Source organism: Siphateles boraxobius, unplaced genomic scaffold (genome assembly GCF_051911475.1).
Source record: "Siphateles boraxobius isolate OS27281-9 unplaced genomic scaffold, OSU_SipBor_1 19, whole genome shotgun sequence".
Lineage (NCBI taxonomy): Eukaryota > Metazoa > Chordata > Actinopteri > Cypriniformes > Leuciscidae > Siphateles > Siphateles boraxobius.
The window spans coordinates 1507445-1568392 of record NW_027508799.1 but is presented as its reverse complement, the minus strand read 5'-3'; the positions used below and the strand labels follow the sequence as shown (position 1 = coordinate 1568392).

The following is a 60948-nucleotide window of genomic DNA, read 5'->3' as shown; positions in this document are numbered from 1 at the left end:
CGACTCTGTTTGAGAGTGCCAATTTCACTGCCACGTCAGCAGTTGCGCATCACCTCTGTTTTTTCCCACCCTTCCGCAAAGAACCTGAAAAGGTTCTACTGAGATTGGAACTTGGATCGCTGGATTCAAAGCCCAAAGTGCTAACCATTACACCATGGAACCAACACTTCCTGATAGCTGGCTGTCTGAGAGGCAGATAGCGATGAGGCTAGGTGGAATCAGGTAGACTAAAAGAGGCGGATGTGGTTCCTCTGCCGAAACCCGGGATATAAATATCCTGGTTGCCCTAATCAGGCTGAAGAGATTAAAAGCAAAGCCTAATAATGGGCTCGTCCGGGATTTGAACCCGGGACCTCTCGCACCCTAAGCAAGAATCATACCCCTATACCAATGAGCCGAAACATACATCCTCCCTGCTGCTGCCGGGCCGCAAACATTTCAGCTTGCATGGCTTAAAGCGCAGTTTTTTGATTAAATCTACAATTAAAAGGTAGCCAGTGCAAAGTTTCCAGCACAGAGGAAATGCGGCCACTTTTTTTGTGGTCATTGGAAATCACGCTGCAGCACCTGCACACGAATAATGAGAAGCTTACTTACAGGAGCCTGGTCTGCAACACTGGACCCAGTTGATGTTGCAGGAGCAGAGGCAGCACTTGGCTGGACAGAAGGCTGTGGAGGAGACTGCAGAGGAGGCTGAACAGGGCGCAGAGGAGGAGACTGCAGAGGAGGCTGGGCAGGGCGCAGAGGAGGAGACTGCAGAGGAGGCTGGGCAGGGCGCAGAGGAGGAGACTGCAGAGGAGGCTGGGCAGGGCGCTGCAGTCCTGTGGGTGGCTGTAGTGAGGATGGTCCTGGTGCAGAGGGACAGGGGTTGAAAGCCTTGCTGGAAAGATGGGAGTTGCTCTTTCCAGTGGACAGGAAGCTCTGCAGGCGACTGGGACACCTGGCCAGGGGTCCACAATGCTGGAGGAGCAGGATAAGGGGCAGGAGCAGGGGCAGTAGCATGAGCCGGGGCAGGAGCAGGGCCTCTCGAGCCTGCAGTGGCTGGAACGTAAAAAAACACAACAAAATTATCTTACTTTCACTGCATGACTTTCTCAGCTCTGCTGCACAGCTACTGCGATTACAGGGTTTACTGCAAAGCATGTATGATTAGTAGAGAGATGACATGATGATGAAAAGATGGAAGGAAGCAGTGAAAATCATCCTGTTTTTCATCCAAGCACCATTAGAAGAAATACAAGAAGAAAAAAAGATGGGATCAGCCAAGTGTGAAGCGAAGCAGACCAAACACTACAACAGCCACTTATTCCAAGGGGAGTGGGGGAAGTGTGAGATGACAAGAATGAGCTTTAGTCAGTGATTACGATAAAAAATTAAATAAAACATTTTACATACACCTTTAAATTATCTTTTTTCCTTTGAGGATGTTCACTCAAAGAGTGAATGTAGATTGACACCTGAGAAATGCCAATCCTCTGTGTTGTGAAATAAAATAATATGTCATTTAAAAAATACTGTTTTGTTTTATTTGTAATTGTTTGTAAAATATTGTTTAAGATTTACATACCTTGAGGAAGTTGTTCCTCAGCTTGCGAGGCTACAGTTGCCATCTCCAGGTCATCTTCCTCCTCAAAAAAATCCGTAGCAGCAGAGTCTGTAAAATAACATAAAACACTAAGCACATGTCACCAACACACTTGTATGCGTTAAGTGATACTCACCACATGTAAAGAGCTGTCTCCGGGCTGCGGACTCAGACGCAGGATGTACACGTGGTCCTGCAGCTGTTGAACACGTATTTTCGTTAGACATATATACTGCATAATATATACTGTAATGATTTTAAAGCTTGCAAATCACTTACAGGGTTTGGCTGGAGCCAAAATCTTTTGTGCCAGCTGTGAAGCAAATAAATGCTTCCCCCGCGCCAACAGGGCCTTCACATTGGTCGCCAGCAGTGGCCTGTTCTTAGTGGCAGTAGGTGGAGGAGGAACAGACACAGTGGCAGTGGGCACAGCAGCAGTGAGGACAGATGCAGTGGGCACAGTGGTGGTGGGCACGTGGGCTGGAGCCTGCCTCTTCAGCACGTATGCTTTGAAAAGGGCCATATTGGTGTTAGGCCTGGCCTTTGCCTTCTTCAGGTAGGTGATGAGAGCCTGGGCCTCCTTGCTTGGGTCCTCATACGCCTCCTTCATTGACCTACCCTTAAAATCCCCAAACTCCACCATCAGACATCCAGAGTCTCCTGTCCTCTGGGCCTCCTGCAGCATGGCCTGTTTTATATGATACACCTCCACAGCCTCGCCTACCTCCCTGATCTGCGAGGTGTATCTGAGGAACAGGTGTTTGTTGTCCGACAGCGGGTTGTCCCTCTCCTCCTCCCCCAAAATGCTGCTGACCAGATAGCAGGCATACCCCAGTGAGTTCTCCAGCAGCCACAGGAAAATCTGACCCTGGTGTTTCCCAAACTGGATCTTGCAGTGAGCCAGAACCAGGAACTGGTCTCCAGGATTCCCTCCATTCTGCCTCACAAAGGCAGTGGCCTCAGCCAGGACCTCCTCCTTATGTAGAAGATTTTATTATTTAGAAAACAAGTAATTTTGCTATATATTTGGACACAATTATTTCTTCTGTCTGTGACTTTGGATTTCCTCTGTGTATGTGAAAGACCTTGAATGGAATGTTGTTTGCTGCAGAAAATTCTATTCTGAGAAGTCACATGGTAAAAGACCTTTACCCAAAACTATCTATAGGGTGTGTTACCTTCTTTGGAAGAAGAAGTATGTATATAACTCTGAACCAAAATGTACTCGGGAGCGCACTGGAAGGCCAGAGGGCCAGAGAGCGTTAGAGCGCCGTTCTATGGAACGGGACGGCGTTCGAAAATAAAGTCTAATTATTTCTGGCATCAAAGATCTCTGTGAAGTTATTTTTCAGAAAGATTGAAAACCACAACATTTGGCGACCCCGGCAGGACTTGGGTTGAGGCTGAAGGAACCACGAAAGGCAACACTGGTGACCGACACAGACAACAGTGGCCACTGTAATTTGAGGTGAGCAATTTTTGCTTTTGAAAAAGTATGTGTTGTCACCAGTGAGCCAGAGTGGTAAAACCCTTTAAAATGCTTCTCCAAGTTTAAAGAACTAAAAAATTGAAAAGAGGATCTTTGATTATAGAAATAAGTGTCTATTGTTGTTGATGATATCAAGTACTGTGTTATAGCGCGGCGGAGCTCCCGTTAGTGTTTGCCAGTGTTTATATAATCTGATGCAAGTTGTATGAATATTGGTACTGCTGACGTGCCGCTAAAGGTTTTGTCGTACGTATGTAAGAATCTGTGTTTGCTAAATCAAGAGGGCCTGGATGGATGATTAGCAAGAGTTTGAGTTTATTGGTAAAGGTTACCAACTTATTGTAGATTTTAATGGTATTGGGTATCATTAAGCATACTGGTAAAGGTTACCAACTTATTGTAGATTTTAATGGTATTGGGTATCATTAAGTATACTGGTAAAGGTTACCAGAACTCTGTGTTACTTATTAAGAGGGCCTTGAGGATAATAAGTTAATTGCATGTGCACAGATTAAGTTTGGTTTATTGTTACCGCCTTGTTATAGGTTAACAAGGGACTGGGTAAGTTTTATGTGGATTTCGCCAAGAGGGCCTGGAAGGATGGCGAATATTGCACAGATAAGTTTAGCCTTTGGTTACCGCCTTGTTATAGGTTAACAAGGGACTGTACGAAAAAGCTATGTAGTATATGACTCTGTTGTGTCGGAGGAAGTGAATCGCAGAGGTCTTATAGTTTAAAGTTATTGTATTGTCAATGTGTTGTGTGAGTAGAGTGAATGTAGGATCCTGTCCTGTGTGTCTGCTTGACTGTGACTGTGGTTAAAAATAGGTGACAAGGAATGTGTGAATGTGCTTGAGAGACAAGTACTTTATAAATGAGTATTAAAAGTAAAGGAAATAGTAAAAGAAAACAATTGTTTCAAGATATTAGTCTTGCAGATTATTGTAGTATAAATAAGTTAAAGTATAAAATATATATTAATAAATGGACTGATATATATTAATGGATAAATAAATAAGAATGCACGTGCTTAATATATTATATCTTATATCTGAAGACGTCTAAAATTTGTATCTCATTATCCCTGAAGACAAAGTGAGAAAAATGATTCCATTGTAGATAATTAAGGTTGTGCTAAGAAAAAATAACTTGTGCAGTGTGCTAAAAGTGAACAAGATTGAGTGACAAAGTTTCAACAGTCATAAATAATTTACAGCAATCTTAGAATTGTAGTAAATGGGAATTGTTGGGAATGGGTGAGGAAAAATGTATTCACCATGTTAGATTATTTTGAGCACAGCATGCAAATACAGAAGAACGATTGAAGGCTGATTTTATGATAGGGAAAATTATTTAATTGTATTATACTCAGAAAATCAAAGTTAGATTATTGCTGATATTGCAATGAAGAAATAGCTTGCTTTTTCCTGCAACGAAGAACTTGCTTTACTAAAAATAGAATGGGAGAACTGCTGTTGTCAACCAGTGATTATTATATAGTAAAAAAGAACTAGGAAAAAGATGGTTAAAAGTGGAATTTAGATAAAGAGCTAATAGCTCAGGAACAAATATTTATAAAGACTAATTTGATCTATGCAGCTCTCTGAGTGTTCAAGTTTCAGATGGCTTCAGTGTCGAATGGAAGAGGTGAAAGGTCAAAGACGACTGCAGAGAGAAGAAGAAGAGAGGGTGAGGGGCTTTCAGCTCCCCTTCTGAAGATGACCACTTTCTGGCATGGAGAAAGACTGATTTAATGCTGGAAAAGGTGAAACGTTCACTATTTCACTGGAGACTTTTTCCTGAGGACAAGAGGAAAATCCTGAGATGCAAAGCTGTGGCAAAATCTATCAAAGCCCAAACTGAGAAGGGGCAGAGAAACAACAGAGCCTATATTCCTGTTTACACCAAGCCTTGAGTGACAGCTAGGCTGACGACACATGCAGAGCGACAGCCAAGAAGCTTCAACAGACTGATCATCTAAAAACAGAAGAACTGACCGAAACCCTTCCCTTACGGGCAACACAGGTGTGGCAACTTCAATGATCACTCTAGAGACTGCTTCAAATTTAGTTATTATATTAACTTTATTCATTCTGATTATTCACTGGTCTCATAAGCAATTCTTTATATTCTCTGCTAAACTAACCCTCTTTGCTTTTCCAGTAGGTTCAAGTCCAGCCATATAAAAAAGAAAGAGAATACACTGAAAGAGAGAAGTGGGTGCTCAACTCACTAGTTCAAACTGAGGCTGGATTTGTTATAGTGAGGGCTATTATATTAAACAATTATAGGGCTAAAAGCATGAAAAATTATTCTGTAGCAAAGAAAAAGATAGACGCAAAATGTCAAAGAATTATTATTATTGTTTGCAAAACAATGATACTGGTCACTCCATTTTGTTTTGCTAAGTTTTTAGAGATATAGATTGGAGAAAAAATTACTCCAAAAGTCCAAGCTTATGAAATCGCAAAAAATGCTGTCAGAACTGGGATAATGAGATGGAAATGTTGTTGGCCATGGATCCAAGATTACGCAGAGATCTCCAATTTCTTAAAGCAGCTCATGAGCAAAAAAACAAAACAAAAAAAGATTAGGAAAAATCAGAAAAACAAATGACAAAATGTATTTGAAAAATTACAATTGGCAGGCTTATTATTCTAAAATACTTAGTCTATTAGAATTTGTAAAAAGAAAAAAAGGATTATAACAACGGTGTTAAACTAAACCTTATGATCATTGACACTTCACAGTAGTGTTTGAGATAGCTGTGTTGACCTGATCAACCCTTGGCTAAAATTATAGGATGCCACATTTAGAGCACAACCTGTAAGAGTGTATGCTGGCCAGCGTGTGTGAGAGAGACACTGAGTGTGAATGAGTGAGAGATGGTGTCTGAAGAGACACTAAGGCAAATCAATTATTTTGCCAATACAGCTGTATTTAAAATTTAACATGTGGGCCCACAGGGCAAATTCTGCCCAATAAAATAATGACCATGGATGCATATGGTTAAATTTCCTGGTCAGGAACTGAAGTAACAATATGAAAAAACAAAGAATAAAAAGAGAAAAATAAAAATAGAAAAAACAGTGCCACATTTGCGCAGCGCATAACATATCTGACTTCCTTTGCAGCATAACACGTCTGCCTTTCTTTTCAGCATATCATGATGGAGCGGATCTTTGTCAAAAGTATGAAATATTGTCTTGTAACTTTTGTCAAAGTGGGTTGAGTATTGTCCAAGATGCCTAATAAATAATGTGCTTATAGTGGAACTCAAGACAAAGAGATAACTGAGTTGAATTGAGTAATTATAAGAGTACATTGAAATTTATTGTGAGAAAAATGCAAAAAGTTGCAAATAATGATCAAAAGTCAAATTTATGAAAAACAAATGAGAATATATGGATTAAAGTCCTGCTGTTAATGAAGGCAGAAAGGACACCACTCAGCCCACATGACCTTTCTACAGGTAACATCGAGAAGGACAATGGGACAGATGAGCAGATGATTGAAATTATATGTTGTTGTCACTAACAAAAATAATTAAGCTTTAATTTACAGATAGCAGCAGCTCAATTCCAGGAAGGATTCTGGGACGAGTCTGACAAAAAGAACCAGTAACTATGCTTTGTAATTTCAGAAGAAGTGATCAACAGTGTGACATTTGAGTCCATGCCTCTCAACTTAAAATAAACCAACTGACTTCAGCAAGCCCCCACAACTGAAGTGAGGGATCAAGGACATGCTGACAATGAGAGAAAGAGTCCATTGCAACGAACGACTCACTGGAGACACCCTGGTGAAAGATCTAATGATTGATGACAAGGTTAACAGAATAATCAAATCATGAATGGAAGAAAAGACAAACTTAACCAGAAACACAGGAATGAGAAGAACTGTGCAAAAGAGAGACTCAACAGAGATGAGTACAAGCTCAAACAATAGTCAACATCAACCAACTTTCCTATGATTGAATGTTCAGCCCTTGAATAGATTCAGTAGCAACTTAATAATAACCCCACCATAACAAAAATGATTGAAAGTAAAAATATATTAAAGCAACATAGAAAACAATGATAATGAAAAAAAGAAAAGAAACTAAAATAATGTTAACAATTAATTTAAGAAATTGATATAGCATAATGGGAATTAAGACAATACATGAAGGAAAATTTTAGAACTAAAAATAACTTTAAAATAAATCTTAATGGGTACTCAGATGTAACTTGTCAATACAAGGATATACTTAATTAATTTAAGGCTACAGTTGAAATTAAAGCAAGTATTAACACTGGGTATTAACAAATATTCAATGTCAAAATTGAATTTATAAGATTTGATTCAATATGCAATTGACTAATATTAAGTAGTACTTATAGAAAGTTTATAGACTTACAAGAAGTTATTGAAATTCAGTAACAAACAAGCCCTTGTGAACAATCTAAATGGCACCAGAGGGGGGTCAAAAATAGATATTTGGCATTTCACATGAAGGACAGATTGTCGAACCAATGAATACTTTTGAATATTCTCAGTCCAGATGCGCAATGGTTTTAAACCAGTGCGCAAAGGGGGGAGTAAGATAAGGAAATTAAAAATTAAAATGAAGATAAAATTAAAGGCATTTTAAATTAAAAGGCATTTTTGCAAAGTTTTGTGAAATTTGTGGCAAAAACAAAGTTAAGAAAAGAACAGCGACAAAAATAGGCCATATATCAGTATACCATGTGGACATGATATAGATGGGTAAAAGCAATGAAATCAACAGAGGAGGGCAGGAACAGAAATTAAATCTCTGACAGAGAAGTAATCCTTAGATTGGAAGTCTAAGCAAAAATAACGTCAGATAATGGGTCAACTAAACAGAAGTATTGAAGATTGAAAATAAATTGCATACGAATACAAGGAAGTTTTAATAATAATTAAGTTATAATGCTAATGGTTTAAAAGGATGATAGACAAACTTTTAGATTGTTAGATATAAAGAAAAAGAAATGTACATATAAGGAATATGTAAGAGTGCAAAAAGTTGTTCTCTAGAGTTATTTTTCTAATTGTCTAATAAGTTTATTGAATGACTTTTATGAGATAAATGTAACATTGCTCTGAAGCTTTCTTAGTTAGAGTGATTACATGACACATAATTAGTTTATTCATGATAGTTTATTTAGAAATTAGTAGAAACGAAGAAAATGTATTCAGTTTAGTCTTGAACTGAGGAGCTACAATGAGAATGAGAAGCAACACGCAAGATTAAAAAGGTCAAAATGGAATTTATTGTTTAAATTTGGTAATAAAATAGAAAGTAAGTGAAATGTATTGCAATTTATTAGATGGGTGTAAAGTGTTCTGTTCACTAAAATTGACTGACTAAAAGATGGATTCTTCGAATCTAAGAAATGATATTCTCTCATAAGAAGTGATAAAAATGAGAGAGTTATGTTTACCCAGCCATATTTTGAATTAATAGTCATATGGATCAAGTAGAACAAAAATGCATAATAAATCAATTAGACTACTATAATAAGCAGATATTTATTATAATGCTTTGTCTGCATTAGGAGAAAAACAATTATATAAAAAAAGTAGAATGACTTATGTTTGGTGATCAGTGTTGCACTTTTACTAAATAATATTGCGCAGGGAGGAAAATTTAGCGATTATGATCATGTTAAAAAACCTTAAGAGCAAAAGTTAAGGAAAACTTAATGTAAAGTCTGGAAAATTATGATTTTCTCAATTAGAGATATTGAAAGTGGGTTATTATTCTGTTTTGTACTTTGTATAGTAAGATCACTAGTTGGAAAACCACGGTTAAACGAATGAAAATGCGGAAAAAAGATAATGAAAACTAATTTGAGAGGGCAACCAAATTGATATTTACAAACCCTGGATGTTGATTCCATTAAATGAGGAATTGAGGACGAAGAAGATAATTGATGAGCCAGACCCTAGAGGACATCTGCACCGCAAGAAAACTTTCAATAGTATAAGAGACTTTTATGTTTGATATAGTCTACATAACTGTGACAAATACATGCAATGCAAGAACAAAGGTATACACACACTTATAACAATGTTTCAGTTTGTCTGACTAGGAGACCTCGATTCTTTTACTTTTTCCAATAAACAAAAAAGAAAGAACAACTAAAAGAAATAAAATGTATGGAAGAAGATGTTTGGCTCGAGTGCTCCTCCGGAGTGTGGTGGCTTAATCCAGTAATTGGAAAGGAGAATGAGTGACTCAAATTGAGTCACCAGGTAGCATAACTGAGGGAGCTGGATTTTGAAATTACACTCTGGAAAAAGCTAGTGAAAGTGAGGCTTAGATAAGCCTCAGAGGAGGGAATGTAGAAGATTTTATTATTTAGAAAACAAGTAATTTTGCTATATATTTGGACACAATTATTTCTTCTGTCTGTGACTTTGGATTTCCTCTGTGTATGTGAAAGACCTTGAATGGAATGTTGTTTGCTGCAGAAAATTCTATTCTGAGAAGTCACATGGTAAAAGACCTTTACCCAAAACTATCTATAGGGTGTGTTACCTTCTTTGGAAGAAGAAGTATGTATATAACTCTGAACCAAAATGTACTCGGGAGCGCACTGGAAGGCCAGAGGGCCAAAGAGCGTTAGAGCGCCGTTCTATGGAACGGGACGGCGTTCGAAAATAAAGTCTAATTATTTCTGGCATCAAAGATCTCTGTGAAGTTATTTTTCAGAAAGATTGAAAACCACAACATTGGCCCTCCCTGCCAACACGATCTTCCTCCTATTGGCCTCCTCAGTTGGCCCCATAAGGAGTCGACCCTCAGAGGTTCTTCGTAAAACCGGGTATGCATACATAATCTGAAAGGACACAGGCATAAACAGAACGTTACATAGCTGTCATATTCCAACTGAAAGTATTTTGCTACAGCATTTGTTTTTTATGTAATTAATTATTATAATATTATAATAATTAATGAATATTATTATTATTATTATGAGCATAAGCATTATTGTTTTTTATACAACTGTGAATCACTTTGAATTGCCTTGTGTACAAATTGTAAATAGTGTGATGAACTTATTAATAAGAAAATAAATAACACTTCTTGGTACAATCTTGCTGGTATCATGCCATGCTTAAATCGTTTTGTTTTGTTTAGCTTTTGTGGCAGAGATTACTAAGAAACACCAAATATAACATAAAGGCGTTTATGACAATTCATAATAATATGATCATCAAACAGATCTAAAACTTAAAATGGTATATCAAATCGTTTTGGTATATCTTTTATAACATAGTTGAGAGTCATTTGTTGAAACAAAAAAACACTTGTTTTTGCCTATTCATGTATTTTTAAATATGTATAACATAGTATTTAAAAAGATAAAATAAATATGTATACTGGTGTATAACATAGTATAGTATAACATGAATTAAACTTTTTTTTTAAAAGGTTTTAGTAAAAATCTTCTTGTGCTCAAAATAATGTAATGAATGACAAAAATGAGGATGGAGGAATCGAATGAAAGCTTTTTTATACATTGGAATACTTGATCACTCGAGCGTCACTTCATAGCGTCATCAGCAGCGCTCAAAGGATCTGCCCTCATGTTGTTGCAGTTTGTTTATTTAAGAAATTCATAATAAATAATAATAAAGCAAGATACCCTGTTGAAATATGTGTAATGTGTGGTTTATATAAACTGCAAAGGTAAAGTACACTTTAAAACAGATTGTGACCGATGTGATGGGAGGAGAATGTATACGTGCGTCACGTTTAGTCAATAAAACACTTCCGCATAGGATACACCTGTGTATCCTCGCTCATGACTCCTCTGAAAGCCTCCTCACTCCTCGATCCTCGCCTCCTCGCGGTGCAATTAGAGAATTGAGATGTCCTTCAAGATGGCTGAGCTCGATCGGTTTCCGGGTCATAGGATGGAGGACAGAGGAACGAGGAGACGAGGAGGGATATTGAGAAGCACCCTATGTTTCCCCAATTCCGACTCGGTTTGAGAGTGCCAATTTCACCGCCACGTCAGCAGTTGCGCATCACCTCTGTTTTTTCCCTCCCTTCCGCGAAGAACCTAAAAAATGTTCTACCGAGATTTGAACTCGGATCGCTGGATTCAAAGCCCAGAGTGCTAACCATTACACCATGGAACCAACACACCCTCCCAGCTGTCTGTCTGAGAGGCAGATAGCGATGAGGCTAGGTGGAATCAGGTAGCCTAAAGGAGGCGGGCGTGGTTCCTCTGCCGAAACCCGAGATTGAACCAGGGACCTTTAGATCTTCAGTCTAACACTCTCCCAACTGAGCTATTTCGGCCAGATACTCGTGCTGTTTAGCCTGGCAAATGAAGGTCCCACCGAGATTTGAATTCGGATCACTGGATTCAGAGCCCAGAGTGCTAACCCTTACACCATGGAACCTCGGCGTGTGTCAACTTTTCCCATGAGGTGCAGAGATTTAAGTCATTCAGTCCAGAAGCGCGATAGCAAGGAGCAAAAGAAGCCTTTGCCTTTTAAGCCCATGTTTCCCCAATTCCGACTCGGTTTGAGAGTGCCAATTTCACCGCTACGTCAGCAGTTGCGCATCACCTCTGTTTTTCCCCTCCCTTCCGCAAAGATCCTAAAAAGGTTCCACCGAGATTTGAACTCGGATCGCTGGATTCAAAGCCCAGAGTGCTAACCATTACACCATGAAACCAAAACACCCTGCTAACTGGCTGTCTGAGAGGTGGAATAAGGTAGAGTAAAAGAGGCAGAGGTTGTTCCTCTGCCGAAACCCGGGATTGAACCAGGGACCTTTAGATCTTCAGTCTAACGCTCTCCCAACTGAGCTATTTCGGCCAGGTACTTGTGTGGTTTAGCCAGCATGGATGTATGGGAGACCGCCCGTCATTTTCGAGAAGAGCAGAACGAAGGTCACAGAGAGAAAATGAGTGGCCCGTACGGGGATCGAACCCGCGACCTTGGGGTTATTAGCACCACGCTCTAACCAACTGAGCTAACCGGCCTCTCTCTGGCACATTTTATCCCCAATTGCTCAGAAATATCCTGGTTGCCCTAATCAGGCTGAAGAGATTAAAAGCAAAGCCTAATAATGGGCTCGTCCGGGATTTGAACCCGGGACCTCTCGCACCCTAAGCGAGAATCATACCCCTAGACCAACGAGCCGAAACATACATCCTCGGTGCTGCTGTCGGGCCGCAAACATTTCAGCTTCCATGGCTTAAAGCGCAATTTTCTTATTAAATCAACAATTAAAAGGTAGCCGGTGCAAAGTTTCCAGCACAGAGGAAATGGGGCCTCTTTTTTTGTGGTCATTGGAAATCACGCTGCAGGACCTGCACACGAATAATGAGAAGCTTACTTACAGGAGCCTGGTCTGCAACACTGGACCCAGTTGATGTTGCAGGAGCAGAGGCAGCACTTGGCTGGACAGAAGGCTGTGGAGGAGACTGCAGAGGAGGCTTGAGCAGGGCGCAGAGGAGGAGACTGCAGAGGAGGCTGGGCAGGGCGCAGAGGAGGAGACTGCAGAGGAGGCTGGGCAGGGTGCACAGGAGGAGACTGCAGAGGAGGCTGGGCAGGGTGCAGAGGAGGAGACTGCAGAGGAGGCTGGGCAGGGCGCTGCAGTCCTGTGGGTGGCTGTAGTGAGGATGGTCCTGGTGCAAAAGGACAGGGGTTGAAAGCCTTGCTGGAAAGATGGGAGATGCTCTTTCCAGTGGACAGGAAGCTCTGCAGGCGACTGGGACACCTGGCCAGGGGTCCACAATGCTGGAGGAGCAGGATAAGGGGCAGGAGCAGGGGCAGTAGCACGAGCCAGGGCAGGGGCAGGGCCTCTCGAGCCTGCAGTGGCTGGAGCGTAAAAAAACACAACAAAATTATCTTATTGTTTTAGACTTTCACTGCATGACTTTCTCAGCTCTGCTGGACAGCTACTGCGATTACAAGGTTTACTGCAAAGCATGTATGATTAGTAGAGAGATGACATGATGATGAAAAGATGGAAGGAAGCAGTGAAAATCATCCTGTTTTTCATCCAAGCACCATTAGAAGAAATACAAGAAGAAAAAAAGATGGGATCAGCCAAGTGTGAAGCGAAGCAGACCAAACACTACAACAGCCACTTATTCCAAGGGGAGTGTGAGATGACAAGAATGAGCTTTAGTCAGTGATTACGATAAAAAATGAAATAAAACCTTTTACATACACCTTTAAATTATCTTTTTTCCTATCTTTTTTTCCACCTGAGAAGTGCCATTCCTCTGTGTTGTGAAATAAAATAATGTGTCATTTAAAAAATACTGTTTTGTTTTATTTGTAATTGTTTGTAAAATATTGTTTAAGATTTACATACCTTGAGGAAGTTGTTCCTCAGCTTGCGAGGCTACAGTTGCCATATCCAGGTCATCTTCCTCCTCAAAAAAATCCGTAGCAGCAGAGTCTGTAAAATAACATAAAACACTAAGCACATGTCACCAACACACTTGTATGCGTTAAGTGATACTCACCACATGTAAAGAGCTGTCTCCGGGCTGCGGACTCAGACGCAGGATGTACACGTGGTCCTGCAGCTGTTGAACACGTATTTTCGTTAGACATATATACTGCATAATATAGAATGTAATGATTTTAAAGCTTGCAAATCACTTACAGGGTTTGGCTGGAGCCAAAATCTTCTGTGCCAGCTGTGAAGCAAATAAATGCTTCCCCCGCGCCAACAGGGCCTTCACATTGGTCGCCAGCAGTGGCCTGTTCTTAGTGGCAGTAGGTGGAGGAGGAACAGACACAGTGGCAGTGGGCACAGCAGCAGTGAGGACAGATGCAGTGGGCACAGTGGTGGTGGGCACGTGGGCTGGAGCCTGCCTCTTCAGCACGTATGCTTTGAAAAGGGCCATATTGGTGTTAGGCCTGGTCTTTGCCTTCTTCAGGTAGGTGATGAGAGCCTGGGCCTCCTTGCTTGGGTCCTCATACACCTCCTTCATTGACCTACCCTTAAAATCCCCAAACTCCACCATCAGACATCCAGAGTCTCCTGTCCTCTGGGCCTCCTGCAGCATGGCCTGTTTTATATGATACACCACCACAGCCTCGCCTACCTCCCTGATCTGCGAGGTGTATCTGAGGAACAGGTGTTTGTTGTCCGACAGCGGGTTGTCCCTCTCCTCCTCCCCCAAAATGCTGCTGACCAGATAGCAGGCATACCCCAGTGAGTTCTCCAGCAGCCACAGGAACCTCTGACCCTGGTGTTTCCCAAACTGGATCTTGCAGTGAGCCAGAACCAGGAACTGGTCTCCAGGATTCCCTCCATTCTGCCTCACAAAGGCAGTGGCCTCAGCCAGGACCTCCTCCTTACACCTGGCCTTCCCTGCCAACACGATCTTCCTCCTATTGGCCTCCTCAGTTGGCCCCATAAGGAGTCGACCCTCAGAGGTTCTTCGTAAAACCGGGTATGCATACATAATCTGAAAGGACACAGGCATAAACAGAACGTTACATAGCTGTCATATTCCAACTGAAAGTATTTTACTACAGAATTTCTTTTTAATGTAATTAATTATTATAATATTATAATAATTAATGATTATTATTATTATGAGCATAAGCATTATTGTTTTTATACAACTGTGAATCACTTTGAATTGCCTTGTGTACAAATTGTAAATAGTGTGATGAACTAATTAATAAGAAAATAAATAACACTTCTTGGTACAATCTTGCTGGTATCATGCCATGCTTAACTCTCTGGGGTCGAGAAACGCGCCGGCGCGTTTTGCTGTTTTTTTTCCACATAGCAGCAACATAGACTTAAAATACTCCGTCATTTTTGGTCATATAAATAAAATCAACACATGATTATAAACTATAGAGGGTCTTCTTTTTTTTGTGTACACTCACATTAACATCAAAACCGTGTGCTTTTGTAAAATGAAGAAAATAAACAGGGTGTGCTTTCTGCCTCTCTGTCTCCGTTAAAAAAAATTCTGGTGCACGTCTCTAAACTTAAACAAAGCTCAGCGAATACTATTCACACAAGCACGAGCAATATATCTTTATTATCATTTAAGTTTGTACTTTTAAAATATCTAATTCAAAACTAAAATAAATATTCTCTGTTTATGTAATCTATTAAAAAAGAGAGAGGTGTCAGCCGATCTCATTATCGTTCTCTTAGCTCATTATTCTGCTAATCTGACACGCCCACGGAGAGCGCGTGTGGTATTCAAACGCAAATGATCTGAAGCAACACATGCAAAGTGTCAACGCCCCTCATAAACGCGATGACACAACAAATGTAATCATCAGATTAATGTACCCTATTTCTTCTTGCGAGGCTGTGTGAGGAATAATCCTGGGACATTTACCTCAGAACATGTACTGTTTTTTTTTCATTTCGAGGAGCAACGGATCCATCTGATAAGTAAGTTTTTTTTATTATTGTTCTAATCGCGATATCATAGTGTATGTAAACCGCAAAAAGACTGTTTAAATATGAATCGCGTCTGTGTGTGAATGAATGAACTGAACAGTTTTTACCAAACCCTATTGCTATACTGAGATGAGTGAAAATCGACTGAAATATTTTGAAATAACGTTAAAATGTCTTTGTATTAGCAACGTATTAAACTGCAAATTAATATGTATGCCCTAATATAGGCTCATAAAAACAAAAAACGACATGCCTATGTTACAGACGAAATATGAAAGACAACATTTCGTCGACTAGTTTTTGGATAGATTATTAACTGTTTACTGTAGCCTAAACTATAGACTACTGCCACATTGAATAAGCTTTTGTTCACCAATTTCTGCTCAAATGTTAAATATATTAGGCTATGTTTGTTTTGTCAAAAATAAAGTCATCAACTAGGATGCTATTATAGTGTTTGTTCCAATGTAGGCTTTATTCAAACTAATGAATCCTTAACTTTGAAATATGTATGATAAAATGTATACTTTAGTTTTTACAAAGAAATATTACACTTGAAATATTGTTATTTTAATTGTTGCTGTAATTGTAACCTTTTTAATAAAATAGCAAATAATATATTTACAAGGTAGATGTAAACAAAATCTTAAAAGGTCAATATAAGCCTTCTCTTCAAATTATTTGTATTGTGTTTTATTAGTGACAAATTTGGGGAGAGGATACATATCCAAAACTTTCTGAAAATACAGTATGAGAATTAACTACACAATTACTAGAAATGTTCACCTTGGATATTATACAATTTGCAAGCAAAAATACAAGTGGAAAAATACTATTTTTTTATAGATTTTTCCAACTGTGAACCAATTTTGTAGTATATATACACATTTCTTTTCTTGTGTCCTTGTATTCTTTCTTGTGGCTCAGTGACACACCTGTGAAAAGCTCATTATGCAGGCTCATTAAGCAGGTCTTTTGTCTTCACAGGTGTGAATCAGACCATTATACATGAGTCACGCCCATTTCGCATATTGCCTTTCCAAACAAAAAGTGTTTTACTAAATTTAAATCAATGTGTTGTTTTATGTGAATGATTTGGAAGGATGATTTTCAGATCATTTTGAAGCAAAAATCCTAGGCGAGAACATCCATTAGTCAAAAGTCTTGTGGACACATATTTAGTATGTGTTTTGTGGCCTTATTTCAGAGATTTTAAGTTTTAGTTTTTTCAATAACCATGCATAAACAATATTCTCTCAAAAATACAAACATGTACATACATCTTGCTAACATATTATGGTAGCCCTGTTTGTGCTATATAGAGTGAATTTACACCTTTGCCATTAACATGTTTATAAATAACTGAAAAAGCACAAATGTTAGAGCATGTCAGAAGACCTCCAGGACCCCAAAAACACATAGGACCCCAGAGGGTTAAATCGTTTTGTTTTGTTTAGCTTTTGTGGCAGAGATTACTAAGAAACACCAAATATAACATAAAGGCGTTTATGACAATTCATAATAATATGATCATCAAACAGATCTAAAACTTAAAATGGTATATCAAATCGTTTTGGTATATCTTTTATATCATAGTTGAGAATCATTTGTTGAAACAAAAAAACACTTGTTTTTGCCTATTCATGTCTTTTTAAATATGTATAACATAGTATTTAAAAAGATAACATAAATATGTATACTGGTGTATAACATAGTATAGTATAACATATATGAATTAAACTTTTTTTTTAAAGGTTTTAGTAAAAATCTTCTTGTGCTCAAAATAATGTAATGAATGACAAAAATGAGGATGGAGGAATCGAATGAAAGCTTTTTTATACATTGGAATACTTGATCACTCGAGCGTCACTTCATAGCGTCATCAGCAGCGCTCAAAGGATCTGCCCTCATGTTGTTGCAGTTTGTTTATTTAAGAAATTCATAATAAATAATAATAAAGCAAGATACCCTGTTGAAATATGTGTAATGTGTGGTTTATATAAACTGCAATGGTAAAGTATACTTTAAAACAGATTGTGACCGATGTGAAGGGGGAGGAGAATGTATACGTGCGTCACGTTTAGTCAATAAAACACTTCCGCATAGGATACACCTGTGTATCCTCGCTCATGACTCCTCTGAAAGCCTCCTCACTCCTCGATCCTCGCCTCCTCGCGGTGCAATTAGAGAATTGAGATGTCCTTCAAGATGGCTGAGCTCGATCGGTTTCCGGGTCAAAGGATGGAGGACAGAGGAACGAGGAGACGAGGAGGGATATTGAGAAGCACCCTATGTTTCCCCAATTCCGACTCGGTTTGAGAGTGCCAATTTCACCGCCACGTCAGCAGTTGCGCATCACCTCTGTTTTTTCCCTCCCTTCCGCGAAGAACCTAAAAAATGTTCTACCGAGATTTGAACTCGGATCGCTGGATTCAAAGCCCAGAGTGCTAACCATTACACCATGGAACCAACACACCCTCCCAGCTGTCTGTCTGAGAGGCAGATAGCGATGAGGCTAGGTGGAATCAGGTAGCCTAAAGGAGGCGGGCGTGGTTCCTCTGCCGAAACCCGAGATTGAACCAGGGACCTTTAAATCTTCAGTCTAACACTCTCCCAACTGAGCTATTTCAGCCAGGTACTTGTGCTGTTTAGCCTGGCAAATGAAGGTCCCACCGAGATTTGAATTCGGATCACTGGATTCAGAGCCCAGAGTGCTAACTCTTACACCATGGAACCTCGGCGTGTGTCAACTTTTCCCATGAGGTGCAGAGATTTAAGTCATTCAGTCCAGAAGCGCGATAGCAAGGAGCAAAAGAAGCCTTTGTCTTTTAAGCCCATGTTTCCCCAATTCCGACTCGGTTTGAGAGTGCCAATTTTACCGCCACGTCAGCAGTTGCGCATCACCTCTGTTTTTCCCCTCCCTTCCACAAAGATCCTAAAAAGGTTCCACCGAGATTTGAACTCGGATCACTGGATTCAAAGCCCAGAGTGCTAACCATTACACCATGGAACCAAAACACCCTGCTAACTGGCTGTCTGAGAGGTGGAATATGGTAGACTAAAAGAGGCGGAGGTTGTTCCTCTGCCAAAACCCGGGACCTTTAAATCTTCAGTCTAACGCTTTCCCAACTGAGCTATTTCGGCCAGGTACTTGTGTGGTTTAGCCAGCATGGATGTATGGGAGACCGCCCGTCATTTTCGAGAAGAGCAGAACGAAGGTCACAGAGAGAAAATGAGTGGCCCGTACGGGGATCGAACCCGCGACCTTGGCGTTATTAGCACCACGCTCTAACCAACTGAGCTAACCGGCCTCTCTCTGGCACATTTTATCCCCAATTGCTCAGAAATATCCTGGTTGCCCTAATCAGGCTGAAGAGATTAAAAGCAAAGCCTAATAATAGGCTCGTCCGGGATTTGAACCCGGGATCTCTCGCACCCTGAGCGAGAATCATACCCCTAGACCAACGAGCCGAAACATACATCCTCCGTGCTGCTGTCGGGCCGCAAACATTTCAGCTTCCATGGCTTAAAGCGCAATTTTCTTATTAAATCAACAATTAAAAGGTAGCCGGTGCAAAGTTTCCAGCACAGAGGAAATGGGGCCTCTTTTTTTGTGGTCATTGGAAATCACGCTGCAGGACCTGCACACGAATAATGAGAAGCTTACTTACAGGAGCCTGGTCCGCAACACTGGACCCAGTTGATGTTGCAGGAGCAGAGGCAGCACTTGGCTGGACAGAAGGCTGTGGAGGAGACTGCAGAGGAGGCTGAGCAGGGCGCAGAGGAGGAGACTGCAGAGGAGGCTGGGCAGGGCGCAGAGGAGGAGACTGCAGAGGAGGCTGGGCAGGGTGCACAGGAGGAGACTGCAGAGGAGGCTGGGCAGGGTGCAGATGAGGAGACTGCAGAGGAGGCTGGGCAGGGCGCTGCAGTCCTGTGGGTGGCTGTAGTGAGGATAGTCCTGGTGCAAAAGGACAGGGGTTGAAAGCCTTGCTGGAAAGATGGGAGATGCTCTTTCCAGTGGACAGGAAGCTCTGCAGGCGACTGGGACACCTGGCCAGGGGTCCACAATGCTGGAGGAGCAGGATAAGGGGCAGGAGCAGGGGCAGTAGCACGAGCCGGGGCAAGAGCAGGGCCTCTCGAGCCTGCAGTGGCTGGAGAAAAAAGAAAAAACTTACCCACTTACAGGGTTTGGCTGGAGACAAAATCTTTTGTGCCAGCTGTGAAGCAAATAAATGCTTCCCCCGCGCCAACAGGGCCTTCACATTGGTCGCCAGCAGTGGGCTGTTCTTAGTGGCAGTAGGTGGAGGAGGAACAGACACAGTGGCAGTGGGCACAGCAGCAGTGAGGACAGATGCAGTGGGCACAGTGGCGGTGGGCACGTGGGCTGGAGCCTGCCTCTTCAGCACGTATGCTTTGAAAAGGGCCATATTGGTGTTAGGCCCGGCCTTTACCTTCTTCAGGTAGGTGATGAGAGCCTGGGCCTCCTTGCTTGGGTCCTCATACACCTCCTTTATTGACCTACCCTTAAAATCCCCAAACTCCACCATCAGACACCAAGAGTCTCCTGTCCTCTGGGCCTCCTGCAGCATGGCCTGTTTTTTTCTGATACACCTCTACAGCCTCGCCTACCTCCCTGATCTGCGAGGTGTATCTGAGGAACAGGTGTTTGTTGTCCGACAGCGGGTTGTCCCTCTCCTCCTCCCCCAAAATGCTGCTGACCAGATAGCAGGCATACCACAGTGAGTTCTTCAGCAGCCACAGGAACCTCTGACCCTGGTGTTTCCCAAACTGGATCTTGCAGTGAGCCAGAACCAGGAACTGGTCTCCAGGATTCCCTCCATTCTGCCTCACAAAGGCAGTGGCCTCAGCCAGGACCTCCTCTTTACACCTGGCCCTCCCTGCCAACACGATCTTCCTCCTATTGGCCTCCTCAGTTGGCCCCATAAGGAGTCGACCCTCAGAGGTTCTTCGTAAAACCGGGTATGCATACATAATCTGAAAGGACACAGGCATAAACAGAACGTTACATAGCTGTCATATTCCAACTGAAAGTATTTTACTACAGCATTTTTTTTATGTAATTAATTATTATAATATTATAATAATTAATGATTATTATTATTATGAGCATAAGCATTATTGTTTTTTATACAACTGTGAATCACTTTGAATTGCCTTGTGTACAAATTGTAAATAGTGTGATGAACTAATTAATAAGAAAATAAATAACACTTCTTGGTACAATCTTGCTGGTATCATTTCATGCTTAAATCGTTTTGTTTTGTTTAGCTTTTGTGGCAGAGATTACTAAGAAACACCAAATATAACATAAAGGCGTTTATGACAATTCATAATAATATGATCATCAAACAGATCTAAAACTTAAAATGGTATATCAAATCGTTTTGGTATATCTTTTATAACATAGTTGAGAATCATTTGTTGAAACAAAAAAACACTTGTTTTTGCCTATTCATGTCTTTTTAAATATGTATAACATAGTATTTAAAAAGATAACATAAATATGTATACTGGTGTATAACATAGTATAGTATAACATATATGAATTAAACTTTTTTTTTAAAAGGTTTTAGTAAAAATCTTCTTGTGCTCAAAATAATGTAATGAATGACACAAAAAATACTAAATTAACAACAACAAAAAAATGGTTTAAGGAGGATATAGCTTAATTAGCGGTCGGCTAATTATTTTGACAGTAGTGACATGTTTTTTACTGTATATCATGGTAAAGTTGCAGGTTCACATGTACAGAAGAAAACATGTGCTATTACACGCTAGCTGGCTTTATTGCCATGTTTAATTGTCTAAAAACAAACACTGTTTATGAATAAATAATGATCGATTATAGAGTCGTGAAGAATAGACTTACCTGTTGCAAAGATTGCAAAGATGACGATAATAACAGTGGTCGCCGATTGGTCAAAAGTAAGCCACAGGAGCAGAGCCAGGAGAGAAACGCGATTGGTCAAAAGTAAGCCACAGGAGAGAAAGGCGATTGGTCAAAAGTAAGCCACAGGAGAGAAACACGATTGGTCAAAAGTAAGCCACAGGAGAGAACGCGATTGGTCAAAAGTAAGCCACAGCAGAGAAACACAATTGGCTCACGTGGGCTTACTTTGGGCTTACTTTGGCTCAATCGGTAGGAAGCAGTAGGCGCAAGCGAGAGGTAGTGGGATCGATGCCTGCATTCTCCAGTGCTGTCCATCCTTTTTACGCCCCACTTCAAGGGGCACTACCTAGATGAGCTCTTGCGGCTCAGTGCTGCCGAAAAAGTTTTTTCGAACGAGGTACTGCACACATTCCTGGCAAAAGCAGGTCCCACCGAGATTTGAACTCGGATTGCTGGATTCAGAGCCCAGAGTGCTAACCATTACACCATGGAACCTTGGCGTGTGTCAACTTTTCCCATGAGCAGCAGAGATGTAAGTCATTGAGTCCAGAAGCACGATAGCAAGGATTTAAGTCATTGAGTCCAGAAGCACGATAGCAAGGAGCAAATGAAGCCTTTGCTTTTCAAGCCCATGTTTCCCCAATTCCGACTCAGTGTGAGAGTGCCAATTTCACCGCCACGTCAGCAGTTGCGCATCACTTCTGTTTCTTCCCTCCCTTCCGCAAAGAACCTAAAAAGGTTCCACCGAGATTTGAACTCAGATTTCTGGAATCAAAGCCCAGAGTGCTAATCATTACACCATGGAACCAACACACTCTGCTAGCTGGCTGTCTGAGAGGGAGATAGCGATGAGGCTAGGTGGAATCAGGTAGACTAAAAGAGGCGGACGTGGTTCCTCTGCCGAAACCCGGTATTGAACCAGGGACCTTTAGATCTTCAGTCTAACGCTCTCCCAACTGAGCTATTTCGGCCAGATACTTGTATGGTTTAGCCAGCAGGGATGTCTGGGAGACCGCCCGTCATTTTCGAGAAGAGCAGAGCGAAGGTCCCAGAGAGAAAATGAGTGGCCCGTACGGGGATGAAAACCCGCCACCTTGGCGTTATTAGCACCACGCTCTAAGCAACTGAGCTAACCGGCCTCTCTCTGGCACATTTTATCCCCAATTTCTCACAAATATCCTGGTTGCCCTAATCAGGCTGAAGAGATTAAAAGCAAAGCCTAATAATGGGCTCGTCTGGGATTTGAACCCGGGACCTCTCGCACCCTAAGCGAGAATCATACCCCTAGACCAACGAGCCGAAACATACATCCTCCCTGCTGCTGCCGGGCCGCAAACATTTCAGCTTCCATGGCTTAAAGCGCAATTTTTTGATTAAATCTACTATTAAAAGGTAGCCAGTGCAAAGTTTCCAGCACAGAGGAAAAGCGGCCTCTTTTTTTGTGGTCATTGGAAATCACGCTGCAGGACCTGCACACGAATAATGAGAAGCTTACTTACAGGAGCCTGGTCTGCAACACTGGACCCAGTTGATGTTGCAGGAGCAGAGGCAGCACTTGGCTGGACAGAAGGCTGTGGAGGAAACTGCAGAGGAGGCTGAGCAGGGCGCAGAGGAGGAGACTGCAGAGGAGGCTCGGCAGGGCGCAGAGGAGGAGACTGCAGAGGAGGCTGGGCAGGGCGCAGAGGAGGAGACTGCAGAGGAGGCTGGGCAGGGCGCAGAGGAGGAGACTGCAGAGGAGGCTGGGCAGGGCGCTGCAGTCCTGTGGGTGGCTGTAGTGAGGATGGTCCTGGTGCAAAAGGACAGGGGTTGAAAGCCTTGCTGGAAAGATGGGAGATGCTCTTTCCAGTGGACAGGAAGCTCTGCAGGCGACTGGGACACCTGGCCAGGGGTCCACAATGCTGGAGGAGCAGGATAAGGGGCAGGAGCAGGGGCAGTAGCACGAGCCGGGGCAGGAGCAGGGCCTCTCGAGCCTGCAGTGGCTGGAGAAAAAATAAAAAACTTACCCACTTACAGGGTATGGCTGGAGACAAAATCTTTTGTGCCAGCTGTGAAGCAAATAATTGCTTCCCCCGCGCCAACAGGGCCTTCACATTGGTCGCCAGCAGTGGGCTGTTCTTAGTGGCAGTAGGTGGAGGAGGAACAGACACAGTGGCAGTGGGCACAGCAGCAGTGAGGACAGATGCAGTGGGCACAGTGGCGGTGGGCACGTGGGCTGGAGCCTGCCTCTTCAGCACGTATGCTTTGAAAAGGGCCATATTGGTGTTAGGCCCGGCCTTTGCCTTCTTCAGGTAGGTGATGAGAGCCTGGGCCTCCTTGCTTGGGTCCTCATACACCTCCATTATTGACCTACCCTTAAAATCCCCAAACTCCACCATCAGACACCAAGAGTCTCCTGTCCTCTGGGCCTCCTGCAGCATGGCCTGTTTTTTTCTAATACACCTCTACAGCCTCGCCTACCTCCCTGATCTGCGAGGTGTATCTGAGGAACAGGTGTTTGTTGTCCGACAGCGGGTTGTCCCTCTCCTCCTCCCCCAAAATGCTGCTGACCAGATAGCAGGCATACCACAGTGAGTTCTTCAGCAGCCACAGGAACCTCTGACCCTGGTGTTTCCCAAACTGGATCTTGCAGTGAGCCAGAACCAGGAACTGGTCTCCAGGATTCCCTCCATTCTGCCTCACAAAGGCAGTGGCCTCAGCCAGGACCTCCTCTTTACACCTGGCCCTCCCTGCCAACACGATCTTCCTCCTATTGGCCTCCTCAGTTGGCCCCATAAGGAGTCGACCCTCAGAGGTTCTTCGTAAAACCGGGTATGCATACATAATCTGAAAGGAAACAGGCATAAACAGAACATTACATAGCTGTCATATTCCAACTGAAAGTATTTTACTACAGCATTTCTTTTTTATGTAATTAATTATTATAATATTATAATAATTAATGATTATTATTATTATGAGCATAAGCATTATTGTTTTTTATACAACTGTGAATCACTTTGAATTGCCTTGTGTACAAATTGTAAATAGTGTGATGAACTAATTAATAAGAAAATAAATAACACTTCTTGGTACAATCTTGCTGGTATCATGCCATGCTTAAATTGTTTTGTTTTGTTTAGCTTTTGTGGCAGAGATTACTAAGAAACACCAAATATAACATAAAGGCGTTTATGACAATTCATAATACTATGATCATCAAACAGATCTAAAACTTAAAATGGTATATCAAATCGTTTTGGTATATCTTTTATAACATAGTTGAGAATCATTTGTTGAAACAAAAAAACACTTGTTTTTGCCTATTCATGTCTTTTTAAATATGTATAACATAGTATTTAAAAAGATGACATAAATATGTATACTGGTGTATAACATAGTATAGTATAACATAAATGAATTAAACTTTTTTTTTAAAAGGTTTTAGTAAAAATCTTCTTGTGCTCAAAATAATGTAATGAATGACACAAAAAATACTAAATTAACAACAACAAAAAAATGGTTTAAGGAGGATATAGCTTAATTAGCGGTCGGCTAATTATCTTGACAGTAGTGACATGTTTTTTACTGTATATCATGGTAAAGTTGCAGGTTCACATGTACAGAAGAAAACGTGTGCTATTACACGCTAGCTGGCTTTATTGCCATGCTTAATTGTCTAAAAACAAACACTGTTTATGAATAAATAATGATCGATTATAGAGTCGTGAAGAATAGACTTACCTGTTGCAAAGATTGCAAAGATGACGATAATAACAGTGGTCGCCGATTGGTCAAAAGTAAGCCACAGGAGCAGAGCCAGGAGAGAAACGCGATTGGTCAAAAGTAAGCCACAGGAGAGAAAGGCGATTGGTCAAAAGTAAGCCACAGGAGAGAAACACGATTGGTCAAAAGTAAGCCACAGGAGAGAACGCGATTGGTCAAAAGTAAGCCACAGCAGAGAAACACAATTGGCTCACGTGGGCTTACTTTGGGCTTACTTTGGCTCAATCGGTAGGAAGCAGTAGGCGCAAGCGAGAGGTAGTGGGATCGATGCCTGCATTCTCCAGTGCTGTCCATCCTTTTTACGCCCCACTTCAAGGGGCACTACCTAGATGAGCTCTTGCGGCTCAGTGCTGCCGAAAAAGTTTTTTCGAACGAGGTACTGCACACATTCCTGGCAAAAGCAGGTCCCACCGAGATTTGAACTCGGATTGCTGGATTCAGAGCCCAGAGTGCTAACCATTACACCATGGAACCTTGGCGTGTGTCAACTTTTCCCATGAGCAGCAGAGATTTAAGTCATTGAGTCCAGAAGCACGATAGCAAGGATTTAAGTCATTGAGTCCAGAAGCACGATAGCAAGGAGCAAATGAAGCCTTTGCTTTTTAAGCCCATGTTTCCCCAATTCCGACTCAGTTTGAGAGTGCCAATTTCACCGCCACGTCAGCAGTTGCGCATCACTTCTGTTTCTTCCCTCCCTTCCGCAAAGAACCTAAAAAGGTTCCACCGAGATTTGAACTCGGATTTCTGGATTCAAAGCCCAGAGTGCTAATCATTACACCATGGAACCAACACACTCTGCTAGCTGGCTGTCTGAGAGGGAGATAGCGATGAGGCTAGGTGGAATCAGGTAGACTAAAAGAGGCGGACGTGGTTCCTCTGCCGAAACCCGGTATTGAACCAGGGACCTTTAGATCTTCAGTCTAACGCTCTCCCAACTGAGCTATTTCGGCCAGATACTTGTATGGTTTAGCCAGCAGGGATGTCTGGGAGACCGCCCGTCATTTTCGAGAAGAGCAGAGCGAAGGTCCCAGAGAGAAAATGAGTGGCCCGTACGGGGATGAAAACCCGCCACCTTGGCGTTATTAGCACCACGCTCTAAGCAACTGAGCTAACCGGCCTCTCTCTGGCACATTTTATCCCCAATTTCTCACAAATATCCTGGTTGCCCTAATCAGGCTGAAGAGATTAAAAGCAAAGCCTAATAATGGGCTCGTCTGGGATTTGAACCCGGGACCTCTCGCACCCTAAGCGAGAATCATACCCCTAGACCAACGAGCCGAAACATACATCCTCCCTGCTGCTGCCGGGCCGCAAACATTTCAGCTTCCATGGCTTAAAGCGCAATTTTTTGATTAAATCTACTATTAAAAGGTAGCCAGTGCAAAGTTTCCAGCACAGAGGAAAAGCGGCCTCTTTTTTTGTGGTCATTGGAAATCACGCTGCAGGACCTGCACACGAATAATGAGAAGCTTACTTACAGGAGCCTGGTCTGCAACACTGGACCCAGTTGATGTTGCAGGAGCAGAGGCAGCACTTGGCTGCACAGAAGGCTGTGGAGGAGACTGCAGAGGAGGCTGAGCAGGGCGCAGAGGAGGAGACTGCAGAGGGGCTGGGCAGGGCGCAGAGGAGGAGACTGCAGAGGAGGCTGGGCAGGCCGCAGAGGAGGAGACTGCAGAGGAGGCTGGGCAGGGCGCTGCAGTCCTGTGGGTGGCTGTAGTGAGGATGGTCCTGGTGCAGAGGGACAGGGGTTGAAGGCCTTGCTGGAAAGATTGGAGTTGCTCTTTCCAGTGGACAGGAAGCTCTGCAGGCGACTGGGACACCTGGCCAGGGGTCCACAATGCTGGAGGAGCAGGATAAGGGGCAGGAGCAAGGGCAGTAGCACGAGCCGGGGCAGGAGCAGGGCCTCTGGAGCCTGCAGTGGCTGGAGAAAAAAGAAAAAACTTACCCACTTACAGGGTTTGGCTGGAGACAAAATCTTTTGTGCCAGCTGTGAAGCAAATAAATGCTTCCCCCGCGCCAACAGGGCCTACACATTGGTCGCCAGCAGTGGCCTGTTCTTAGTGGCAGTAGGTGGAGGAGGAACAGACACAGTGGCAGTGGGCACAGCATCAGTGAGGACAGATGCAGTGGGCACAGTGGTGGTGGGCACGTGGGCTGGAGTAATGTATATAATAATGTAATGAATGACACAAAAAAATACTAAATTAACAACAACAAAAAAATGGTTTAAGGAGGATATAGCTTAATTAGCGGTCGGCTAATTATCTTGACAGTAGTGGCATGTTTTTTACTGTATATCATGGTAAAGTTGCAGGTTCACATGTACAGAATAAAACGTGTGCTATTACACGCTAGCTAGCTTTATTGGCATGTTTAATTGTCCAAAAACAAACACTGTTTATGAATGTATAATGATCGATTATACAGTCGTGAAGAATAGACTTACCTGTTGGAAAGATTGCAAAGATGACGATAATAATAGCGGTCGCCGATTGGTCAAAAGTAAGCCACAGGAGCAGAGCCAGGAGAGAAACGCGATTGGTCAAAAGTAAGCCACAGGAGAGAAAGGCGATTGGTCAAAAGTAAGCCACAGGAGAGAAAAACGATTGGTCAAAAGTAAGCCACAGGAGAGAACGCGATTGGTCAAAAGTAAGCCACAGCAGAGAAACACGATTGGCTCACGTGGGCTTACTTTGGGCTTACTTTGGCTCAATCGGTAGGAAGCAGTAGGCGCAAGCGAGAGGTAGTGGGATCGATGCCTGCATTCTCCAGTGCTGTCCATCCTTTTTACGCCCCCCTTCAAGGGGCACTACCTAGATGAGCTCTTGCGGCTCAGTGCTGCCGAAAATGTTTTTTCGAACGAGGTACTGCACACATTCCTGGCAAAAGCAGGTCCCACCGAGATTTGAACTCGGATCGCTGGATTCAGAGCCAAGAGTGCAAACCATTACACCATGGAACCTTGGCGTGTGTCAACTTTTCCCATGAGCAGGAGAGATTTAAGTCATTGAGTCCAAAAGCACGATAGCAAGGAGCAAATGAAGCCTTTGCTTTTTAAGCCCATGTTTCCCCAATTCCGACTCTGTTTGAGATTGCCAATTTCACTGCCACGTCAGCAGTTGCGCATCACCTCTGCTTTTTCCCACCCTTCCGCAAAGAACCTAAAAAGGTTCTACCGAGATTGGAACTTGGATCGCTGGATTCAAAGCCCAAAGTGCTAACCATTACACCATGGAACCAACACTTCCTGATAGCTGGCTGTCTGAGAGGCAGATAGCGATGAGGCTAGGTGGAATCAGGTAGACTAAAAGAGGCGGACGTGGACGTCATTGGAAATCACGCTGCAGCACCTGCACACGAATAATGAGAAGCTTAGATACAGGAGCCTGGTCTGCAACACTGGACCCAGTTGATGTTGCAGGAGCAGAGGCAGCACTTGGCTGGACAGAAGGCTGTGGAGGAGACTGCAGAGGAGGCTGAACAGGGCGCAGACGAGGAGACTGCAGAGGAGGCTGGGCAGGGCGCAGAGGAGAAGACTGCAGAGGAGGCTGGGCAGGGCGCAGAGGAGGAGACTGCAGAGGAGGCTGGGCAGGGCGCAGAGGAGGAGACTGCAGAGGAGGCTGGGCAGGGCGCTGCAGTCCTGTGGGTGGCTGTAGTGAGGATGGTCCTGGTGCAGAGGGACAGGGGTTGAAGGCCTTGCTGGAAAGATGGAAGTTGCTCTTTCCAGTGGACAGGAAGCTCTGCAGGCGACTGGGACACCTGGCCAGGGGTCCACAATGCTGGAGGAGCAGGATAAGGGGCAGGAGCAGGGGCAGTAGCACGAGCCGGGGCAGGAGCAGGGCCTCTCGAGCCTGCAGTGGCTGGAGCGTAAAAAAACACAACAAAATTATCTTATTGTTTTAGACTTTCACTGCATGACTTTCTCAGCTCTGCTGGACAGCTACTGCGATTACAAGGTTTACTGCAAAGCATGTATGATTAGTAGAGAGATGACAAGATGATGAAAAGATGGAAGGAAGCAGTGAAAATCATCCTGTTTTTCATCCAAGCACCATTAGAAGAAATACAAGAAGAAAAAAAGATGGGATCAGCCAAGTGTGAAGCGAAGCAGACCAAACACTACAACAGCCACTTATTCCAAGGGGAGTAAGGGAACCCAGGCTGTTCGTGGTATTTTGCCCATTCATTTAAGTTGCCATTGTCAGCACCGACACTTCGAGGTCCGCGTGCTCGAAATGGACGACACGAGCTGCTTATTCAGCGGTGCCGTGTCACTTTTCCAAAATCGCATATAAAGTGGCCGAGATTAGCATATATTACCATAGGCTCTCTGTGGACACCTCTGGGGGTGCCATTGCACCGCGTGGGAGTCCACCAAGTGCTTTTGGGGTCCGCCAACTACCTACTCTTCACCATAGTCCTCCTCAGTACCACGAAGTGCCTATTTTGACCCCTAACCACCTATTTTCTTCTTCATTGCCACGAAGTGCCTATGGGGTCCCCTAACCACCTAAACTTCACCATAGTCTTCCTCAGTGCCACGAAGTGCCTATTTTGACCCCTAACCACCTATTTTCTTCTTCATTGCCACGAAGTGCCTATGGGGTCCCCTAACCACCTAAACTTCACCGTAGTCTTCCTCAGTACCACGAAGTGCCTATTTTGACCCCTAACCACCTATTTTCTTCTCCATTGCCACGAAGTGCCTATGAGGTCCCCTAACCACCTAAACTTCACCGTAGTCTTACTCAGTACCACAAAGTGCCTATTTTGACCCCTAACCACCTGTTTTTTGTCTCAAGTCACTGTGTCTCTAACTCTGAGCCGAAAAGTCACAGGGCCTCGAAATTCGGCGTGAGGGTAGCCCAGCGGGCCCCGGGGCGAGATCCTTAGTTTCAAGGTTCTACGTGGTTCCCAAGTGTGCGTTTCGGCGGTTCGGCCTGATCCACACATGGTTCAGCTTTCTCCATCCCCCAGGGTCTTTCTGGGCCCCAGTGACAGCAGGCAGATCAAGTTTGGGGCCGCCAGGGCCCCCGGGGGCCGAACGGCAAAGCGTCCCACGTACAACTTATCCCATTGATTTTCATAGGTGTTCTGTGGACATTGGGCCACAAGTGGTTTTTTTGTGTGACTAGACGCTCCCCTCTCTGTGTGCCTTCCGGGGCCGAGTGACGCAGCTTTCCAAGAAGTTTCGGGCCCCTAGCACCTCCAGGGGCCGAATGAGGTTCAGTGACACGTGCAACTTATTCAATGCGATTTCACAGGTACTTGGTGGACGGTGGTCCGATCGGCCCGAAATTGACACGTACGTCCCGTCACGGGCCCCTGGGACGGGTTCTAGAGTTCCGCGTCCCTCTGACCTTTTTTCGCGCTAATTGGCCACCAATAGCCCCATGGAACAAGTTGCACGTGAGACGTCAAAAAAACAGGGGCCAAAAGGGGTCGAAAGGCACGGCGGTGGTCCGGGGGCCCCGGGTTCTAGATCACGGGTTTGGTGGTTCTAAATCGGTTCCGAGTATGTGTTTCAGCAAAACGGTTCGAAGGAAACGCCCGATCGGCCCGAAACTGACGTATGCGTCCCGTCACGGGCCCCTGGGACGGGTTCTAGAGTTCCGCGTCCAGAGCTGCTCGTTTGGCCAAAAAACACCCCCTTGACCTGGAAGCGCCTGTGAAGTTTGAACTGAACAAGTTGCATGTGGGAGGCCGAAAACACAGGGGTCGAAAGGTCGAACCGCCTCCAAATTCGCCGCCCTGGTAGTCGAGGGGCCCCCGGTTCTAGATCCCGGATCGCAGGGTTCTAGATCGGTTCCAAGTGTATCGTTTTTTTGTGCAAAAATCTCCTCACTTTTGGTTCTACAGAGCATATGTCTTTCTGTGTGTGCAAGAGGGCTGCCATTCATTGGACCATGTGCTCGGTGAAGGGTGGACAGAAAGGTCCGATCGGCCCGAAACCGACGTATGCATCCCGTCACGGGGCCCTGGGACGGGTTCTAGAGTTCCGAGTCCCTCTGACCTTTTTTCGCACTAATTGGCCACCAACAGCCCCATGGAATAAGTTGCACGTGGGACGTCAAATAAACAGGGGCCAAAAGGGGTCGAAAGGTCGCAGCGGCCCCAAATTCGGCACGACGGTTGTCCGGGGGCCCCCGGTTCTAGATCACGGGTTTGGTGGTTCTAGATCGGTTCTAAGTATGTGTTTCAGCAAAACGATTCGAAGGAAACGCCCGACCGGCCCGAAACAGACATATGCGTCCCTTCACGGGCCCCGGGGACGGGTTCTAGAGTTCCGTGCCCAAAACTGCTCGTTTGGCCGAAAAAAGCCCCCCTTGACCTGGAAGCGCCTGTGAAGTTTAAACTGAATAAGTTGCACGTGGGAGGGCGGAAATACAGGGGTCGAAAGGTCGCACCGCCTCCAAATTCGCCGCCCTGGTAGTCGAGGGGCCCCCGGTTCTAGATCCCGGATCGCAGGGTTCTAGATCGGTTCCAAGCGTATCATTTTTTAGTGCAAAAATCTCCTCACTTTGGTTCTACTGAGCATATGTCTTTCTGTGTGTGCAAGAGGGCTGCCATTAATTGGGCCATGTGCTCGGTGAAGGGTGGACAGAAAGGTCCGATCGCCCCGAAACTGACGTATGCGTCCCGTCACGGGCCCCTGGGGCGGGTTCTAGAGTTCCGTGTCCCTCTGACCTTTTTTCACGCTAATTGGCCAGCAACAGCCCCATGGAATAAGTTGCACGTGGGACGTCAAAAAAACAGGGGCCAAAAGGGGTCGAAAGGTCGCAGTGGCCCCAAATTCGGCGCGGCGGTGGTCCGGGGGCCCCCGGTTCTAGATCACGGATTTGGTGGTTCTAGATCGGTTCTAAGTATGTGTTTCAGCCAAACGGTTTGAAGGAAACGCCCGATCGGCCCGAAACCGACACACGCGTCTCGTCACGGGCCCCGGGGATGGGTTCTAGAGTTCCGCGTCCCTCTGACCTTTTTTGGCGCAAATTGGCCACCAACAGCCCAGTGGAATAAGTTGCACGTGGGACGTCAAAAAAACAGGGGCCAAAAGGGGTCGAAAGGTCGCTGCGACCCCAAACTCGACACGGCGGTGGTCCGGGGGCCCACGGTTCTAGATCCCGGGTCGCAGGGTTCTAGATCGGTTCCGAGTGTGTTTTCAGTTTGACCCTTCAAGAGGGAATGCCAGTCTATGAGCTCACTATGAGTGCAAGTGACCTTTGAAGAGAAACTTGAACAAGGGTTGAAAAAAAATTAGCCCTGAGTTCTAGAGACCCGTCCTCCTGATATGTCGTTCGGGGGCCCGAGGGGGCCCGGCACGCAGTGTTTGGGGCCCGTGGGACCTCCGGGGGCCGAACAGGGGCCACTGACACGTGCGACTTATCCCATTCATTTTCACAGGTGTTTGGTGGCCGTGTGACAGAAAGGTCCGATCGGCCCGAAACTGACGTATGCGTCCCGTCACGGGCCCCTGGGACGGGTTCTAGAGTTCCGCGTCCCTCTGACCATTTTTCACGCTAATTGGCCACCAACAGCCCCATGGAATAAGTTGCACGTGGGACGTCAAAAAAACAGGGGCCAAAAGGGGTCGAAAGGTCGCAGCGGCCCCAAATTCGGCACGGCGGGGGCCCCCTAGATCGCGGATTTGGTGGTTCTAGATCGGTTCTAAGTATGTGTTTCAGCCAAACGGTTCGAAGGAAACGCCCGATCGGCCCGAAACCGACATATGCGTCCCTTCACGAGCCCCGGGGACGGGTTCTAGAGTTCCGTGCCCAAAACTGCCCGTTTGGCCGAAAAAAGCCCCCCTTGACCTGGAAGAGCCTGTGAAGTTTGAACTGAATAAGTTGCACGTGGGAGGGCGGAAATACAGGGGTCGAAAGGTCGCACCGCCTCCAAATTCGCCGCCCTGGTAGTCGGGGGGCCCCCGGTTCTAGATCCCGGATCGCAGGGTTCTAGATCGGTTCCGAGCGTATCATTTTTTAGTGCAAAAATCTCCTCACTTTGGTTCTACTGAGCATATGTCTTTATGTGTGTGCAAGAGGGCTGCCATTAATTGGACCATGTGCTCGGTGAAGGGTGGACAGAAAGGTCCGATCGGCCCGAAACTGACGTATGCGTCCCGTCACGGGGCCCTGGGACGGGTTCTAGAGTTCCGCGACCCTCTGACCTTTTTTCACGCTAATTGGCCACCAACAGCCCCATGGAATAAGTTGCACGTGGGACGTCAAAAAAACAGGGGCCAAAAGGGGTCGAAAGGTCGCAGCGGCCCCAAATTCGGCACGGCGGGGGTCCGGGGGCCCCCGGTTCTAGATCACGGATTTGGTGGTTCTAGGTCGGTTCTAAGTATGTGTTTCAGCCAAACGGTTTGAAGGAAACGCCCGATCGCCCCGAAACCGACACACGCGTCTCGTCACGGGCCCCGGGGACGGGTTCTAGAGTTCCGCGTCCCTCTGACTTTTTTTGGCGCTTATTGGCCACCAACAGCCCCATGGAATAAGTTGCACGTGGGACGTCAAATAAACAGTCGCCCTAAGGGGTCAAAAGGTCGTAGGACCTCGAGATTCGTCACGGACGACCGCCACGGGCCCCCGAATCGGGCCCCAGAGTATCGTGGCTCTAGATGCTCCCTGAGCCTAGTAGGCCCTCTAATCCTAACTGCTGAATTAACCCTAGCAGACACATGCTCCCATAGAGATCAATGGGAGACAGAGAGGTGCATAAAAAATAGCTAAAAATAAACTTGGCATGTCTCGACCTAGCCCGCTCGGTCTGTCGCAGAGGGCCACGCGACGCAACTTTATGCCGAGTTTGGGGCCCCTCGGACCCCCGGGGGCTGCGCGGGAGCCACTGACACGTGCAACTTATCCCATTCATTTTCATAGGCGTTTGGTGGACATCCGCACGTAACGGTCCCAATAGCTCCGAATGGCTCCAATTTGAAATCTGTGGCCCCTCAGGGTCCCCTCAGACGGTCCGCAAAGACTGGGGTCCGTAGTACCCCGTTAAGTGCGTTAGAGTCAAAAACAGCATCCCACCTGTAACCTATTTGACTGGTGCCCTAAATGCTGTCCGTGGACAGTCCATTTTTAGGCTAATTATGCATAATTAATAGCTTTAATGTACATAAGTGTGTTGTATTGTGGCCCCTGTGTGGTGTACAGTAGGTTTCACCTAATAAAACCACTGTAATTATGAAATATGACCTATTAATGCATTGACCACGGGCAGCCTATTTGGAACCCGTCAAATAAGTTGCAGGTGGGACTTCACCACATGTGATGAAATCGCCTAATCTTTACGGGGATTCACCCGCTGAAAATGTCTAAGTAAAAAACAGCATCCCACCTGTAGCTTATTCGACAGGGTCCAAATAGGCTGTTCATGGACAGTCCATTCGTGATCACATATGCGGTCAGCGGGACGAATAGGCTCTCAGTGGTCAGTGGGCAGGGCCACGGGCTGTCACTTAGATTGGCCGTGGACAAACAGGCCATTCAAATAAGTTGCAGGTGGGATGCTGTTTTATATTTTGATGTCATGACTGATAAAAATGAATAAAATTGATTAAATATCAATTTTACGTTCATCTCTGGGCCCCCCTGAGCGATTTGCAGCCTTCAGAACCCCGAAATTCCACTGTCCACGAACAGCCTAAATTTTTGAATGGGATAGATTGTACGTGGGACGTCCAGATCTCAGCCTCTGGACACAATTTGGAGCTGAAACCTGCGCTCCTGCACTCATCTGGACGTGCCCAGACAGTGCTGTGAATTTCAGGGAGTTTGGAGAAACTTGAAAATCCGACCCAAAAAATCTCAAAGATTTTGAGATTTTTTGGGTCGGATTTTCAAGTTTCTCCAATCTCTTTGAAATTCACACCATGGGCAGGGCATGTCCAGATGAGAACAGGAGTGCAGGTTTCATCTCCAAATTGTGTCCAGAGGCTGAGATCTGGACGTCCCACCTGCAACTTATCCCATTCAAAAATTTAGGCTGTTCGTGGACAGTGGAATTTCGGGGTTCTGAAGGCTGCAAATCGCTCAGTGGGGCCCATAGATTATCGTAAAATTGATATTTAATTATTTTTATGCATTTTTTAATCAATCATGACATTAAAATATAGAAAAGATCCCACCTGTAACTTATTCAACAGGGTCCAAATAGGCTGTTCGTGGATAGTTCATTTTTAGGCTAATTATGCATATTTAATAGTTTTAATGTACATCAGTGTGTTGTGTTGTGTCCCCAGTGTGGTTTACAGTAGGTTTGACCACATAAAACCACTGTAATTATGAATTATGACCTATTAATGCATTGACCACGGACAGCCTATTTGGACCCCGTCAAATAAGTTACAGGTGGGCCCTTACTTTGCCCACCTGTAACTTATTTGACAGGGTCCAAATAGGCTGTCTGTGGACAGTCCATTTTCAGTGGGCCCTTACTTTGCCCACCTGTAACTTATTTGACAGGGTCCAAATAGGCTGTTCGTGGACAGTCCATTCGTGGTCACATAGGCGGTCACATAGTGGGACGAATAGGCTGTCCGTGGTCAGTGGGCAGGGCCACGGGCTGTCACTTAGATTGGCCATGGACGAACAGGCCGTTCGTGGTCACTAGGCGGTCAGTGGGACGAATAGGCTGTCCATGGTCACTGGGCAGGGCCACGGGCTGTCACTTAGATTGGCCATGGACGAACAGGCCGTTCGTGGTCACTAGGCGGTCAGTGGGACGAATAGGCTGTCCATGGTCACTGGGCAGGGCCACGGGCTGTCACTTAGATTGGCCATGGACGAGCAGGCCGTTCGTGGTCACTAGGCGGTCAGTGGGACGAATAGGCTGTCCATGGTCACTGGGCAGGGCCACGGGCTGTCACTTAGATTGGCCATGGACGAGCAGGCCGTTCGTGGTCACTAGGCGGTCAGTGGGACGAATAGGCTGTCCATGGTCACTGGGCAGGGCCACGGGCTGTCACTTAGATTGGCCATGGACGAACAGGCCGTTCGTGGTCACATAGGCGGTCAGTGGGACGAATAGGCTGTCCATGGTCAGTGGGCAGGGCCACGGGCTGTCACTTAGATTTGCCGTGGACCTAACAGGCCGTTCGTGGTCACATAGGCAGTCAGTGGGATGAATAGGCTGTTCGTGGTCACATAGGCGGTCAGTGGGATGAATAGGCTGTCCGTGGTCAGTGGGCAGGGCCACGGGCTGTCACTTAGATTGGCCGTGGACGAACAGGCCGTTCGTGGTCACATAGGCGGTCAGTGGGACGAACAGGCTGTCCATGGTCACTGGGCAGGGCCACGGGCTGTCACTTAGATTGGCCGTGGACCTAACAGGCCGTTCGTCGTCACATAGGCAGTCAGTGGGACGAACAGGCCGTTCGTGGTCACACAGGCTGTCAGTGGGATGAATAGGCTGTTCTTGGTCACATATGCGGTCAGTGGGATGAATAGGCTGTTCGTGGTCACATAGGTGGTCAGTGGGATGAATAGGCTGTTCGTGGTCACATAGGCGGTCAGTGGGATGAATAGGCTGTACGTGGTCAGTGGGCAGGGCCACGGGCTGTCATTTAGATTGGCCGTGGACGAACAGGCCGTTCGTGGTCAAATAGGCGGTCAGTGGGACGAATAGGCTGTCCATGGTCAGTGGGCAGGGCCACATGCTGTCACTTAGATTGGCCGTGGACCTAACAGGCCCTTCGTGGTCACATAGGCAGTCAGTGGGATGAATAGGCTATTCGTGGTCACATAGGCGGTCAGTGGGATGAATAGGCTGTCCATGGTCACTGGGCAGGGCCACGGGCTGTCACTTAGATTGGCCGTGGACCTAACAGGCCGTTCGTTGTCACATAGGCAGTCAGTGGGACGAACAGGCTGTTCGTGGTCACATATGCGGTCAGTGGGATGAATAGGCTGTTCGTGGTCACTTAGGTGGTCAGTGGGATGAATAGGCTGTTCGTGGTCACATAGGCGGTCAGTGGGATGAATAGGCTGTACGTGGTCAGTGGGCAGGGCCACGGGCTGTCATTTAGATTGGCCGTGGACGAACAGGCCGTTCGTGGTCACATAGGCTGTCAGTGGGACGAATAGGCTGTCCTTGGTCACTGAGCAGGGCCACGGGCTGTCATTTAGATTGGCCGTGGACGAACAGGCCGTTCGTGGTCACACAGGCGGTCAGTGGGACGAATAGGCTGTCCGTGGTCACACAGGCGGTCAGGGGGACGAATAGGCCGTTCGTGGTCACATAGGTGGTCAGTGGGATGAATAGGCTGTTCGTGGTCACACAGGCGGTCAGGGGGACGAATAGGCCGTTCGTGGTCACATAGGTGGTCGGTGGGATGAATAGGCTGTTCGTGGTCACACAGGCGGTCAGGGGGACGAATAGGCCGTTCGTGGTCACATAGGTGGTCGGTGGGATGAATAGGCCGTTCGTGGTCACACAGGCGGTCAGGGGGACGAATAGGCCGTTCGTGGTCACATAGGTGGTCGGTGGGATGAATAGGCCGTTCGTGGTCACATAGGTGGTTAGGGGGACGAATAGGCTGTTCGTGTCAGTGGGCGGGGCCCCGGGCCGTCACTTTGGTTGGCCGTGGGCGAAAAGGCCGTTCGTGGTCACACAGGCGGTAAGGGGGACGAATAGGCTGTTCGTGTCAGTGGGCGTGGTCAGGGGGCGGTCCCAGGCTGTTCGCAGGTCACAGGTGGGACGAACGGGCGCTTCGTGGTCGGTGGGTGTGGTCAGGGAATTGCGCGAAAAGGCGGTCAGGGGGATGCGCGTGCGCTCCGTGGACGCCCGCCCGCAACCTGTTCGCCGCGCGTCGGATCGACTGCGGGTGGTCGGCGAGTCGCCCCCTTGTGGCCGATGCCCGGATTGCGAGCGAGGGGGCCGGATTTCGTCGTCCTCCCGCGGGGCCCCCGAGGCCCCCGGGCCCGAGGCGACGCCTCTGGCCCGCCCCGTCGGGCCCCCCCTGCGGCCTGGCGCCGTCGGCCGGGCCCCGAAAAATCATCTAGGGGGCGTCGCGCGGGGGTCAACTAACCTCCTACCACGAACTACCTTTTAAGCTGTCCGCGGACCCCTTCCCTAACGTGGTGGCCTAAAGAGAGTGGGGGAAGTTTGAGATGACAAGAATGAGCTTTAGTCAATGATTACGATAAAAAATGAAATAAAACCTTTTACATACACCTTTAAATTATCTTTTTTCCTTTGAGGATGTTCACTCAAAGAGTGAATGTAGATTGACACCTGAGAAGTGCCATTCCTCTGTGTTGTGAAATAAAATAATATGTCATTTAAAAAATACTGTTTTGTTTTATTTGTAATTGTTTGTAAAATATTGTTTAAGATTTACATACCTTGAGGAAGTTGTTCCTCAGCTTGCGAGGCTACAGTTGCCATCTCCAGGTCATCTTCCTCCTCAAAAAAATCCGTAGCAGCAGAGTCTGTAAAATAACATAAAACACTAAGCACATGTCACCAACACACTTGTATGCGTTAAGTGATACTCACCACATGTAAAGAGCTGTCTCCGGGCTGCGGACTCAGACGCAGGTGGTACACGTGGTCCTGCAGCTGTTGAACACGTATTTTCGTTAGACATATATACTGCATAATATATACTGTAATGATTTTAAAGCTTGCAAATCACTTACAGGGTTTGGCTGGAGACAAAATCTTTTGTGCCAGCTGTGAAGCAGATGAATGCTTCCCCCACGCCAACAGGGCCTTCACATTGGTCGCCAGCAGTGGGCTGTTCTTAGTGGCAGTAGGTGGAGGAGGAACAGACACAGTGGCAGTGGGCACAGCAGCAGTGATGACAGATGCAATGGGCACAGTGGTGGTGGGCACGTGGGCTAGAGCCTGCCTCTTCAGCACGTATGGTTTGAAAAGGGCCATATTGGTGTTAGGCCTGGCCTTTGCCTTCTTCAGGTAGGTGATGAGAGCCTGGGCCTCCTTGCTTGGGTCCTCATACACCTCCTTCATTGACCTACCCTTAAAATCCCCAAACTCCACCATCAGACATCCAGAGTCTCCTGTCCTCTGGGCCTCCTGCAGCATGACCTGTTTTTTTCTGATACACCTCTACAGCCTCGCCTACCTCCCTGATCTGCGAGGTGTATCTGAGGAACAGGTGTTTGTTGTCCGACAGCGGGTTGTCCCTCTCCTCCTCCCCCAAAACGCTGCTGACCAGATAGCAGGCATACCACAGTGAGTTCTTCAGCAGCCACAGGAACCTCTGACCCTGGTGTTTCCCAAACTGGATCTTGCAGTGAGCCAGAACCAGGAACTGGTCTCCAGGATTCCCTCCATTCTGCCTCACAAAGGCAGTGGCCTCAGCCAGGACCTCCTCTTTACACCTGGCCCTCCCTGCCAACACGATCTTCCTCCTATTGGCCTCCTCAGTTGGCCCCATAAGGAGTCGACCCTCAGAGGTTCTTCGTAAAACCGGGTATGCATACATAATCTGAAAGGACACAGGTATAAACAGAACGTTACATAGCTGTCATATTCCAACTGAAAGTATTTTACTACAGCATTTTTTTTATGTAATTAATTATTATAATATTATAATAATTAATGATTATTATTATTATGAGCATAAGCATTATTGTTTTTTATACAACTGTGAATCACTTTGAATTGCCTTGTGTACAAATTGTAAATAGTGTGATGAACTAATTAATAAGAAAATAAATAACACTTCTTGGTACAATCTTGCTGGTATCATGCCATGCTTAAATCGTTTTGTTTTGTTTAGCTTTTGTGGCAGAGATTACTAAGAAACACCAAATATAACATAAAGGCGTTTATGACAATTCATAATAATATGATCATCAAACAGATCTAAAACTTAAAATGGTATATCAAATCGTTTTGGTATATCTTTTATAACATAGTTGAGAATCATTTGTTGAAACAAAAAAACCCTTGTTTTTGCCTATTCATGTCTTTTTAAATATGTATAACATAGTATTTAAAAAGATAACATAAATATGTATACTGGTGTATAACATAGTATAGTATAACATATATGAATTAAACTTTTTTTTTTAAAGGTTTTAGTAAAAATCTTCTTGTGCTCAAAATAATGTAATGAATGACAAAAATGAGGATGGAGGAATCGAATGAAAGCTTTTTTATACATTGGAATACTTGATCACTCGAGCGTCACTTCATAGCGTCATCAGCAGCGCACAAAGGATCTGCCCTCATGTTGTTGCAGTTTGTTTATTTAAGAAATTCATAATAAATAATAATAAAGCAAGATACCCTGTTGAAATATGTGTAATGTGTGGTTTATATAAACTGCAAAGGTAAAGTATACTTTAAAACAGATTGTGACCGATGTGAAGGGGGAGGAGAATGTATACGTGCGTCACGTTTAGTCAATAAAACACTTCCGCATAGGATACACCTGTGTATCCTCGCTCATGACTCCTCTGAAAGCCTCCTCACTCCTCGATCCTCGCCTCCTCGCGGTGCAATTAGGTAATTGAGATGTCCTTCAAGATGGCTGAGCTCGATCGGTTTCCGGGTCATAGGATGGAGGACAGAGGAACGAGGAGACGAGGAGGGATATTGAGAAGCACCCTATGTTTCCCCAATTCAAATCAAATCAAATCAAATCCTTTTATTGTCACACAACCATATACACAAGTGCAACAGTGGGTGAAATTCTTAGGTGCAGTTCCGAGCAACATAGCAGTATGACACGATGTGACGAAAACAATTACAGCAAACATCAGATTTACATAGATTACACATCTAATGTGCGCACAATTACTCACAGTACCATATACACTAACAGAACAATAAATAATATACAATGTACAATATACAACAGTTTACAATATACAACAATATACAATATACAACAATTTACAATATACAACAGTATACAAAAATACAAAAAGAGGTAATTATACATAGAATAGATACTCGTAAGGTGCAAATATATATATATATATATATATATATATATATATATTATGTAAATGCAGTAGGTTATGTTGTGCTGTGTTGACAGTTAGAATGTTTATGGTTATTGATCATGAGGGATCAAGAGTTTAGAAATCTAATTGCTTGTGGGAAGAAGCTGTCATGGAGTCGGCTGGTGTGTGTCCTGATGCTGCGGTACCGCCGGCCTGAGGGTAGCAGTGAGAGCAGCCCATGGCTCGGGTGGCTAGAGTCTCTGATGATCCTCCGAGCTTTCTTCACACACCGCCTGGCATATATATCCTGGAGGGAGGGAAGCTCACCTCCGATGATACGGCTGGCAGTGCGCACCACCCTTCGCAAGGCTTTGCGGTTACGGCTGGTAGTATTGCCAAACCAGGCAGTGATGCAGCCAGTCAGGATGCTCTCGACGGTGCTGGTGTAGAACTGTGTGAGGATGTGGCGGTTCATTCCAAACTTCCTCAGCCGTCTCAGGAAGAAGAGGCGCTGATGAGCCTTCTTCACGACAGCCTCAGTGTGGACGGACCATGTGAGTTCCTCTGTGATGTGGACACCGAGGAACTTGAAGCTGACTCTCTCCACCGGTGCTCCATTGATGGTGATGGGGCTGTGTTCTCTGTCGTTCTTCCTGAAGTCGACCACTAGCTCCTTGGTTTTGCTGATGTTGAGGGAGAGGTTGTTCCTCTGACACCAGTGCGTCAGAGTGAGCACCTCCTCTCTGTAGGCCGTTTCATCGTTGTCGGTGATCAGACCTACGACCGTAGTATCATCAGCAAACTTGATGATGGAATTAGAGCTGTGAGTTGCCACGCAGTCATATGTGTACAAGGAGTACAAGAGTGGGCTGAGAACACAGCCCTGTGGGGCTCCAGTGTTGAGGGTCAGTGATGAGGAGATGTTGCTGCCTATTCTAACCACCTGGCGTCTGTTTGACAGGAAGTCCAGGATCCAGCTGCACAGCAAGCTGTTTAAGCCCAGAGCCCGGAGTTTCACATCAAGCAAGGAGGGCACTATGGTATTGAATGCTGAGCTGTAGTCTACAAACAGCATTCTCACATATGTGTTCCTCTTTTCCAGGTGGGAGAGAGCAGTGTGTATTGTAGATGCAATAGCATCATCAGTGGAGCGGTTATTGCGGTATGCAAACTGCAGTGGGTCCAGTGAGGAAGGTAGAACAGAGCAGATGTAATCTCTGACTAGTCTCTCAAAGCATTTACTGATGATGGGGGTCAGAGCGACAGGGCGCCAGTCATTTAAGCAGGTGATGTTGGTTTGCTTCGGTACAGGTACGATGATGGACGTTTTGAAGCATGTGGGGACTACAGACAAGGAGAGGGACCAATTGAAAATGTCCGTAAAAACACCAGCTAGTTGGTTCGCGCACTTTCTGATGACGCGGCCCGGAATACCGTCTGGACCCGCGGCTTTACGGATGTTCACCCGACGGAAAGATCGGGTTACATCCGCTACAGAGACGGAGAGTGTACTAACCTCTGTAGCTTCAGCCGCGAGAACTCTCTCCGCGAGGGGGATGTTAGTTCCCTCAAATCGAGCATAAAAAGTGTTCAGCTCATCTGGGAGAGAGGCAGTGTTGTTCACTGTGGAGTTTATGTTTCCTTTATAGTCCGTAATGCTATTAATTCCCTTCCACATGCTTCTAGAGTCGGTGGTGTTGAACTGTCCTTCAATCTTGTCCCTGAATTGGCGTTTTGCTGCTCTGATAGTTTTTCGGAGGGCATAACTTGCTTGTTTTTGCTCCTCCGCACTCCCGGAGTTAAAAGCGGAGGTCCGCGCGTTGAGTGCTGCACGAACATCGCCATTAATCCATGGTTTCTGGTTCGGGTAAATCCGTATTGTTTTGATCGGAACAACGTCTTCTACGCACTTCCTGATGAAACATGTTACGCTGTCAGCATAAGCCTCGATGTCGTCATCAGAGGCCGACCGGAACATCTCCCAGTCCGCGTGATCAAAACAGTCCTGAAGCATAGAGTCTGATTGGTCCGACCAGCACTGGATCGTTTTGAGGGCGGGTGTTTCCTGTTTCAGTTTCTGCCTGTAAGCGGGCAGAAGGAGAACGGAAGAGTGATCCGATTTGCCAAAAGGTGGGCGGGGGAGGGATTTGTAGCCATCCCGGAAAGGGGAGTAGCAATGATCCAAAACCCGGTCCCCTCGTGTGTTAAAGTTTATGTGTTGGTGGTATTTAGGTGCTATTTTCTTGAAGTTGGCTTTGTTAAAGTCCCCGGACACAATGAACGCGGCCTCAGGGTGCGCGGTTTCCTGCTCGCTTATTTCCCCATACAGTTCCTTTAGTGCCCGGTCTGTGTCGGCTTGTGGGGGAATGTACACAGCCGTGATAATGACCGCTGTGAATTCCCTCGGTAGCCAGAATGGTCGACACAGAAGCATGAGAAATTCCAGATCAGGAGAGCAGAAAGACTTGATAGAATGTACGTGCCTCTGATCACACCAGGATTTGTTGATCATAAAACATACACCCCCACCTCTGCTTTTACCTGAGAGGTCTTTAACTCTATCCGCTCGGTGCACTGAGAACCCCGCGGTTTCGATGGCCGAGTCTGGAATCTCAGCAGACATCCAAGTTTCTGTAAGGCAGATAATGCAGCAGTCCCTCGTCTCCCGTTGGAAAGAGATCCGCGCTCTCAACTCACAGAGCTTGTTGTCTAGAGACTGAACGTTTGCTAGCAGAATACTGGGAAGCGGGGGTCGATTTGCACGCCGTCTTACTCTGACGAGAACGCCGGCTCTTCTTCCCCTTCTCCGGCTGCGTTTCCGCGGCCAAGCTGCCCAGACAAAGGGCTCCGCTGCCGTGTTTGTAAACAGCGGGGCATCACTGAAGAAATGAAAGTCCGGTTTTCGGTGTTCGATTGCGGAACCAATGTCCAAAAGTGTTTGTATGTCGTACTGAATAAGACAGACAACATCCGAGACAAAAAACAAAAGAACTGTAAACAGAACAAACAAAAAACTACCATGTTGTGACGGAGCTCGCAACGCAGCAGCCATACTCGGCGCCATCTTGAACTCGAGCAATTCCGACTCGGTTTGAGAGTGCCAATTTCACCGCCACGTCAGCAGTTGCGCATCACCTCTGTTTTTTCCCTCCCTTCCGCGAAGAACCTAAAAAGGTTCTACCGAGATTTGAACTCGGATCGCCACCTAGCCCAGAGTGCTAACCATTACACCATGGAACCAACACACCCTCCCAGCTGTCTGTCTGAGAGGCAGATAGCGATGAGGCTAGGTGGAATCAGGTAGCCTAAAGGAGGCGGGCGTGGTTCCTCTGCCGAAACCCGAGATTGAACCAGGGACCTTTAGATCTTCAGTCTAATACTCTCCCAACTGAGCTATTTCGGCCAGGTACTTGTGCTGTGTAGCCTGGCAAATGAAGGTCCCACCGAGATTTGAATTCGGATCACTGGATTCAGAGCCCAGAGTGCGAACCCTTACACCATGGAACCTCGGCGTGTGTCAACTTTTCCCATGGGGTGCAGAGATGTAAGTCATTCAGTCCAGAAGCGCGATAGCAAGGAGCAAAAGAAGCCTTTGCTTTTTAAGCCCATGTTTCCCCAATTCCGACTCGGTTTGAGAGTGCCAATTTCACCGCCACGTCAGCAGTTGCACATCACCTCTGTTTTTCCCCTCCCTTCCGCAAAGATCCTAAAAAGGTTCCACCGAGATTTTAACTCGAATCGCTGGATTCAAAGTCCCAGGAGTCCTGTGGGTGGCTGTAGTGAGGATGGTCTTGGTGCAGAGGGACAGGGGTTGAAAGCCTTGCTGGAAAGATGGGAGTTGCTCTTTCCAGTGGACAGGAAGCTCTGCAGGCGACTGGGACACCTGGCCAGGGGTCCACAATGCTGGAGGAGCAGGATAAGGGGCAGGAGCAGGGGCAGTAGCACGAGCCGGGGCAGGAGCAGGGCCTCTCGAGCCTGCAGTGGCTGGAGAAAAAAGAAAAAACTTACCCACTTACAGGGTTTGGCTGGAGACAAAATCTTTTGTGCCAGCTGTGAAGCAAATAAATGCTTCCCCCGCGCCAACAGGGCCTTCACATTGGTCGCCAGCAGTGGGCTGTTCTTAGTGGCAGTAGGTGGAGGAGGAACAGACACAGTGGCAGTGGGCACAGCAGCAGTGAGGACAGATGCAGTGGGCACAGTGGCGGTGGGCACGTGGGCTGGAGCCTGCCTCTTCAGCACGTATGCTTTGAAAAGGGCCATATTGGTGTTAGGCCCGGCCTTTGCCTTCTTCAGGTAGGTGATGAGAGCCTGGGCCTCCTTGCTTGGGTCCTCATACACCTCCTTTATTGACCTACCCTTAAAATCCCCAAACTCCACCATCAGACACCAAGAGTCTCCTGTCCTGTGGGCATCCTGCAGCATGGCCTGTTTTTTTCTGATACACCTCTACAGCCTCGCCTACCTCCCTGATCTGCGAGGTGTATCTGAGGAACCGGTGTTTGTTGTCCGACAGCAGGTTGTCCCTCTCCTCCTCCCCCAAAATGCTGCTGACCAGATAGCAGGCATACCACAGTGAGTTCTTCAGCAGCCTGAGGAACCTCTGACCCTGGTGTTTCCCAAACTGGATCTTGCAGTGAGCCAGAACCAGGAACTGGTCTCCAGGATTCCCTCCATTCTGCCTCACAAAGGCAGTGGCCTCAGCCAAGACCTCCTCTTTACACCTGGCCCTCCCTACCAACACGATCTTCCTCCTATTGGCCTCCTCAGTTGGCCCCATAAGGAGTCGACCCTCAGAGGTTCTTCGTAAAACCGGGTATGCATACATAATCTGAAAGGACACAGGCATAAACAGAACGTTACATAGCTGTCATATTCCAACTGAAAGTATTTTACTACAGCATTTTTTTAATGTAATTAATTATTATAATATTATAATAATTAATGATTATTATTATTATGAGCATAAGCATTATTGTTTTTTATACAACTGTGAATCACTTTGAATTGCCTTGTGTACAAATTGTAAATAGTGTGATGAACTAATTAATAAGAAAATAAATAACACTTCTTGGTACAATCTTGCTGGTATCATGCCATGCTTAAATTGTTTTGTTTTGTTTAGCTTTTGTGGCAGAGATTACTAAGAAACACCAAATATAACATAAAGGCGTTTATGACAATTCATAATAATATGATCATCAAACAGATCTAAAACTTAAAATGGTATATCAAATCGTTTTGGTATATCTTTTATAACATAGTTGAGAATCATTTGTTGAAACAAAAAAACACTTGTTTTTGCCTATTCATGTCTTTTTAAAAATGTATAACATAGTATTTAAAAAGATAACATAAATATGTATACTGGTGTATAACATAGTATAGTATAACATATATGAATTAAACTTTTTTTTTAAAAGGTTTTAGTAAAAATCTTCTTGTGCTCAAAATAATGTAATGAATGACAAACAATGAGGATGGAGGAATCGAATGAAAGCTTTTTTTATACATTGGAATACTTGATCACTCGAGCGTCACTTCATAGCGTCATCAGCAGCGCTCAAAGGATCTGCCCTCATGTTGTTGCAGTTTGTTTATTTAAGAAATTCATAATAAATAATAATAAAGCAAGATACCCTGTTGAAATATGTGTAATGTGTGGTTTATATAAACTGCAAAGGTAAAGTATACTTAAAACAGATTGTGACCGATGTGAAGGGGGAGGAGAATGTATACGTGCGTCACGTTTAGTCAATAAAACACTTCCGCATAGGATACACCTTTGTATCCTCGCTCATGACTCCTCTGAAAGCCTCCTCACTCCTCGATCCTCGCCTCCTCGCGGTGCAATTAGAGAATTGAGATGTCCTTCAAGATGGCTGAGCTCGATCGTGTTTCCGGGTCAAAGGATGGAGGACAGAGGAACGAGGAGACGAGGAGGGATATTGAGAAGCACCCTATGTTTCCCCAATTCCGACTCGGTTTGAGAGTGCCAATTTCACCGCCACGTCAGCAGTTGCGCATCACCTCTGTTTTTTCCCTCCCTTCCGCGAAGAACCTAAAAAATGTTCTACCGAGATTTGAACTCGGATCGCTGGATTCAAAGCCCAGAGTGCTAACCATTACACCATGGAACCAACACACCCTCCCAGCTGTCTGTCTGAGAGCCAGATAGCGATGAGGCTAGGTAAAATCAGGTAGCCTAAAGGAGGCAGGCGTGGTTCCTCTGCCGAAACCCGAGATTGAACCAGTCTAACACTCTCCCAACTGAGCTATTTCAGCCAGGTACTTGTGCTGTTTAGCCTGGCAAATGAAGGTCCCACCGAGATTTGAATTCGGATCACTGGATTCAGAGCCCAGAGTGCTAACTCTTACACCATGGAACCTCGGCGTGTGTCAACTTTTCCCATGAGGTGCAGAGATTTAAGTCATTCAGTCCAGAAGCGCGATAGCAAGGAGCAAAAGAAGCCTTTGTCTTTTAAGCCCATGTTTCCCCAATTCCGACTCGGTTTGAGAGTGCCAATTTCACCGCCACGTCAGCAGTTGCGCATCACCTCTGTTTTTCCCCTCCCTTCCGCAAAGATCCTAAAAAGGTTCCACCGAGATTTGAACTCGGATCACTGGATTCAAAGCCCAGAGTGCTAACCATTACACCATGGAACCAAAACACCCTGCTAACTGGCTGTCTGAGAGGTGGAATAAGGTAGACTAAAAGAGGCGGAGGTTGTTCCTCTGCCAAAACCCGGGACCTTTAAATCTTCAGTCTAACGCTCTCCCAACTGAGCTATTTCGGCCAGGTACTTGTGTGGTTTAGCCAGCATGGATGTATGGGAGACCGCCCGTCATTTTCGAGAAGAGCAGAACGAAGGTCACAGAGAGAAAATGAGTGGCCCGTACGGGGATCGAACCCGCGACATTGGGGTTATTAGCACCACGCTCTAACCAACTGAGCTAACCGGCCTCTCTCTGGCACATTTTATCCCCAATTGCTCAGAAATATCCTGGTTGCCCTTGTTGTGAACTTCTTCTTCTCAAGTGTAGAAAAGATAGAGTTGCAGACCAGGAGATTGTTGAGGTATAAGTTCTTTATTTCGTCGCTGTAGTCATCTCAATCAAGTCTAACTAAGGGAACTTTACATTGTAGTTTATATACATTTCAAGAGGAGGAGTTACATAAAGGTGGAAACAAAAGCATGCAAATGAGGCATCTGGGTTAAGGATGTGCCCTAGACTGAGAGTGTTACCAATCCTAATCCAATCAGCATAACAGTGTAATGTAAATATCCTAATCCAATCAGCCAGACTCTTCACCGATACCTTCACATTATCTTAATGGCCAGGCAGTGCATAAAGACAAAAGGTGATAGTCTCAGTGCTCTGACCAATTTAACTTACAATAGAGAGCTGGACAGACAGGAACAGGCAGGTTTGTGACATCATTTACCTTAGATACAAAATTCACACTAATAAACTTTCTCAGTTTCTATGCTATTGTATTGGAAGCTCAATTATACATTTAAAATAAAATTTGTAATCCTACAGTTCCCCCTTTGAGAGTTCTAAATAACTCTCACAAAATACAAATTTAGACACTTAAAAGTTAAATTCTTGTAACTTGTGATCATTACAGGCTCATGCTTCTGTGTTGCTGTTTCTGCAATTGCATGCTGACACAGAAACAAACATGCAAATTTAGGGTCCGTTAAGTTCTTAAGGGTAATAGTCTTTTCTGTTTGGGACTGTCATTTCTTTGTGAGGGGCGTGAGTCATTTGTTGAATGAAACACTTGATACTGTGGACGCATAGATAGTATGCTATTAGAAGAAATAACAGCAGAATTGCTATTTCCTTTATCCACAGCCAGGGTTTCCCAATCAAGTTTCCGAACCATGAAAAATTAACTTCAGTCATCTGGTGTAATTTTGCTGAAAGATCAAGAATGTCTTGTTGGATTTTGTTCAAGTTCTCTGTTGGATCCATTAACCCGGTGCAGCACTCAGGTCCGATGATGGTGCAGGCTCCTCCTTGCGTTGCTAGAATGTAATCCAAGGCCACTCTGTTCTGTAAGATCATTATCTTGTGCGAAGCGAGAGTGTCCGTGATGTTACCAAGGGCCCAAGCCGTATCATTGGCCAATTTCTGTACAGAATTCGATAAGCTTCTGACTTGATCAAGGGCTTGCATGACACCATAAGATGGTATTAATGCTCCAAGAGTTCTTGACCACCATGTTTGTGCACAAGTGAGTCCTGGAATGCAGCCATCTGCTTTGTTAGTGGTAGGAGCTGAATTTTGTAGCTGTGGGGAGCTTGGGGTGGAGTGTGTATTTTCTCTGATAGCTGGTAGAATATAAACCAGGGTGCACCTTCCGTTAAATTGGCTGGGGAGGATGCTGTAGACAGAAGTTCCACATAACCAAAAAGTGTCAGTTGGTGGAGAGATCATACACAACTGATTTATTTCAAAAAAATTTGGTAGGGATGGGTTTCTGGAGAAACACTCTGTTAAGTCATTTTCCTCTTTCTTATCTGTTGTAGTAACGTACACGTGGGATTCTGCTCCTCTTTCAATCACAAAGCTGCAACGTTCACGAGGAATTTCCCCCAGTGGAGTCGATGCTGGAGCATAATTTTCCATGCACCAATAGAACATCATTGGCAGGAGTAGATCTGTCATGATGGGAGTAGCTGAAGTTAGGTTGCAGGATGGTAGTCCTGGAATGCAACACGGAGAAGCTGGAGGAATTGTTGTATTGTGACATGTATCCTTGTTGTATAATTCACTGGTATGATGATTGAATAAGGTACACGTGTCACATTTGGAGATAGGGTGTGCCACCCAGGGGATTCCTGCTCCTACTGAAGGTGCGTGTGGCATGCAAACGTCCTTTCCAGCAAACAAGGCATTTCTTGACATATTCATTAGCTCTAAGAATATGTTGTTTCTGGAGTCCACACTTTGTGCGATGTCCATGATGCTTAGTAGAACGACAATCTTGATCATGTTGATGGATGATTGAAGGTTTCGTATGTGAGTCTCTGCGTTGTGTATTTTTTTTTTTTCTTTCGTGATAGTTGGTTCGCCAGTGAGTCTAGTTGTTTTCTGGAGGTTGTGGCTTCATACGCAGGTGAGGAGGTTGGTGCGTATGGGTCCCGGACTGTCATCAAGTGGTGTCTGCACAGAATAAGAAAGAAAAAAAAAACAAAAGACAGTAGAGCAGTATTTGTTCAAACACTAGGATTGTGAACTTTTTCTGAGTCTGCTATTGTTGATTTCCTCTTTCCCTATTTCTTAAACCTTTGACACCTAAAGAACAGTGAGGTAAGGATGGACTAGGATAGGGCCTATGAGGGAAGTCTTCACCCCAGGGTTAACCCCCGAAGCCTACTGCATTCGGTTCTTCCCGGGGCTCCTCACTGGTTCTGTGTCCTAACCTATCCCTGTTGGTGGGGGAACAACCTTACAGTGTGTACAATGAGTCCAGGTTTTCCTTCCCTCACACAATACTGCAGCGGCTGTAATCAACATCACTTGATGTGGCCCATGCCACTTTGGTTCTAATGGCTTATTTCTGAATGACTTTATCATGACCCATTGACCTGGGATGATTGTGTGTCCCCCTTCTGGTGAAGTCTGCCAACATGACTCAACTCTCCCTCTGGCACTCTGTACCGCCTTTGTTAGGTTTTCACAGTAAGCAATCAGGGCATCTGAGGTAATGTGTACATCAGCATTTCTAAGATCAATCACACCTGGCATCTGCATGGGGCGTCCAGTAATAATCTCATGAGGGCTCAGTCCTACTGTTCTGTTAGGTGATGCTCTCATACTACACAGTACTGCTGGCAACGCTTCAACCCATGGTACTCCTTCCTGATGCATTTTGCTTAGCCTGATTTTGATTGTTCTGTTTGCACGTTCAACCTGTCCTGATGCTTGTGGCCTATAGGGGCAGTGGAGGTTCCACTTAATCTGCAACATTCTAGACACTTCCTTGACTATCTGTCCTGTGAAGTGTGTACCTTGATCTGAGTCAATCCAATCTGGTAATCCCCATCTGGGAATGAAATCAGTGACAAGACATTTAGCAGTATGTGCAGCTGTAGCACGCCCTGTTGGATAAGCTTCTACCCATCTTGAGAACTTGTCTATTACTACCAAAACATCAGTTTTTCCCTTACAACGAGGCAATGATATGTAATCAACTTGCAGGTGACGAAATGGTCCTGGTGGAGCTGGGGTATGTGCTGCTGGTGTAGTGGCTGCTGGTATATCATTATTTTTCTGACATGTAACACACCTCTTGGCTGTTTCTGTGGCTACATTTCTGAATTTTGGATTCCACCACTGATTTGAGAACCTGTGATTCATCGTTGCTGGACCACTGTGACCTAAACTGTGTATTTGTTGAGCCAAATATGGCAGCAGTGATTCGGGAGCGACATACTTTCCCCCTTTGGTCCAGCAACCAGATGAATCCACTGTGGCTCCTTTGTCTAACCATGTCCATGCTTCATACAGAGGAACGTCTTTGTACAGATCAATTATTGATTCAGGAGGCATAATTGTCTTCTGTGCTGCACTACCTGAACACACTTGTACAGTTGCATAGAAACAAGCCTGTTTAGCTGCCATATCAGCAAGAGCATTACCTTTAGCTTCCGTAGTATTAGTTGTGAGATGTGCTTTCACTTTGATCACTGCTAATTTCTTTGGAAGTTTCATGGAAAACATTAGATCTTTCACTAATTCAGCATGCTTAATGGGGGATCCAGCAGAAGTTAGAAACTGTCTGGTTTGCCAAATGACACCAAAATCATGAATTACCCCAAAAGCATATCTGGAATCTGTGTAGATATTAGCAACTGATCCTGAAGCTAGCGTGCATGCTCTTGTTAGGGCTACTAGTTCTGCAGCTTGAGCTGAAAAATGATCTGGAAGACGTCCTGAAGCTAACACTTCCGTGGTGGACGTTACTGCATAACCTGCTCGTCTGTTACCTTCAATTACTTGAGCTGAACCGTCAACAAACAACTCAAATTCTGAATTCTCTGTGGGAGTTTCTTTTATTTCACTCATAGGTGTATATGTAAGCGTAACACAATCGTGTGTCATTTCTCCTTCATCCTCTAACAAAACTTCAGTCATAGCAGACATCATACATGAGGACGGATTCGTGACAGGTGCACGCTGTAAGACAATATTCGGGGCTGTGAGAGTTGCTAACCAATTTCCCCAGCGAGAGGAAGTGACAGAAGTGACTTTTGCTTGATTCATTAATGCGGACACTGCATGCGGACATCTTACGTTTACAGACTGTCCTAACACCATTCCTGATGAAGCCTGAAGCGCTAGATGCACTGCCTGTACTGCTCTGAGGCATGGGCCCATACCTTGAGCTACTATGTCAAGTTTACCAGAATAGTAATGAATTGGGCGTAAACTGCCCCCATGATCTTGCATTAGACATGCAGTCCTGAAGCTTAAATGTTCATGGACATAAAGCACAAATGCTCTATCAGTTTGGGCAATTCCTAATGCTGGTGCTTGACATAGTGCTCTCTTCAAATCATTGAACGCTTTGAGGTGACATTCTTCCATACAAACAGTATCAGAATCTTTACCATGGCCTTTCAACAAGTCATAGAGCGGCTGTGCAATTGAGGCATAGTCTTCAATCCAAGGTCTACAGTAACCTGCTGTTCCTAAAAATGATCGGAGTGTTTTAATGGTAGTAGGCGGGGGTATGGCTTTGACTGAAGCCGCTCGATCCTGTGTAATGGATCTATTTCCTGCACCAATTGTTTGACCCAGAAATGTGACTTGCTTTTTAGCAATTTGAGCTTTGTGAAAGCTGCATTTGTGTCCTTTCTTATGCAAATAGTCCAACAATGATGCCAATTCAGTTTGATGTACCTCGTGATCTGTTGAGGAAATCAAAATATCATCGACATATTGGATCATAGTGGACTGTTTTACCGGACATTCTGGGTCACACAAATCACGTCTGACAGCCTGATGGTATATGGTTGGGGAGTTTTGAAATCCCTGTGGCAAACGTGTCCACTGGTATTGCTCATAGTCAACTGTGAAAGCTAACCATGGCTGGCTGTCAGAGTGCAACGGTACAGAAAAGAATCCATTAGACATATCAATTACTGAAAAAATCTTACTCTCTAATGGTATGCCATTACAAATTGTGGAAGGATCTGCCACTAGAGGGGTGATTTTATCAATATTTTTATTGGCTACTCTGTAGTCTATTGTAAGTCTCCATGTCCCATTGGATTTCTTGATGGGCCAAATGGGTGAGTTACAGGGACTGTTGGTTTTAACTAGCACTCCTTGCGTCAGCAACTTTTCTACAATAGGTTTGATCCCCTGTATAGCTTCCTTATTGATCGGATATTGTTTGGTGACCGGAGGTGGAGTCCCCGTCAATTTTATTGGTTCTACACCTGTCAACAAACCACAATCATCCTTGTCTTTAGCCCAAATTGGATGATTCTGTAACAAAGCATACTCTGGAGGGATTACATTATTGGTAGAAACTTGTGCTGAGGAAATTTGAATGCTAGCAGATTCTGAGGACACGTCTAAAGTTAGATGTATTTGTCTCAGGAGATCCATGCCTAAAATTGCACCTGTATTTAATGGAGCACATAACAATTTTGTAGTCAGAGTTTTTGGGCCAAATTGTACATCTATGGGCGGGGTTTCATACAAATCAGAATCTTCACCTATTACGCCAGTTAAAGAAAATTTGGTTTTCTTGTACGGAATGTCTAAACCTTTAGCCAATTTTGTAGGAATTATGGTAATTTCTGCACCTGTATCAAGCAAAAAATCAATTTCTTTCTCTTGTATGCTACCTTTCACAAAAATTCTTGTGTCATTATGATGTATTACAGGGGTAAGGTAGCTACTCACAGCCCCAACAATTAGTTTTTTTCCTGGTCTTTTTGTGCTCTTAAAAGAGCCTGAACAAGCTGTCCTAAAGTTTCAGTGGACACTTGCGGAACTGCTTCCGGGTTGTAAGCAGGCTGAGAAGGAGCAGAATTATGCATAGCATTTCTTTTTGTATCTTGCAATTTCTTCCTACACTCTTTCTCCCAATGTCCTAATCTTCCACAATAGTGGCAGCTCCCTTCTTTTTTAGACCACCTGTTTTCTTGTTTTGCTGTGCTAAATGTAGCTGCTGCTGCTACTCTCACTTTGGTTTTAACATCAGCATCTCTTTCCCATGCAGCTAACCTGTCAACGTTACTTCTGAGAGTTCTGTTAGACCAAGTTAGATCTAGGAATGGCAAAGCTCTTCTGTATTCGGCTACAAGGCCATCTGACCAGATACGAATTAGTGGTCCTTTGTCATCGAGCACACTTTCGGAATCATCCACTATTCCACTGTAAGTTATGGCTGACTGACAAAACCGTTCAGTATATTCATTTACCGTTTCTTCTTTCTTTTGTACACAGCTAGTAACTCTAGACCAGTCTATTTTGGGTCCTAAGATAGTCTTTAGGATTTTCAAAACACCTTCTCTCATATCGCCTCTACTGGCATGTTGTAGTTCAGAAGTCACTGCAGATTCAAAACTGTTGAATTCAGAATCAGTTAAAATTTGTGACATTAACTGTGTGACTTCTGTTAACGACATGTCATATAGACGAATTTTGCTGATCAATGCCCTTCTAAATTCAGAAAACTGTTTACGTGGTGAGGGTAAACTCTCAGAGAGTCGTTCTATATCCTTAGGTCCAAGGGCTTTTGCGACAGTTTGTATTCGGACTACAGAAGGGTGGGTAGAAACACTTTCATTTTCCTCAATTCCCTGTGATCTTTTTCTAGCTCCACACACATAAACTGAATTAACAGGCTTATCAGTGACTGATTGGACGGCTACATCTGTTTCAAAGAACGTTCGTAAATCAGGGTAAATGTTATCAGGCTGACTTACTTCTTCCCCATCAGTTTTTTCTGCATCTTTGTTGCGGTTCAATTTCTTGGTTAAAGAGGAAACTTTAGCCCGGAGCTCATTAATCTGTTTCTCTAGCTCTGAGTTGCGTTTAGACTGTTCTGTAGCTAGTGCTAAACCAAATTCTCTATGGCAACATATTATGCCTTTCACATTGTTCTTGCGAATACTTGCTCCTAGTACTTTTTTACACTCATCTACCGACCAAGTTTTGTCTGGATGAATCTCATATTTCTGCGTTAGTTCTTTTCTAACTTTCTCAGTGACTATTAGGTTCATTTGTTCTCCTAACAGTGTTTTAAATTCACTATCTGACCACAAAGGAGTCGCAAGACCAAATTTTTCAGTTGTTGGAACCAGCCTAGCATTCGTTCTAACCATTTTGTGGATTTCTTTATCACACAATCAAAAACACTAAAACTTCTCTGATCAAAAGAGTCTACACTTATGTCACAGATCAAACTGTTGATAAACCTTCCTTGTTACCAACACATCACATTTAACTTCCCTGCCAGAAACAGAGGATGAAACACAAAATATTAGCACGTTACGCTAATCTTCCCTGAAAGAAACGGAAAGGATCTTTCACCTTCCTAACTTTTTAGAGGATAAAACAAAATTACTAGCATGTATTGCTAACTCTTCCCTGCCTGAAACAGAGGATCAAACTTTCCTCTCTAAAAGAAAAACTTTTAAAAGGGTAACCAAAATAAATAGCCTGTAAGACTACCTCTTCTCTGCTTGCACAGAGGCTAACAATATTTTAACTTGAATGCTAAAATCTTCCCTGTCTGCACAGAGGATACCAACAACTTCCCTGACTATTCAGAGGATCAAACTCTCTTCTCTAAAAGAATTTTTTTAGAGGGTAACACCACAAGGTAACAAACAACAAAACAAATAATTAGCAAAATACTACTAATCTTCCCTGCCTGACACAGAGGATATCTTTTTAACATGTGATGTTAAAAACGTCCCTGCCTGAACAGAGGATATATTTTAATCTTTAAAAGACAACTTCTAAAGGATAACTTTGGGTAATCAAACACTACAGCTGTCTGATAACTCTTTCTCTGACGGCACAGAGGATAATTTTTACTGGTTTTTCAACGGTTCTTTGAATGGAGTGAAACTCACCAAATTATTGTTGTATGGAAAAAATTCCGTCTGGAAACTCAGTCAGAGATCTTTGTTGAGCTTGGTTCTGGAACTCAGTTAGCTTTGTTGAGATCTTTGTTGAGATTCAGTTCTGGAACACAGTCAGCTTTGTTGAGATCTTTGTTGAGATTCAGTTCTGGAACACAGTCAGCTTTGTTGAGATCTTTGTTGAGATTCAGTTCGCGAACTCAGGCAGCTTTGTTGAGATCTTTCTGGATTCAAAAGATTCAGTCTGGAACTGGAAAGTAAGATCTTTGTTGAGATCTTTGAGCTTTGAAGTTTCAAAAGTTCATTCTTTGTTGAGTTTCAGTTTCTCCATCCGGGTCACGGCACCATCTGTTGTGAACTTCTTCTTCTCAAGTGTAGAAAAGATAGAGTTGCAGACCAGGAGATTGTTGAGGTATAAGTTCTTTATTTCGTTGCTGTAGTCATCTCAATCAAGTCTAACTAAGGGAACTTTACATTGTAGTTTATATACATTTCAAGAGGAGGAGTTACATAAAGGTGGAAACAAAAGCATGCAAATGAGGCATCTGGGTTAAGGATGTGCCCTAGACTGAGAGTGTTACCAATCCTAATCCAATCAGCATAACAGTGTAATGTAAATATCCTAATCCAATCAGCCAGACTCTTCACCGATACCTTCACATTATCTTAATGGCCAGGCAGTGCATAAAGACAAAAGGTGATAGTCTCAGTGCTCTGACCAATTTAACTTACAATAGAGAGCTGGACAGACAGGAACAGGCAGGTTTGTGACATCATTTACCTTAGATACAAAATTCACACTAATAAACTTTCTCAGTTTCTATGCTATTGTATTGGAAGCTCAATTATACATTTAAAATAAAATTTGTAATCCTACACCCTAATCAGGCTGAAGAGATTAAAAGCAAAGCCTAATAATGGGCTCGTCCGGGATTTGAACCCGGGACCTCTCGCACCCTAAGCGAGAATCATACCCCTAGACCAACGAGCCGAAACATACATCCTCCGTGCTGCTGTCGGGCCGCAAACATTTCAGCTTCCATGGCTTAAAGCGCAATTTTCTTATTAAATCAACAATTAAAAGGTAGCCGGTGCAAAGTTTCCAGCACAGAGGAAATGGGGCCTCTTTTTTTGTGGTCATTGGAAATCACGCTGCAGGACCTGCACACGAATAATGAGAAGCTTACTTACAGGAGCCTGGTCTGCAACACTGGACCCAGTTGATGTTGCAGGAGCAGAGGCAGCACTTGGCTGGACAGAAGGCTGTGGAGGAGACTGCAGAGGAGGCTGAGCAGGGCGCAGAGGAGGAGACTGCAGAGGAGGCTGGGCAGGGCGCAGAGGAGGAGACTGCAGAGGAGGCTGGGCAGGGTGCACAGGAGGAGACTGCAGAGGAGGCTGGGCAGGGTGCAGAGGAGGAGACTGCAGAGGAGGCTGGGCAGGGCGCTGCAGTCCTGTGGGTGGCTGTAGTGAGGATAGTCCTGGTGCAAAAGGACAGGGGTTGAAAGCCTCCTCACTCCTCGATCCTCGCCTCCTCGCGGTGCAATTAGAGAATTGAGATGTCCTTCAAGATGGCTGAGCTCGATCGGTTTCCGGGTCATAGGATGGAGGACAGAGGAACGAGGAGACGAGGAGGGATATTGAGAAGCACCCTATGTTTCCCCAATTCCGACTCGGTTTGAGAGTGCCAATTTCACCGCCACGTCAGCAGTTGCGCATCACCTCTGTTTTTTCCCTCCCTTCCGCGAAGAACCAAAAAAGGTTCTACCGAGATTTGAACTCGGATCGCTGGATTCAAAGCCCAGAGTGCTAACCATTACACCATGGAACCAACACACCCTCCCAGTTGTCTGTCTGAGAGGCAGATAGCGATGAGGCTAGGTGGAATCAGGTAGCCTAAAGGAGGTGGGAGTGGTTCCTCTGCCGAAACCCGAGATTGAACCAGGGACCTTTAGATCTTCAGTCTAACACTCTCCCAACTGAGCTATTTCAGCCAGGTACTTGTGCTGTTTAGCCTGGCAAATGAAGGTCCCACCGAGATTTGAATTCGGATCACTGGATTCAGAGCCCAGAGTGCGAACCCTTACACCATGGAACCTCGGCGTGTGTCAACTTTTCCCATGTGGTGCAGAGATTTAAGTCATTCAGAAGCGCGATAGCAAGGAGCAAAAGAAGCCTTTGTCTTTTAAGCCCATGTTTCCCCAATTCCGACTCGGTTTGAGAGTGCCAATTTCACCGCCACGTCAGCAGTTGCGCATCACCTCTGTTTTTCCCCTCCCTTCCGCAAAGATCCTAAAAAGGTTCCACCGAGATTTGAACTCGAATCGCTGGATTCAAAGCCCAGAGTGCTAACTATTACACCATGGAACCAAAACACCCTGCTAACTGGCTGTCTGAGAGGTGGAATAAGGTAGACTAAAAGAGGCGGAGGTTGTTCCTCTGCCAAAAACCGGGACCTTTAAATCTTCAGTCTAACGCTCTCCCAACTGAGCTATTTCGGCCAGGTACTTGTGTGGTTTAGCCAGCATGGATGTATGGGAGACCGCCCGTCATTTTCGAGAAGAGCAGAACGAAGGTCACAGAGAGAAAATGAGTGGCCCGTACGGGGATCGAACCCGCGACCGTGGCGTTATTAGCACCACGCTCTAACCAACTGAGCTAACCGGCCTCTCTCTGGCACATTTTATCCCCAATTGCTCAGAAATATCCAGGTTGCCCTAATCAGGCTGAAGAGATTAAAAGCAAAGCCTAATAATGGGCTCGTCCGGGATTTGAACCCGGGACCTCTCGCACCCTAAGCGAGAATCATACCCCTAGACCAACGAGCCAAAACATACATCCTCCGTGCTGCTGTCGGGCCACAAACATTTCAGCTTCCATTGCTTAAAGCGCAATTTTCTTATTAAATCAACAATTAAAAGGTAGCCGGTGCAAAGTTTCCAGCACAGAGGAAATGGGGCCTCTTTTTTTGTGGTCATTGGAAATCACGCTGCAGGACCTGCACACGAATAATGAGAAGCTTACTTACAGGAGCCTGGTCTGCAACACTGGACCCAGTTGATGTTGCAGGAGCAGAGGCAGCACTTGGCTGGACAGAAGGCTGTGGAGGAGACTGCAGAGGAGGCTGAGCAGGGCGCAGAGGAGGAGACTGCAGAGGAGGCTGGGCAGGGCGCAGAGGAGGAGACTGAAGAGGAGGCTGGGCAGGGTGCACAGGAGGAGACTGCAGAGGAGGCTGGGCAGGGTGCAGAGGAGGAGACTGCAGAGGAGTCCGGTGGGACTGCAGAGGAGCCCGGTGGGCACGTGGGCTGGAGCCTGCCTCTTCAGCACGTATGCTTTGAAAAGGGCCATATTGGTGTTAGGCCCGGCCTTTGCCTTCTTCAGGTAGGTGATGAGAGCCTGGGCCTCCTTGCTTGGGTCCTCATACACCTCCTTTATTGACCTACCCTTAAAATCCTCAAACTCCACCATCAGACACCAAGAGTCTCCTGTCCTGTGGGCATCCTGCAGCATGGCCTGTTTTTTTCTGATACACTTCTACAGCCTCGCCTACCTCCCTGATCTGCGAGGTGTATCTGAGGAACAGGTGTTTGTTGTCCGACAGCGGGTTGTCCCTCTCCTCCTCCCCCAAAATGCTGCTGACCAGATAGCAGGCATACGACAGTGAGTTCTTCAGCAGCCACAGGAACCTCTGACCCTGGTGTTTCCCAAACTGGATCTTGCAGTGAGCCAGAACCAGGAACTGGTCTCCAGGATTCCCTCCATTCTGCCTCACAAAGGCAGTGGCCTCAGCCAAGACCTCCTCTTTACACCTGGCCCTCCCTGCCAACACGATCTTCCTCCTATTGGCCTCCTCAGTTGGCCCCATAAGGAGTCGACCCTCAGAGGTTCTTCGTAAAACCGGGTATGCATACATAATCTGAAAGGACACAGGCATAAACAGAACGTTACATAGCTGTCATATTCCAACTGAAAGTATTTTACTACAGCATTTTTTTATGTAATTAATTATTATAATATTATAATAATTAATGATTATTATTATTATGAGCATAAGCATTATTGTTTTTTATACAACTGTGAATCACTTTGAATTGCCTTGTGTACAAATTGTAAATAGTGTGATGAACTAATTAATAAGAAAATAAATAACACTTCTTGGTACAATCTTGCTGGTATCATGCCATGCTTAAATCGTTTTGTTTTGTTTAGCTTTTGTGGCAGAGATTACTAAGAAACACCAAATATAACATAAAGGCGTTTATGACAATTCATAATAATATGATCATCAAACAGATCTAAAACTTAAAATGGTATATCAAATCGTTTTGGTATATCTTTTATAACATAGTTGAGAATCATTTGTTGAAACAAAAAAACACTTGTTTTTGCCTATTCATGTCTTTTTAAATATGTATAACATAGTATTTAAAAAGATAACATAAATATGTATACTGGTGTATAACATAGTATAGTATAACATATATGAATTAAACTTTTTTTTTTAAAGGTTTTAGTAAAAATCTTCTTGTGCTCAAAATAATGTAATGAATGACACAAAAAATACTAAATTAACAACAACAAAAAAATGGTTTAAGGAGGATATAGCTTAATTAGCGGTCGGCTAATTATCTTGACAGTAGTGACAATTTTTTTTACTGTATATCATGGTAAAGTTGCAGGTTCACATGTACAGAAGAAAACGTGTGCTATTACACGCTAGCT

The 60948-nt window shown here is 45.0% G+C and overlaps 22 non-coding genes across 22 annotated transcripts; all 22 read right to left on the bottom strand.

Moving 5' to 3' along the window:
* Positions 1-11325: 11325 nt before the first annotated feature.
* trnaf-gaa (transfer RNA phenylalanine (anticodon GAA)) lies at positions 11326-11398 on the bottom strand. The gene has a single exon. It is a non-coding gene; the product is annotated as a tRNA-Phe (tRNA).
* A 309-nt stretch (positions 11399-11707) lies between these two features.
* Positions 11708-11779, bottom strand: trnaq-uug (transfer RNA glutamine (anticodon UUG)). The gene has a single exon. It is a non-coding gene; the product is annotated as a tRNA-Gln (tRNA).
* A 70-nt stretch (positions 11780-11849) lies between these two features.
* Positions 11850-11922, bottom strand: trnaf-gaa (transfer RNA phenylalanine (anticodon GAA)). Its single transcript has one exon. It is a non-coding gene; the product is annotated as a tRNA-Phe (tRNA).
* Positions 11923-12015: 93 nt separating this feature from the next.
* On the bottom strand, positions 12016-12089 carry trnai-aau (transfer RNA isoleucine (anticodon AAU)). Its single transcript has one exon. It is a non-coding gene; the product is annotated as a tRNA-Ile (tRNA).
* An 88-nt stretch (positions 12090-12177) lies between these two features.
* On the bottom strand, positions 12178-12249 carry trnap-agg (transfer RNA proline (anticodon AGG)). Its single transcript has one exon. It is a non-coding gene; the product is annotated as a tRNA-Pro (tRNA).
* A 6197-nt stretch (positions 12250-18446) lies between these two features.
* trnaq-uug (transfer RNA glutamine (anticodon UUG)) lies at positions 18447-18518 on the bottom strand. Its single transcript has one exon. It is a non-coding gene; the product is annotated as a tRNA-Gln (tRNA).
* Positions 18519-18742: 224 nt separating this feature from the next.
* Positions 18743-18816, bottom strand: trnai-aau (transfer RNA isoleucine (anticodon AAU)). Its single transcript has one exon. It is a non-coding gene; the product is annotated as a tRNA-Ile (tRNA).
* An 88-nt stretch (positions 18817-18904) lies between these two features.
* trnap-agg (transfer RNA proline (anticodon AGG)) lies at positions 18905-18976 on the bottom strand. Its single transcript has one exon. It is a non-coding gene; the product is annotated as a tRNA-Pro (tRNA).
* A 2863-nt stretch (positions 18977-21839) lies between these two features.
* On the bottom strand, positions 21840-21911 carry trnaq-cug (transfer RNA glutamine (anticodon CUG)). Its single transcript has one exon. It is a non-coding gene; the product is annotated as a tRNA-Gln (tRNA).
* Positions 21912-22314: 403 nt separating this feature from the next.
* trnaf-gaa (transfer RNA phenylalanine (anticodon GAA)) lies at positions 22315-22387 on the bottom strand. The gene has a single exon. It is a non-coding gene; the product is annotated as a tRNA-Phe (tRNA).
* A 256-nt stretch (positions 22388-22643) lies between these two features.
* On the bottom strand, positions 22644-22715 carry trnap-agg (transfer RNA proline (anticodon AGG)). Its single transcript has one exon. It is a non-coding gene; the product is annotated as a tRNA-Pro (tRNA).
* Positions 22716-25580: 2865 nt separating this feature from the next.
* Positions 25581-25652, bottom strand: trnaq-cug (transfer RNA glutamine (anticodon CUG)). Its single transcript has one exon. It is a non-coding gene; the product is annotated as a tRNA-Gln (tRNA).
* A 241-nt stretch (positions 25653-25893) lies between these two features.
* trnaq-uug (transfer RNA glutamine (anticodon UUG)) lies at positions 25894-25965 on the bottom strand. The gene has a single exon. It is a non-coding gene; the product is annotated as a tRNA-Gln (tRNA).
* Positions 25966-26055: 90 nt separating this feature from the next.
* Positions 26056-26128, bottom strand: trnaf-gaa (transfer RNA phenylalanine (anticodon GAA)). The gene has a single exon. It is a non-coding gene; the product is annotated as a tRNA-Phe (tRNA).
* Positions 26129-26384: 256 nt separating this feature from the next.
* trnap-agg (transfer RNA proline (anticodon AGG)) lies at positions 26385-26456 on the bottom strand. The gene has a single exon. It is a non-coding gene; the product is annotated as a tRNA-Pro (tRNA).
* Positions 26457-44437: 17981 nt separating this feature from the next.
* Positions 44438-44510, bottom strand: trnaf-gaa (transfer RNA phenylalanine (anticodon GAA)). The gene has a single exon. It is a non-coding gene; the product is annotated as a tRNA-Phe (tRNA).
* A 3188-nt stretch (positions 44511-47698) lies between these two features.
* On the bottom strand, positions 47699-47770 carry trnaq-uug (transfer RNA glutamine (anticodon UUG)). The gene has a single exon. It is a non-coding gene; the product is annotated as a tRNA-Gln (tRNA).
* A 224-nt stretch (positions 47771-47994) lies between these two features.
* Positions 47995-48068, bottom strand: trnai-aau (transfer RNA isoleucine (anticodon AAU)). The gene has a single exon. It is a non-coding gene; the product is annotated as a tRNA-Ile (tRNA).
* Positions 48069-57148: 9080 nt separating this feature from the next.
* Positions 57149-57220, bottom strand: trnap-agg (transfer RNA proline (anticodon AGG)). Its single transcript has one exon. It is a non-coding gene; the product is annotated as a tRNA-Pro (tRNA).
* A 765-nt stretch (positions 57221-57985) lies between these two features.
* On the bottom strand, positions 57986-58057 carry trnaq-uug (transfer RNA glutamine (anticodon UUG)). Its single transcript has one exon. It is a non-coding gene; the product is annotated as a tRNA-Gln (tRNA).
* Positions 58058-58820: 763 nt separating this feature from the next.
* On the bottom strand, positions 58821-58894 carry trnai-aau (transfer RNA isoleucine (anticodon AAU)). The gene has a single exon. It is a non-coding gene; the product is annotated as a tRNA-Ile (tRNA).
* Positions 58895-58982: 88 nt separating this feature from the next.
* On the bottom strand, positions 58983-59054 carry trnap-agg (transfer RNA proline (anticodon AGG)). The gene has a single exon. It is a non-coding gene; the product is annotated as a tRNA-Pro (tRNA).
* Positions 59055-60948: the final 1894 nt, after the last annotated feature.